Raw genomic sequence first — 70,266 nt, forward strand, 5'->3', positions numbered from 1 at the left:
TCATGTGCTGTCATTTGTGTATTTGCCTGATCATTCACAGGGAATAGAGCTGGGCAGGACGCAGCGGGCAGGAAGACTTTACCACATATCCTCTGCTACCTTCTGAGTTTTCAACTGTATGAATTAAATTAACACAGTCCTTATTAAAAAATAAATAAAATTAAGATTTCTTTACCAACCATACCAGACACCTAACAGTTGTTAAGAACATCTCATAGGCTGGGCGCGGTGGCTCACGTCTGTAATCCCAGCACTTTGGGAGACCAAGGCAAGCAGATCATGAAGTCAGGAGTTCAAAATCAGCCTGGCCAATATGGTAAAACCCCATCTCTACTAAAAGTACAAAAAATTAGCTGGGTGTGGTGGTATGCACCTGTAGACCCCACTGCTCAGGAGGCTGAAGCAGAATTGCTTAAACCCAGGAGGTGGAGGTTGCAGTGAGCTGAGCTCGTGCCACTGCACTCCAGCCTGGGTAACACAGCAAGACTCCGTTTCAAAAAAAAAAAACCTGATAAATAGCAGACTGAGGAAAGTTTGGTTATGGCTCCTGGAGAGGGGGTTCTGCCTGCCTTCCCCAGTCCCCACTTCCAGGGCTCAGGGCAGCCCCTGGAACATCTGTGCCTCTCTCTAGGTCCAGGGGAAGGCCGACCTCTGATGTCCAATGTCCATGGGCCCCTCCTCAGCTCAGAATGACATCTTTTATTTAAAAATACCTTTTATTTTAAACTCACCAATTCTCTCTCATATACACATTCACACTCACGCATGGACACACACACACCCTCTGTCACCAATACCAATAGTCTTTGCCTTTCCAAAAGTTCTGCCTTGTCTCTGACCAGCCAGAGCTGAATGGATGCTCACAGCTCTCCAGGATTGGGTGGAGACGTCCCGAGGGCCCTGCCCAGAGTGTCCTGGACCCAGGCCACAGTCCCCTGTTTCTCACACAAAGAAGGGGTGGGCTTGGCTCCTGGGGTCTTCTTCCTTGTCCAGCCAGTGGCTGGCTCTTGGCCTCCTTCTCCAGGGTCCAGGCTCATCTCCGCGGCCCTCGAAGGGGGGCCACCCCCCTCACCTTCAAGCAGCTGCCCCCCAGGTCACGACGGCCACCCTGCAGAGGGGGAGAAGGAGGCATGAAGAGGTGCGATTAGGCCAATGTGAACACTGGAACTAACCTCTGTACCCACCGACAGGGATCTTGATAAATAAATCACAGTTTAGCCACATGATCAAGTTCTCTGCAGCAGAAAGCAGAAGAAACCCGTTCTCTGATATGATTCTGATATGGACTGATATGGACAGCTGCCAAATGACTTTGTTTAAGGACAAAAGCAAGGGGCAGACTGAGTGAATGCACCTGTGTGCTGGAAAGTAGTGCACATGGGAAACTGCAGTGGGTTTCTTCAGAGAGGAATCTGATGATGGAGAGAGGATGGGAGGAAGGCTTTCTCATGCTATGCTTTTTTTTTCTTAGACGGAGTCTCGCTCTGTTGCCAGGCTGGAGTTCAGTGGTGCGATCTCTGCTCACTGCAACCTCTGCCTCCTGGGTTCAAGTGATTCTCTGCCTCAGCCTCCTGCGCAGCTGGGACTACAGGACCCTGCCACGATGCCCTGCTAATTTTTGTATTCACATTATACTTTTTTACCTTTTCCATTTCTTTCCCATGTGATCTGTTGCTTAAAAAAAAAAATCCAATACATTTTAAAGCATATTTTACATTAAAGGGCAAAACCAGCACACCCCGCAGTGGTCCTTCCCCTGCCTGACCGCATGCCTAGTGGCTCACTCAGCCACCTTCAAAAAAGGATTGAATTTCTGGCCTCCTTGACATCCCTCAGGGCTTGTTCTCCCTGGACCTGGGTTTTCATCCCCTTTGCCAGGAACATGCTCTCAGGTCTTGTCTACCTGGAAAGGTTGTTCTATTCCTGAAATTGCCTAGCACTTCCTGCCTTTCTGGGGGCATTCCATGGGGATGAATCTCAGAAGGACAAGCAGGGTCTCTCCTTTATCCCCCCACCGACCCATCTGGATTGGGATCTCAGGGAGTTGCAGGGAAAAGGAGTTCTTCCTTTGTGGCCCCATTTCCAGCCTGGGCTCTCTTGGCCCAGGACCTAGCTTGGAGTGGGCACCAATCAATGCTGCCTGAATTCAGTGGCAGCCTTTGCAAGATGGGCTAATGGCGGCAATCCCTGAAGCCATCAGTCCCTACAGGGGCCGTCTGTACCAGCTCTTCTCATTGATATTTTCAGAATGGACACATGGGTTTCAGCCTCACCGTAAGCCAGAGGTCACAGATGTTAGAGCACCCCCTCTTTGGAGGCCTCCGGCCACTGAGTGACTGGCCTAGAGGCACCCAGCCAGTTGTAAAAGAGTTGGGCTTGAAATCTACGTTGTCCAACAATCTGTTCTGTTTCCAGGACATGACAGTATCTGAAATCCCACTGTAAATGCTCATCGCCCTGAGCCTGGCTAGATGATGATGGAACAGGCAGCTTTCTCAGCCCATTTAGAGAAACATCTGACCATCTGGGAGCTCTGCCCCCTGCCCCCTCCACCCACAGGCCCAGGTTGGGGCAGATCCATCCAGATGCAGCCCAGCCTCCCTCGAGGCTCTTGCAGCCCAGGGACAGCATGTTCACTCACAGGCAGGGCTATTTTGAGGGCTGAGGCCACAGTCCCAGCAGAGCCTGGGGCTTGGGCTTCTCAGACAAACTCTGGCAGGAGTGGCTGAGAAGGGTGGATGGGGAGGGGTGCAATATTAAGGCTGAATTAGAAAACTGGCCTTCCCCTCTTTTACTCTTTAAGTCCTTGGAGATAGGGAGAGCCGACCCCTCCCACCCCAAGTCTGGAGGTCATCTGAAGACCTGGGTCCCAGAAGAATGCTGGGACTGTACACCTCCCTGAACCTCAGTTTCTTCATCTATGAAATGGGGACAAAATGATTTTACATGCCATCTCAAGGTACAGTCAAATGTGAATACAGCTGTATAAGCTGCTAAGTGTGCTCAGAAGAGGTCCTGATGGCTGCGTGCGGTGGCTCACGCCTATAGTCCCAGCACTTTGGGAGGCTATCCCAAGTGGGCAGATCACCTGACATTAGCAGTTCAAGATCAGCCTGGCCAATGTGGCAAAACCCATCTTTACTAAGATTACAAAAAATTAGCCAGGCATGGTGGCGGACACCTATAATCCCAGCTACTTGGGAGGCTGAAGCAGGAGAACTGCTTGAACCTGGGAGGTGGAGGCTACAGTGAGCCGAGATCGCACCATTGTACTCCAGCCTGGGGAACAAAACGAGACTCCATCTCAAAAAAAAAAAAGAAGAGGTCCTGACAAGACCCCAGTTTGTTTGTCCCTTAGGAACTTAGCACCAAGGGTCTTTGGGAAGCATCATGGTTAGGAGTTAGGCTCACGTGAGACAGACCTAGGCTTCAATCCCTATTTTGCCAAGGGCAACCTACTGGACCTCAGGGAAGTGATTTCATCTCACTGAGCCTCAGTTTCCTTCCATGTAAAGAGGAGTTACTTTATAGGATCACACAAGCTAACACGGGATTACACAGGCTAACCTAGGCAAAGCCTTGGCACAGTATTGGGAATATAGTAAGTGTTCAATAAATGTTCACAAGTATTATTATCAGCATCACTGTTCATAGTGCCTCCTGGCCCCAGCTACCCTCTGGGTATACCAATAGGGGAGAGTCTTACAAGATGATCCCATCCAACCCTCACCACCCCCAGGCGACAAAGGGAAAACAGGGCAGAAACAAGAACCCTGCTTCTACCTCCCACTTGCTAACTCTACCACAGAGGGCCATACCTAACCCCTCCTTCAACAGAAAGATGCTACAGGGACTGTCTCCATGAGGATCCCAATTCCAGACTGGCTAGGATGGGAGGGAGGAGGTAGCTCAAGGTGAAGGAATGGGGTCCTGGGTCTTAAAGTTCTCTGGCCCCCAAAGCTCAGATGGGAGCAACAGCTTCCCAAGACAGTCAGTTTTCTTTCAGCGGAGTCTATGAGGGGCCATAGCTGGCCAGGATCGCCCCTCTCGCCTATTCCCAGAGGAGCCCGTGGGGTTGACAGCATGGTTTCTACAGCCAAATTTGGCTGGGTTCTCGGTCCCATAGACAGATCTCAGGGAAGCAACCAGGCCCAGGGGAGGCCCCTGTGAGCTGTGGGACAGGCCTGAGACCTGTGGAGAAGTCCCCCAGCCTGCCTGCTGTGGGGGTGGACACATGACAGTTAAGGGACTTCCCCTGTAACCTATCCCACCTCCCAATCAGGCAGGCCTGAGTTTGAATCCTGGTTCCATCACCAGCTGTGTGTCTGCACCACTGGTACCATCTCGAAGCAAGTGGGGATAACCAGAGTGACTTGTTCCTGGCTGTTGCAGGATTTTAACTCATGAAAAGCTCTTAGCACAGATCAGTGCTCATGAAGACTGCTGTCACTGCTGTTGTTGGCCAGTGTGCTCCTGCTCTGCATTCCCGCCAATTTTTTTTTTTTTTTTTTTAGATGAAGTCTCTCTCTGTTGCCAGGCTGGAGTGCAGTGGTGCGATCTTGGCTCACTGCAACCTCCAACTCCTTGGTTCAAGCGATTTTCCTGCCTCAGCCTCCTGAGTCGCTGGGATTACAGGCATGCGCCATCATGCCCAGCTAATTTTTAGTAGAAACACGGTTTCATCAGGTTGGCCAGGATGATCTCAATCTCCTGACCTCGTGATCCACCTGCCTTGGCCTCCCAAAGTGCGGGGATTACAGGTGTGAGCCACAGTGCCCCACCATTCTCGCCACTTTTAACCTCTTCCCTCTTCCTTCTCTAGGTCTCAGCTCTCGCTGTGTGTCCCAATCCTAGAATACCCTTTCCTACCCCTTCACAGGCCTGCCCCTATTCTAAAGCATCCTTCAGAAATGTGGCACAGAAACCCTGTCAGCACTCACTCTGGTCTGAGGGCTTCCTCTGGGCTCTGACAATCCCTTTGTCCTAACCCTCCTCCACCATCAGACCACAGCATCCTCATCTTCATCTCCCTGCCCTGACCCTGGGGCTGCACTGTGAGGTCCTGACTGGTGGGTGGCTGGGGACCTATAACCTGCTTCTCTGGGATTCTCGGAACCAACAGAAGGTAGCTGTTGGGTAGCTAAGGGTTGCTGACCAGAATGAATGGGTGAAAGGCAGTCAGGGAGTATCCCTGAGGGCCCGGTTAGCCCTTCCCATAGCAGGCTGGAAGCCTTAAAGGCCCATTCCTGGCTCCTTAGCCCAGCCTAGGACACTGACAGGGCCCACGGCTGGGAGCAGTAGAGCAGGAACCTGGAGCAGGACCCTGGAGCAGGTGCAAGCCTGAGGCTAAGAAGACCGATTCAGGGCAATGGAGGCAGCCAAGTGTTGAGAAACCAGGCTGGATGTCTGATGAGCCAGACCGAAGGTGGTCTCAGGCCAGGACGAAGAGGTCTCCCCAGAACAGGGTGGAGCAAGGGACCTACACAGCTGTGAGAACCAAAGAGCAGGGAGCCCGGGGCCCAACTCCAATTCCCCATTCCTTTCCACTTGGCCACCAAAAGCCAGTACTCTCTCAGCCTCAGTTTCCCCAGATGTCAATGGTAGCTGCGGAAATACAAGTTGTTAGACAGGCTTCTTTACTGTAGGAAAGACTCAGGCCAGAAAGGCACAGGGTCTGGGGATGAAGCAGGTTCCTTGGGGCCTGGGCAAAGTTTCAGCCAAGAGGCAACCTCTGCTGCCACACAGCCCCGGTCCACTCCTACCAGCCTGGTCCACTTCTTTATGCAGCATACACCGCAGGGGCTGCACACCAGCTCCCTCAGCTGATCCAAGAGTGCCCTCTCCCAACGCCATGTCCTTATGGGGGCTGAGGCCTCTCAAGGGTCCCCTTCTTCACTCCTACGGCTCATCAGCTGGGTACCTCAGGCTCTCCGTTGGGGGTATGTGTCCTCCTTTCTTCTCAGTCACCTGCTCTAGGCTCTGATCTTAGGACGCGGAACAATTATTTCAAGATGGGGGAAACACACACCAGGCAAACCCAGGGCCGGCACCCTGGCTTCCCAGCTGAGTAAATGTGGCCAGGTGATTCCATCTCTGATGCTCAGATCCTCATCGAGGTAAAATGGACAGAAAAACTACCTGCCTGAAGGGATTCTTGTGAAGAAAAAAAAGTGGATGCAGAGCGCATCAGCACAGAGGAAGACTCAATAAAAGATGGTCTTTGTAACTCCGTCCTCAAGCTGTCTTCCCAGCAGGAAGGAAGTACTAGCACACCTTTCCTTGGAGGGGATATCCCACACTGAGCAAGTTAAATCAGACCAAGCTCTGGGTTTTCCTGCATCCTTTCGGTTTGGGGGACAGGACATTAAGTCAGTGGTTCTGTTCCACACCAGACCCTGGGCGTGGGGCGCTGCACCCAGCACGAATTCCATGTCGCCTCCCCCTTACCTCGTTGTGGTCCCTGCACTTCTCCAGTTCCCCAAGAAGCCCAGTTCCCCGCCGACCCTGACCCGGCGGCCGCAGACAGGGAGGAAGCACACTCACCCCCTTGCGCTGGTTGCTGAGGCAGAAGGTGCAGATGGAGCGCGGCTGGCGGCCGCCGTCGGCGGCGGCGGGGACGGCGCTCTTGGCACCGCCCGCAGCGCGGAAGCACGGCTGCCCGTCGTCTGCCGCGTCGCCCAGCAGCAGCACGTTGGCCAGGTGCGCGATGTAGCTGGACGCCAGGCGCAGCGTCTCGATCTTGGACAGCTTGCGGTCCACCGGCTCGGTGGGGATGAGCGTGCGCAGCGCCGTGAAGGCCGTGTTCACGCTCTGCGTGCGGTCCCGCTCCCGCGCGTTGGCCGCCTGCCGCTGTCTCACCACCACCACGGGACCCGCGTCGCCGCCCGCCCGCCGCCCGCCCCCGGGGCCGGGGCCGCGCCGCGCCGCCTCCAGGCCCTCGCAGCAGCCGAACGACTGGTCCGACGCGTCGCTCTCGCTGCGGTTCTCCTCGTCCTCGCTCAGCAGCCGCACGTCCGGGTACAGCACGTGCGCGCCGACGGGCCGCAGCAGCGCGAACGCCATGGGCGCCGGCCGCGTCCCTCAGTGCGCCGCGTCCCAGCGTTGGCCGCGCCCAGCCTTGCGCTCCCGCGCGCTCCCACGGCCCAGCGGGCCGCCGCCTTATAGGCGAGGGAGGGGCCAATGGCAAGGCCGCCCCGGCCGGGGGCGGAGGGCTCCGCCCGGCCAATGGGGAGGCGCTCGCCGCGCCCGGGCCAATGGCGACGCGCCCACCGCCCCCGTTCCCCAGGTTGAAAGCGGCCCGGGAGCTGGTGGCCCACCCCGAAGGCTCCGATTCCCGTCTGGCGAACCCTGCAGGTCCTGGAGGTCTGGGCGGGTCGGCCGGGGTGGGACCAGATCCGAACTTCTTGTCCCCAGCCTAGACCACCTGGGAGATGCGAGCAGGTCCCTTTCTCCTCTCTTGGCCTCGGTTTCCTCGTTCGGAATGTTCAGATTGCAGAGAAACAGCTAGTGTCTTCCTGCCCTCAAATTCGAATCCTGTAGTTCTGCAACTTTCATGTGCATAAGAATTGGGGAAGGGGCTTTTGCCATTACAGAGTCCCAGATCGCTCCCATTCTGATTGAGCACTTCTGGAACGGGCCCAGGAACCTGCATTTTGTAACAAGCCATTGGTGATAGTGGTGGTGTCCGTGGAGAACACTTTGAGAAAAGCTATAATCTTTCTAAATGCGGATTCGACAGTGTCTTGTTCCTGAAGACAAACTTAAAAAAAAAAAAAAAAAAAGCAAAACAAAATTACAATACACAAACACCAGTAGTTCGTTCATTCATTCAACAAATATTTGTTGGGTCCCTACTATCTGTCAAGCATGGTTTTAAGTCTGAGGATACAGCCATGAACAAAACAAATTCTTCACCCTCACGGAACTGACATTTTACTTGAGGAGCTACTGTGTGCCGGACTCGGTGCTCTCTACTCTATTGCGCCAGCTGAGGATGTAGGATGGCAGCCCTGAATTACAGATAAGAGAGCTCTGGCCTTCAGCCATACAGGTGGGAGTAGGGGTGCTAACTCCAGCCTGTCCGGTTCACTACCTCTTGGAATCCCATCACACCATCCCATCACATACACATGGGCTATCTTTCCTCAGTGCCTGCCTTCTGTGTGGAAACCTTCGATTGTTCAGCCTCGTGTGTCCCTCCTCAGAGTACTGATGAGCCAACGGTGGTTGCTGAGGTCTCCATGTCACTCGTACCTGCTGCTCAGGCCTCTCCAGGCACTAGCTAAACCAGCATCCACTTGGCCTTAAAAATACACTCGAATGGCAGCCGGTGTAGCAGAGAGCAGGGAGCGGAGTTGAAAGGCTCCTGGGTGCATTTTGGCTCCTCTGGGCGTCTGTTTTCCTGACGATACCTGCAGCTCTGCCATACTGTGTTTTCCTGGCTTCCCTAATCCAGATCAGAATTGGGGGAAGAAGAGGGAGCAGGGGTTTCCCGTGGCTGCTGGGGGAGGAGCCCCTTAGGACCCAGGGTCTGCGGGAGAGTCTGTTCCCACACCTGGCTCTCCCCCCCACCACCATTTGACCGTGACCCCAGCCAGGCTGGGCTTTGGGGAGGAGGAAAGCAGCCGGCCTGGGCCCCCTCCCCGCAAGGCTGGTCCCACACGCAGCCCCAGGCCAGGCCGCTGCTTCCTGAGCCGATGAATTATTACCGGGAGATTTCCTTCCCTGTCTGCGCCTCCTCACAGGGGCTCCCAGCTCCCTTCACTTTCGCTTTCTCCCCCTTCTCCCCCTCGTCTCTGCCTCTGACCCTCAGGCATCTTGAAATTCCTCTGTCCAGCCCCCTCCCAATTCCAGCTCCAACTGGAGATGCCAAACAGGGCGTGAACTGGGCCCGGAAGATGAAGAGGGGCTTGCCTTGCAGGCTCATTCATTTATTTGCTCTTTAGGCAGATTTTGACACATGGGACCCTGGGAGTAAAAGAAAACCATGAATGAGACTGAGACAGGCCTTCTGCAGCTGAGAGGGGAAGGCGAGCTGTAAACAAAGTATTTCAAGACAATGTGGTAGGAGCAAGCCAGGGTCTAGTATCAGAGAGACCCAGTTCTGGTTCCAAGGTTAGCTGCCTCCCAAGAGTCTCAGTTTCCTGCTCTGAAAATGAGATAATAATAGTACCCATTCCCAGGGCTGGTGATGGTTCCATGAGTTTGTGCCAATAGGACTGGGACCTGGCACACAGGTCAATACCTGAGAGGGGTTTCAGCTACTGTTTTTAGGGGCTGGCCCCAGCCAACTGCATGGGAAAGGGCTGAGCAGCACTGACTCTTCTAGGTCTCATCCCCAGGAGTCGGGAGGGCACTCCTGCCACATTCTCAGCTCACCTACACAGCGGGCCTCAGCTCCTCCCGTTCTCTGTCCCTCACTCTGTTCCAGCCACACAAGCCTCCCCACTAAACCTGGAGCCCACTTCTTCCTGCCCGCCCTGGCCCCTGATAGTTTCTTCCCTCATTTCCTGCAAATCTTCACTCAAGTCTTATCTCAGGGAGACCTTCCCTGACCACCAGAACTAACAGTAATGGCTCCTCCCCACACACCAGTATCCCCAGCTCTCCCTTTCCCCCTATCCTGCTTTATTTATTTTCATAGCATTTACCATCAACTTTCATTCATTCACTTACTCATTCTGCAAATATTATCTGAGCACCCGCTATGCGCTAGGCAGTCTGGGTACTGCGATACAGCAGCAGACATGTTGCATATTCATTTGTCTACCAACCATCTCCCTCCACTAGGGTGTAAGCTCCATGGGGCAGGGACTTTGTGTATTTTACTCATCTCACTTCCCAACACAACCTTCTGAGGTAGGTGTTGCCATTATTCCCATTTTACAGATGAAGAAATGGAGGTTCAGAGAGGGGAAAGTGACTTGCCTGAGGTCACGCAGTGGGCCAATGTGGGAGAGCTCAGGTTAGTCTGACTCCAAAGCCATTGCTCCTTCCCCAACCACATGGCCTCTGGAGCAGCCTAGAGGCCTGTGAGGGCTAAGTAGGAGTCTGCCAGGTAAGAGGAGACAGGTATTATAGGCTGAGAGGGCAGAGGCTGGCCCCTGCCTCCCTGACCGTGGGCACCCTTCACTCCCACAAAAGTATTTGTTTCTCAGAGGCTCCAGCTGTCCTTCCTGCCTGGAATGCTGTCCCTTTGGGCCTGACCAGACATCCCCAGCCCTCTGCCGTGTTCTGAGTAGCAGATAGTGGCGGCTTCTTTGCCACTCCTCCCAGCCGTGCTGCAAAGTCTTGTGTTCATCATTCCATGTTTTGACTGCTCTCCCTTCATCCCTGATTCTCTTTAATTTCCCTCCTGGCACAGGGCACCCACTCTAATATCTTTGATGCCTGTCTTCAGATGTGTATGTGTCTTTATAAAATGTGCATGGTGCTGATTGGTAGTGTGAGTTGTTAATTACATAAACAGTGGTTTCAATCCATCTGTGTCATAAGCTGCTTTGTTTCTTTGACACTGCTCTGTGTGCTGAGTCCAACTCAAGTCCCTTGCTTCTCATTGCTGCTTAGCATGTGTGCGTCACCATGTCTCCTTTTCCCACCCCTTTAGTGATGGACACTGGCTACTTCCACTTCCTACCTCTCCAAGCAAAGCTGCAGTGGACTTGCAGTGTGTGATTCCCACGGACTCCTGCTTATTTCTCTGGGATGTACACTCGGGGGCATGATTCCTGGTGTGGAGAGAATGCACACAGTTGCTACACTCTATGATGGCTGCCGCACTCTACATGCCCAGTAGCAGGGCATGAGGGACCACTTTCCCCACATGGACCCTGGCACTTGGAATTATCTGACTTCCCAATGATGGAGAAATGGGTTGTTTTCCATCTTTGTTGTGCTTGTCTCCCTCATGGTGTGGGCAGTAATGAATCCTTGTTGCACTTTGAGAGGGCAGATCACCTGAGGTCAGGAGTTCGAGATCAGCCTGGCCAACATGGGGAGACCCCGTCTCTAGGGAAAATACAAACCATAGCTGGGCGTGGTGGCACACGCCTGTAGTCCCAGTTACACAGGAGGCTGAGTCAGAAGAAACACTTGAACCCAGGAGGCGGAGGTTGCAGTGAGCTGAGAATGTGCCACTGCACTCCAGCCTGGGCAACAAAGCAAGACTCCATCTCAACATCAACAACAGCAACAACAACAATGAAATATCTATCTATCATCTATCTATCTATCTATCTATATACACACACACACACACATATATATACATGTGTGTGTGTATAAATACTTGTTGAATGAATGAATGAAAAGGCTAATACACAGCCCCCCACACCTACCTTGTACCCTCAGTCTAGAAGGTGGCAGTATATGTGTGCATGTTTGTGTGTAGACAGGGGAACGTAAGACAAAGTCCTATGCCTCAGCCTGCTTAGAGAAAAAGACTAATGAGAGTTGGCATTTATTGAGGGCTTACTTTGTGTCAAGAATTCACAGGTGTATATTCACAACCTTAACTTCACTTAAACAAGGTAAATTGTATTTCTCTCACATATTCAAGGCCTTTAGAAGTAGTGCCGCTCTGGCATTCCATGGTGTGGTCACCAGCCTACAAGACTGCCAACAATGACCCTTGCCGCCTGGTATTCATCAGCGTGTGACCCCTATCCCGTTGATTCAGATTTGAGTTGTGTGACCAAAAGAATATGGCAGAAGTGACAGTACATGATGTCTGAATCTAGCTCATAAAGGCATTGAGCTCCTGTCTTGTTCTCTTGAGTCATTGACTCTGGGGACAGCAGCCACCATGCCATGAGGACACTCAAGCTGTCCTGTGGAGAGGAACTGAGGTCCTCAGCCTGCAGCCATCACCAGTTTGCCAGCCAAGTCAGTGAGCCTCCTTGGATGTGGATCCTGAATTCCTGACGTGTAGGACCTATGAAAAATAAGAAAGATAATACAGAAAGACAAAGAAAAAAGATAACAAATGATTATTTTGGCTGGGCACAGTGGCTTACACCGGTAATCCCAGCACTTTGAGAGGCTGAGGTCAGAGCATCCTTTGAGGCCAGGAATATGAGATTAGCCTGGGCAACATAGTGAGACCTTGTCTCTGAAGGAAAAAAAAAGAAAAGAAATTTACTGGGTTCTGTGGTGCATGCCTGTGGTCCCAGCTACTCAGGAGGCTGAGGCAGGAGGGTCGCTTGAGGCCGGGAGTTTGAGGCTGCAGTGAGCCGTGATCATACCACTGCACTCCAGCCCAGGTGACAGAGCAAGACCTTGTCTCTAAAAACAAAAAAGTTATCAACGTTGTAAACCCCTAAGTTTAGGATGTTTTGTTATGCAATGTTAGATAACTAAAAGAGATGGTGCCAGGGACCCAGGCTCTGTCTATTCTTTTTACCGCACGATACATGGCTTCCACTTTCTAGTTCTCTTATGGATCCAAATGGCCACGGGAGCCATTCTGTCTGCATTCCAACTGCTAAAAAGGAGAAAGAGGCAGAAGGAAGAGCACGCTAAAGGTTAAAACCCGTGAGAACACCAAGCTCACTTCTGTTCACATCCGGTTGGCCAGATCTTGTCATTTGACCATACCTAACTGAAAAGGAGGCTGAGAATATCATCTTTTGCAGGTGTCTGTGCATGCAGCTGAACACTGGGTTCTGTTAGTGAGGACGAAGAGAAGAACTGCTATTGGGAACAACTCACCATAGATGTTATGTGCCATAGGGGTTATCTCTGGAGATAATAATGTCACATGGCTAAGTTTGCAGATTTGGGAGCCTGACTGTCTGGGTTCAGATCTCAGTTCTGCCACTTACCAGATGTGTGATGTTGGGAAATTTACTAAACTTTTCTGGGCCTCAGTTTCCTCTTCTGTAAACAGGGCTCACCATAGAGCAGGACTCATAAGGTTGTTATAAGGATTACACGAGTCGATGTATGAAGTGTTTACAACAGTCCTGGCACGTGGTATGTGCTGTGTGTTAGCTGCTTTCCTTACAAGGTTTTTTTTTTTTTTCTTTGAGTAAAGTTTCACTTTTGTTGCCCAGGCTGGAGTGCAATGGCACGATCTCAGCTCACTGCAAACTCCACCTCCCAATTCAAGTGATTCTCCTGCCTCAGCTTCCTAAGTGGCTGGGATTACAGGCATGTGCCACCACACCTGACTGATTTTATATTTTTAGTAGAGACAGGGTTTCACCACTTTGGTCAGGCTGGTCTTGAACTTCTGACCTCAAGTGATCCACCCACCTCGACCTCCCAAAGTGCTGGGATTACAGGCATGAGCCACCATGCCTAGCCACAAGGGGTTTTCTTAAGATCCCACAACCAGCAAGTGATGGAAGCAGAATTTGGCCCAAGAGCATTTTTTCCCACTTGCCTCATCCCATAGAAATTATTAGAGGGCAAGATCAAGACCCAGATCAGTACACAGCACATAATAAACATCCAGAAATATCTGATGAATGAGTGTGTTAAATAAGTGTGTAAACTGTCCTTACATAGAGATGCTAGGTTTTGTTTGGCTTTGCTTTAAGTTCAGTTAATGAGAATGCTCCATTGACCCCATCTGGCTCCTCTAGCATGGGGCTGATGCCCTTGATTCCATGCTAGAACTCAGTTCCTCCAGGGTCCCTCCAAGCCATTATTTTTAAGGGTGAATTCCTAGGAACACTTGTTCTTGCAGATGCTCAGAGTTCCATGATTAAAAAAAAAAAGTCAGGCCGGGTGCGGTGGCTCACACCTGTAATCCCAGCACTTTGGGAGGCCGAGGTGGGTGGATCACGAGGTCAAGAGATCGAGACCATCCTGGTCAACATGGTGAAACCCTGTCTCTACTAAAAATACAAAAAATTAGCTTGGCATGGTGGCGCGTGCCTGTAATCCCAGCTACTCAGGAGGCTGAGGCAGGAGAATTGCCTGAACCCAGGAGGCGGAGGTTGCGGTGAGCCGAGATCGCACTATTGCACTCCAGCCTGGGTAACAAGAGCGAAACTCTGTCTCAAAAAAAAAAAAAGAAAAGAAAAGAAAAAAAAAGTCAGAAAAGCTGCATTTTATATCCCTCTTCTAGAAAGCTGCAACACATTAACGTGTTAAAGACTGAGAAATCTTGCAACAAATAAACTCACTGGGCTTCATTTCAATCTGCATTTTCTTTTCTTTTTATTTTTTTGAGACAAGATCTTACTCTGTTGCCCAGGCTGGAGTATAGTGATGCAATCATGGTTCACTGCAGCCTTGACCTCCCCAGGCTCAAGCAATCCTCCCACCTCAGCCTCCCAAGTAGCTAGGACTACAGGCATGTGACACACCCAGTTAATTTGATTTGTAATTTTTTTTTTTTTTTTGGTAGAGATTTAATTTTTGTTTTTTGGAGGCAACTATGTTGCCTAAGCTGATCTCTAACTCCCGGACTCAAGCCTCCCAAAGTACTGAGCTTACAGACGTGAGCCACTGTGCCTGGCCTCAATGTATGTTTTTTGAGCTTATTTTAGGCTTACTTGATCATAGACTCACTTCCTGTCCCGACACCAGACCCCTAATAGAGAATACAGTTTAGCAGACATTTCTCCAGGCTGTTACCACTGATGTCCACCTTGGTGTGAGTGGGTATCCATTCTTTCTAGAGTGTGTTTGATAGGAGTGAAGTGGAAGTGAGCAGGTGGGTGTTGGTTACCAGGCAGAGATAGGTTAAGAGGGGGAACATACAAACATATGCCAGACCCTCGCCTTCTAAGGGACATAAAAATATCATTGAAAACATAACAGGTGGAGAAAAATGTATTTTGTGGTAATTCTTTCAGAGAAAATGCAACATAAATGAAAATAATAATATTATCAAGGAGTAACAATATGCCAAGGCATTCTTCTAGGCACTAATTTAATCCTCACAGTAGACTCATGAGGTAAGAACTATTAATATTCCCATTCTACAGGTGAGTAGACTAAAGAACAGAGAGGTTAAGTAATTTGCTTAAGGTCACATAGCTAGTGAGTGGACAGGAATTCTTTGGTAAGTTGCATGTGGTGAGGATAACAAGGGAAGACCCTCCCCCAGGGTAGTTTAAGCTCATCTGCTCACAAAACTCTGCTCCAGGGAGAGTGGGCCTACTTGGTAGCAGAGCACTGATTTTGGTGAGTAGAGGATGCAAGTTTGGGGCCACAGTGGAATTTTCAATAATAGAGAGGAGGCTGGTGCTGCCATGGCTGCCCTCCTTCAAGTCCATCCCTTTAAGGCAACGATGAGCTGATGTTTAAAGACTATTAAGTTGAAGGAAGTGTTAAATAACTTAACCTGCTCAGGTAACCATCTGACTCAGGTTGACACTGACACTAGTGCCAGGTGTGACAGCGTTACCAAAATAGTGTAGAAGATCAAGATAATGCTAAATAAAACCACCATTTAAGTCTGCTTTGAAAACCCAAGGAGTTTGGAGCTCAGAGTTGCCAAGAACAAATTTGAATGACCTGAGGCCACCATGCTATGAGGAAGCCCAGGCCACATGGAGAGGCCACGTGCTTTTGATTGGTTATTCTAGTCTTTTAATCCTCCTAGCTCCAAAAACAGATACATGAGCGAAGAGGCTTTCATACAATTCCAGCCCCAGTTATTGAGTCTTCACCATTGAAGCCTGAGACATTATGGGCAGTGACAAGTCTTCACTGCTCTGCCCATTCTGAATCCTGAACTACAGAATCCATGAGCATAAGGAAATGCTTGTTTTAAGACACCAACTTGGGTAATTTGTCACACAGCAATGCTAATTGTAACTGTAGTTCACTAAAATGCCTCCCAAATATTATCTTCACAACTAAAAGCACCAAAAAACCTGAAAGTACAGTTGATTTTCATTATTTGCTGTAATTATATCTAGAAAGTCACTGCACACACTGAATTAGCAAATACTGAGCCACTGCTCCGAGAGGAATTACAGGGTCAGGTTCTTGGGAACCATTCTGTTGCCAACATTCTCATCGGCTGATCAATACATAAGCTTGTTTTATGCATGTTTCTATTGAAAGGCACTCTGTTTAATAAATATTGTTGATTCATTTACACTGCACTCAAGGCCAATAGCCCTGTAACTCATGCCTGAATGAAGCTTATCTAACCGACATGATCTTCTCTGTAAGGCACATCTAAGCCTCTGGTGCTTAGGAACATTAGACAGCACTTCAGCTCCACGCTCGGGGCCATTGTCAACAGTACAATCACCAGCAGAAGACACAAACGTTTGTAAAATGTGGCACTAAATAGATGGTGAAAAGGACACTTGTTTACGGAGTGAGAGCTGAAACAAGAAGGCAGCGTGTGACTTTGACTTCACCTGGAAATATGCATCAGGTGACTCAAATTTTTCATCGCTCCTCGCATATCCATCAATGACCATGAGAGCTCCAGCGAGTGTTAATATTGAGGTTACAAATTTAGTGAGTAGATGAATCCATGACTCCAGAATCAGTGAATAATAAGGATGGACTGCATTATTTAGTAAGCTCAGGGCTTGCAGTCGTGATTCATAACCAGAGAAAGTGAGGCGTGGAGCAAGTCAAGGGGTGTCCCAAGGCCTCGCTTTTCTCCTTTGTAAAATGTGGCTGATGAGGAACACCCTGTGGGGTTTGTGGAGAGAAGGGATCATAGCAACAACTGCATTGTATGGGGCTATCTGCTGCACACTTTACACATCTGATAATTTAATAGTCACAATGATCCTAGCAGATGGATCCTATTACCAAGCCCATGATACAGATGAAGAAGCTCAGGCTCCGCAAGGGTAAGGGGCTGTGCTCAAGGTCTTACCACTTAGGACAGGCAGAGCTGGCTCTGAAGCCATTTCTGCTCTCAGCCCCTGTGCTGTGCTCTCCCACCGTGCTCTCCAGACTCGCCCTGAGCCCACGTTGCTAAGGCGCGTGGCAAGGTGCCTGGCACGCAGTAGGCTCACAGTAGTGGCTACTTTGATGGTGATCATAAACTGGGATCTGGGACCTTTGAGGTGATTCTACCAAGCGGGGCTGGGGGAAGCTGAGCCCAGTGGCAAAGTGGGAGCCGGCATAGGAGCTGCTGGGGAAGGAACTGAGCCTGTGTGGTGGGAAGATAGTGGAATGGAGCAAAGAGGATCCTGAATCAGACCCCGTGGTCTCCTCCCACAGAGGGTTAAAGCAGCCCAGCCTCCTTCCGGCTGAGCGGAAATCAGATTTTGAGAGCTGAGCAGGGCTCTGGAGGGATGTTTTTCTTCTCCATTTGTCTGCTTGTGGCTGGCCCATAAAATCCACCGGAACTCCATGCTGGACTGAGGAATTCCTGCTGAACAGGGACATGGAGAATGCCGCAGGCTGGGAGGGGCATAGTGCGGATCCTTATCAGAGCAGAATCTGTCCCCATCTTTGGTGATCCTCTCTGGAGGCCTCACAGGATTCCTGGGTAAAGGGAGGGACCAGGCGAGGCAGGATGGGGTAAAATCCAAGGAACAAGTGACACCCCCTTCCCCCTTTTCCAAAGTGAACTTGTGTGGTGAGGAATGAAAGGGGACAGGGAGAGTCAGGCTGTGACAGGTCACACTGAAGTGTGATGCAGGTTCCACCTTCTATGCTGTGTGACTTTGGGCAAGTCTCTGCCCATTTCCTCATCACTGCAACCAGGGGGCTGGAGCTAGGTGACCACCATGTGTACCTTCCTAAGCAGAGCTGACAGTCTGAAGCTCGTTCTCTCTAGTTGGTACCTTGTAGGCATGTCCTCCCCTGAAGGCAGTGCCATTATTATAACCCCTATTTTAAAGGTAAATAAAGCAAGGCTCAGAGAGGCAAGGTGGCCTGAACAATTTTGTCCTTGAAGGGCTGGGACAGGATTCGAACCTAGACAACTGTTGCCAGAATCCACCTCTCAAGCATTCGCGCTCCTGTCTCCCAACATGCCTTTCTAATTCTCTTTGCCCTGGGATGACCTCTCCTTTGTCTCTCGGCTTGATGACCTCATTTTTGGAGATTTGGCTCATGCATCACCTCCCTCAGGAAGCCTGCCCTGACTAACTAAGCTGGGTTGGGGTTCCTCTCTGTCTGCTCATGCCTCTGGGAAGTAGCTATCTGTTTCTGTCACTGGGCTGCGAGCCCCAGATGAGGAGAGTCAGTTCTGATTCCTCCCTGTGCCTCCTGCATCAGCCAACAAAAAAACTTTAAATTTTCCTTGAAGATTCTAAGTGCTTGTGGTGGTTTTAGAATATGGTTGCATTAAGAAGCGGGGTTGGCCAGGCGTGGTGGCTCACGCCTGTAATCCCAGCACTTTGGGAGACTGAGGCGGGCGCATCACCTGAGGTCAGTACTTTGAGACCAGCCTGACCAACATGGAGAAACCCCATCTCTACTAAAAATACAAAATTAGCTGGGTGTGGTGGCTCATGCCTGTAATCCCAGCTACTTGGGAGGCTGAGGCAGGAGAATTGCTTGAATCTGGGAGGCGGAGGTCATGGTGGGCTGAGATCGCGCCTGTGTAACAAGAGTGAAACTCTGTCTCAAAAACAAAAACAGAAACAAACAAACAAAAAAAGAAGTGAGGGCCATTGGTAGCTCATTCCTATAATCCCAGCACTTTGAGAGGCTGAGGTAGGAGGATTACTTGACTGCAGGAAGCTGAGGCCAGCCTGGGCAACATGGCAAAACCCTGTCTCTACAAAAAGTAAAAGAATTAGTCAGATATGGTGGTACATGCCTGTGGTCTCAGCCATTTGGGAGTCTGCGGTGGGAGGATCACCTGAACCTGGGGAGGTCGAGGCTGCTGTGAGCTATGATTGTACCATTGTACTCCAGCCTGGGTGACAGAGTGAGATCCTGTCTCAAAAAAAAAAAAAAAAAAAAGTTTGTGTTTTCTCCTCTTGAGTCTGGGTGGGCTCATGACAGCTTTAACCAATAGAATATATCGGAAGTGACTCTGTGACCTCTGAGGATGTACCCTGGCACCCCGGTTCTGGAGCCCTGAGTTGCCGTGGAAGATGTCCAAATACTCTGGGACCACCATGCTCTGAGGAAGCCCAGGCCACACAGAGGGGTAGGCACTCCTAGTCTTCAAGTCACCCCAGTCCAGGGTCTCCAGATGATTCCAGCTCTTAGCTGTTTTATATCCAGCCTTCAAGTCCTCCTAGCTTAGGACCAAGACACCGTGGAACAAAAACAAGCCATCCCCACCACGCTGGGCCCGAATTTTGATGCATAATAAAATGATGGCTGCTAAAGCACTGAGCTTTGGGGTAGTTTGTTACACAGAGATAGTAACTGGAATGGTGCGACCATCCTGGGCATATCACCTTTCTCTCTGGCCAGCCAGAAGGTGCTGCAGCCGCAGAGCTCTCTGCCTCTTCTCTTCCCTCTGTGGTGTGCTATTGACACAGCAGCCAGAGATGTCCCATGAATGCTTCAAACAGACCATGTCCCTCCTTTGCTCAAAACCTTCTGTTGGCCCCCAGCTCACTCAGAGGAAAAGCCAGATTCTTACCATGGCCCTCGGGCCCTACGTGATGGGACCCATCTCCAGCCATGGCCTCTCTGTCCTCTCACCCCCTATCCCCTCTCCAGCCACACTGCCTCCTTGATACTCCTCGAACACCAGACACGCCCTGCCTCAGGGCCTTTGCTCCACTGCCCTGAACACTGTTTCTCCACGTGTTGCTTGGTTCAGTCCCTCATCTTGTTCAAGTCCCTGCTCAGAAGTCACCTTCTCAGTGAGGCCCTCTCTCCCTACTCCTGAACCCCTTGGCTTACTCTGTTTTTCATCTTGGCAAGCGTCTTAGAACTACCTAACACATTATGCACTTATTGTGTCCCCCGCCCGCCCCCTCCACCCTGGAATGTCAATACCACAGGGCAGGAATCTTCATTATTCTTTCTTTTTTTTTCTGAGATGGAGTTTTGCTTTTATTACCCATGCTGGAGTGCAGTGGCACAATCTCAGCTCACTGCAACCTCTGCCTCTTGGGTTCAAATGATTCTTCTGCCTCAGCCTCTCAAGTAGCTGGGATTATAGTCATGCATCACCATGCCTGGCTAATTTTGTATTTTTAGTAGAGATGGGGTTTCTCTATGTTGGTCAGACTGGTCTCTAACTCCCAACCTCAAGTGATCACCTGCCTCGGCCTCCCAAATGCTGGGATTACAGGTGTGAGCCACCACACCCGCAGTGCCTATAACAGTACCTAACACTCAACAATGGTTCGCTGAATGAATGAATGAGCTGTAGGAGCCCAGAAGCGGTTGATTGCCTTCCCTAAGGCTATGTATGTGGGGAAGCAGAGGAGGTGAGGAAAGGGCAGGAGTGGAGTGGCTGGGTTGAACCAGTGTGGCCAGGGCTGGAGGACATTTCATAGAAGTGACAACTTGCTGCCCTGCTGGGGAGTCCTGAGGATGGGAGAGGGCAGGGCAAGCCTTTGAAGACACAAACGTGGGGCCTCCCTCCTTCCGGGTCTTGTGTGTCTCCGGCCCTGCCAGTAAACAGGATCTCTGGGCAACGGCTTGAAAATCCTGCTAAGTGCCCCAGAGGCCCAGACGTGCTCCTTCCTGAGCTATAAATCGGGTCCCTTCCAGCTGTGTGACATCCTGGATTCGACGGGGGAGGCAAGGCAGACAGATCTGTTGGAAAGAGCTGCGTATGGCCTTGAGGGGAGCACTGCACCTTGATTTTCTTGTTAGCAAAATAGGAATGACAGGAGCATTGACTTCAAGGAGTGGCTGTGAAATCGAGTGAGATAATGCGTGAAAGTCCTCTGAGAAAAGAGATGCTTCAAGGACCTATTAGTGTGTTGGAGGCACAGGGCAGCGAGCAAATCCCAACTCTGCCGCTGAGATCTGTCTTCATCTGTAAAATGGGGTTAATGTGAATCACTAACTTCCTAGGGCTACTGAGGGATTCAAAAATGCAGAGAAAAGTCTTAGTACCCAGTGAACATGCAATAGAAGTTAGCTGTTGTTAGTGATAACTACTCCAATAATGATAAAGAGTCAGATGTTATTGAGAAGCCATTTGGGAGCCCAAGAGTCTCAGTTCATACCCCAGAGGAGACCGGGCACGTGGCACAGCACAACTTCAACCCTGTGCCTTTTGTGTATATTTCAATCTGGTCAGAGATTATCTCCCATACACAGGCCATCTCCTTCCCCTACCCCCAGGAAGGCTGTACCTGTGAGCATACCACTTCCCTAAAATGTGCCACAAAAGTCAGTATCCAGCCAGGCACGGTGGTTCACGTCTGTAATCCCAGCACTTTGGGAGGTAAGGCAGGAAGATGGCTTGAGCCAGGAGTTCGAGACCAGCCTGGGCAAGATGATGAGACCATCTCTACAAAATAATGTTTTAAAAATTAGCTGAGTGTGGTGGCCTGCACCTGTAGTCTCAGCTACTCAGGAGGCTAAGGTGGGAGGATTGCTTGAGTCCAGAAATTCAAGACTGCAGTGAGCTATGATTGCACCATTCCATTTCAGCTTGGGCAACAGGGTGAGACTTTGTCTCTAAAAAAAGAAAAAAAAAGAATAGATATCTAGCCTTGAAGCCAGCCTTGTTGGGGGTGGGGTGGGAGGAGGACTATTTGTGTGTAGGAATTCAAATCTAGGCCCCACCATTCCCCAGATGAGGAAACTGAGACATGTTACTTACTCTATGCCTCAGTTTCCTAATCTGAAAAAGGAGAATAATAGTACCCACCACTTCCAGTTGCACTGAGGATTGAGTGAGTTAAAAAGTGCTCAACACACTGTATGAGATAGTGTTATTTTCATTCTACCGATGAGTAAACTGAGGCTCAGCCAGGAGAAAGAATTTGGTTCAAACTATCAGCTGTATTTTTTACTGGCCCTGAGGTATGACAAGTTTCATTACACCATTAGAAGCCCCCAAACAGTGAACTCATTGTTTGTGGGGTATCTCCTCTATCTTTAAGTGATTTTTTAGTTAAACAGGAGTCCACGCTAATTATTTATAAAAAATGGATAAGATAAAAATGTAACATTGAAACATCCATGGACTTCTTTGCATAAGAAATGGAGAAACCCTTGCTACTAGTATTAATAGATCTTGGGTTCCAGTTTGAGATGCACCAAGCAAGGTAATAGGAAGTCCTTGAAGTTTCTTGAGCAGGGGAAAGCATGAACTTAAAAGACATGAACCATGTGTTTGGGTCAATTCAAGTCAATAGCAAATTGCTACAGTCTCTGTGGAAGATGATTGAGTTCCACAAATATGTAAGATAAATGTAAGAGCTCCTACCAAACGCCAGGTGCTGTTTCGGTGCTAAGGATTGCAGCAAATAAGTCCAGTCAAGTCCCTCTGCCTGGGTGCTTATTTTCTGGGTAGGAGACACATAATGAATGAATATACAGCTTGGTAGAGCATGCACTGGAGAAAGAAAAGAGAGCATTTCAGGTAGAGGGAACCTTAAGGGTGAAGACCTGGAGAGCATGTGTGGAGCCCAGGGTGGGGCAGTGAAGGGATGGGCAGAAGGAAAGAGGTGAGAGAGGTCACAGGGTCACACAGGTGGGGCTTCAGAATCTTCGTAAGGGTGTCTTACTCTAAGTAATGTGGGAGACCATCATAGGCTTCCAAGCAGAGGAGGGGCAGAGTCTGACCTGGGATTTGAGGCAATCCTTCTGGCTGCACAGTGGAGAATGGACAGTGGGGCCAGGGCAGAAGCTGGGAGCCCACAATTGGGCCGTGGTGGTAGCAACAGAGATGGTGAGAAGTGGTCGGATTCTGGATCTGTTGTGAGGAGGTGGAACACAGGGTTTATCAAAGAGCTGGCAATATCTGTCAAGGCTGCAAAGGTGCTTGTCTTCGATTTAGCATATCTGCTTCTGGGACTTTGTCTTATATTTGTACTTGTGTGTGTGTGAAATGAACCATCTACAAGAATGTTTACTGCAGTGTGAAGGTGGAGCTGAACAGGCTGGACAGAGCCAATGTGGGTAAAGATGTGGAGATAGCACTGAAAGTGTATGGACTGGAGCTGTCATCTGGAGAGCAGTCTGTCCGGTTCAATCTGTACACTGGGTGCATAAATGATGGCCACCAATTATTTGACATTCCTCCCATTTAGATGTAGGTCTGTGTATCTGCTCTCTGAATCTGGGCCGGCCCGTGACTGCTTTCACAAACAACTATGGTGGAAGTGATGATGTGTCAATTTCCAGGCCTGGGCTTTGAAAGACTGGCAGTTTCTACTTCCTCTTTCTTGGAACAATTACTTGAGGAGAAGCCAGCTGCCATGAAAGAACTCCAACCACCCCAAGACGGCCATTCTGTGAGGAAGTCCTGCTAACAATGCAAAGAAGTCCTCTAGGATGAGACACCATGTGATGGAGAGGGGGGCCAGGAACATCAAACATCAAAGCCCCCTCCCCCGCCACAGACATGAGTGAAGACGCTCTCTTGAAAGGGAACCTCCAGCTGTGGCTGTTTCAGTTTATACCACACGGTTCGGAGAGGAGCCGCCCAGCTGAGCCCTTCCTAAATTCCTCACTCACAAAGTAATCAACAAAAAAAAGTGGTTGCTTTAAGCCTCTAATTTGAGGGTAGTTTACTGTAGCGCAAAAGATAACCAGAATAGACACACCCTATGACCCACCAACTATACTCTTAGCTATATGACCAGACAAAATTCTCATATAAGCCCACAGAGGACATGGCCATACTGTTGTGGCCACAGGGAGTTAGAGGCCACCCAGGGGCCTATTACTGGGGTGGTAGAGAGGAACACATGGTAGGTGCAGAGAACTCTAGTCAGCAGTCAGCAGTCACAAGTGAAGCCACATAAACAAGTCCGCTGTGTTGTACGTGAAGACTTCTACACCGAAGATGCACATAGAACCTGTCAAGATCTGTGGAGGTGCAGAAGATATGAAGGGGAAATGGGATAAAAAAGGAATAACTAGAGAGAGAGAGGAACAAAACAAAGGAGGACACACAGGGGCCAGTGATGATAATCTGCCATGCACTGAGGTTTTATTAAACTCAACTCTATACGTTTAAAGTCTAAAAAGTAATAACAAAGGCAAATGAAATAAAAGTGTGTAAACAGGGGGTCGGTTAAATGACTTGTAGTACATCCACATGATGGAGTACTATAAAGCCATAAAAAAGAATGGGGGAGCTTGCTATGTACTAACATGAAAGAGTCCCAGAGTATGTCAGAAAGGCTATAAAAAAGGTATTGAAGAGGATGTAGAATAGGCTTCCATTTGGGGGGAGATAACAGTGTATGTGTTTGTGGATATGTTTATAGACAAGTAGTATATCTGTGGAAAGATGCTTCTGGGAAAAAGAGCCAAATGTCAGGGGAGAGGAGTGGATGGTACTTCAGAAGAGCAGGCACCCAGGAGCTGTGTTCGGAGAAGGAATTGCTATTAACACTGGGACCACCTCCTCTAGGCCAGGATCACACCAGGTGCTGGGGCTCAGAGGGGGCAGAGAGCCTCTGTTGCCTCCAAGATGCCCGGGGTTCTGACTGTGACTATGATACAGTCTCAGCCTACAAGATGGTTGGGCACTGCCCACTGCTCCTCCCTGGTTGGCTGCTGTCCTCACCTTCATTGCCACTCACCATCACTGCTCTCCTTCATTCTGCCTGAAACATTCTTCCCCATGGCTCATCTCCCCGTTACTTAATATACAAACAAGTACAGAGAATAACAGAATAAAACCCCATGTACTCACTTCTCAGTTTAAGGAATAAAACTTTTCAAATAGAATTGAGGGTGAATGGTTTTCAACATGCCCACAAATTCTTAGACACTCCTCCCTTCAAAAAGTAGAGTTACATTCTCCTGACTTTTTTTTTTTTTTAGAAGGATCCTCAATCTGTCACCCAGGCTAGAGTACAGTGGTGTGATCTTGGCTCATTGCAACTTCTGGCGCCACCGCGCCCAGCTAATTTTTTTTTTTTGTATTTTTAGTAGAGACGAGGTTTCGCCATGTTGGCCAGGATGGTCTCAATCTCTTGACCTCATGATCTCCGTCTGCCTTGGCCTCCCAAAGTGCTGGGATTACAGGCGTAAGCCACTGCACCTGGCTCTCCTCACTTTTGAGTACGGGTTGAGCTTAGCAACTCATGTCTAATGAAGAGAATGTGGTGAATGAGGATGGGTCACGAAAGGGACACAACTTCTGCTTGATTGCCCATCTGTCTGTCTGTCTCCCCATGCTCACTTTTGGAATCCAGCCACCATGTTGTGATAGAACCCAGGACGCATGGCTGGGCCCACATGGAGAGGAGCTGAGGTCCTCTCCCCTCTTCCCAGTCCCAGACCGACAACCAGTACCAATTTGCTAGCCACACAGATGAATCCCCTTTGGCTTGGCAGCAAATTCTCCAGCCCACCCTCCAACTCCCCAGCCTGATAGGCCTTCAGATGACTGCTGCCCCAGCTGACAGCTGAATGTCACTTCCTGAGGACCAGAACAACCCAGCTAAACCACTCTCAAATTTTTGATCCTCAAAAACTGCAAGATGTAACGAATGACTATTCTTGCTTTAAAACATTATGTTTTGGGATGATTTCTAATGCAGGATCAATTGCTAATACAGAGGGCCCCTGGCATCCCTTCCCACCAGCCCCATCCACCCTCTTAGAAGTCACAATCCTGATGGTTATTATTTCCATGAATGTTTTGCCTTTTACAGCATACAATAAATCCTTACTCAATACATAGGACTATGTTTTATTCTTTTTAAAACAATTTTTTTTTGAGATAGAGTTTTGTTCTTGTTGTTCAGGCTGGAGTGCAATGGCACGATCTTGACTCACTGCAACCTCTGCCTCCTGGGTTCAAGCATCATTCTTAAAAATGTATAGAAGTGCATACATATTTTATGGCTTCTGTGTAACCGACCTCACATGCTCTTTTCCTTCCACAGCATGCTTTGGAGATGCATCTGCATTAAGGCAGGCAGCTGACATTCATTGGCACTGCTGGGCAGTCTTCCCTTATATGAATATATTAATATCACAATAAAGTATCTGAAGTCCATGTTGATGAACATTTGGGTCATTTTTGTTTTTTTTTGCTGTTACAAACAACAGTGCTGGTAACATCCACTTGCCCCCTCCCTGCTTCACATGGCACCTTTTCGTTCTTGGAGGTCTCAGCTCTAACAATGTAACCCCACCAATCCCCCTTTCCAGCTAATTCGTTCTCTGGCCTCTGATTTTCCTCCTGGCATCTACTCTGCGTGGTCAACATTCAGTTATCTGTTCCTGTCCTGGAGCTAGAGGGTAAGCCCCAAGGGCAGGCAGATTAGGGCTTTTTCTCCAGTCCCCCCCACCCCCGATGCCTAGCACAGGGCCTGGCACACAGGAAGCCTGCAAGAAAAATTGTTATATCAGGAAAGGCTGAGAATTAGCTTCCTCCCTTTGGGCTTCAGTTTTCCCAACTGCACAGTGAAAACTTTAGATCAATTTTGGGGTGATTTTAGGGTTAGCTTCTGAGAGGTGCCTCAGTGGCCACCACAAAATATGGGAAGACCCCAACTTTCAGCAGAGCTGGCATTCTTTCCCTCGTGTCTTAGATTGGTCTCCATGGCAGATTATGCTGAAAAAGAATAGCCAGCATTTGTTGAGTGCTCATTATGTGACAGGCATGCTGTCAGCTGGCACATGCATTTCCTCATTTTAGTCACTAATTAACCCTTGGAAGTAGGCGCAGTTACTGTGCTCTTTATAAAGAGGGTTAAACTGAGGCAAAGGAGGTGAAGCCACTTGGCAGAGGACTCGCAAAGTGGGGAGCTGGGACTTGTAGCACAGGAGACTATCAGAGCCCACGCTCTGGTGCAGCCCTGCACCGCAGCTTTAAAGAAGTGGGGTGGGAGGCAGAGGAGGAAGATGGTAAAGAACAAGGGTGAAGAGAAAGACGGGCACGTTTGGCCCGTCTTCTGAAGGCCTTCGCCAGCCACAGCATTCGGATGTCTCCAGTCACGGGGGCTCCGTCACTTCCCCATCCCCGTTTCCCAGCTCTGATGGGTTTAAGATGCCCCACCTCCTCCCATTTGGCTCCCCTGCCCCAACCACAGGCCCCAGTGGGGTCCCACTGTGTTCCAGCAGCCCATAGCCCTCTCTCTATATGGAGGCATCTCCTTCCAGGTGTCCAGAGACTGAAGCCCAGAAGCTGAGGTCTGGGCTCACAGCCCAGCTGCAGTGATGGGACAGAAGGGTCTTTCCAAACCACACCTTGCATTTTCCCAGAAACACTGGAGGAGGAGAACATGAGGAATTCAAGAGGACATCTTTCCCTCTGGGCTCCTGTGCCCTGGGGTGGTGGGGGAGTTGGATTGTGTGATTATTATCTTCTTAGCCTTGGGGGTTTACATCCAGGATGGGCAGGCCTCAGGGTGTGGAGGGTACCTGCTCCCTGGTAGGCAGCATTCACAGGGGCTGGGAAGGGGGTTCTTGGGATCTTGGGACTCCAGTGCTCTCTTGGGTGACTTCTGAGCCAATAATCCCAGCTGTCTTCCGTCTCTTCCTTCCTTTAATTAATTAATTCACTTTCAGATCTTCTTTGGTGCTAGGCACCAAACCTGTCTTTCATTCATTCCACAAATCCTTATGAGGGCCTACTGTGTGCCAGGCACTGTTCTAGGCACTGGAGACACAGCAACGAGCAAAACTAGCAAAAATTCTGGCATCTATGGAATATGCATTCTATGTATGGAGACAGACAAATAAGAAAAAAATCAGTAAGAAAATTAAACAAAGAAGGTTATCACCTTTTGAGCAGGTTGTCCAGGAGAAGCTTCACCATGAAGTTGACAACTGGGAACAGACTTGCAGGAAGAGGATTCCAGGAAATGGGAATGGCAAGCGCAAAGGCCCTGGGGTGCAAGAGGTGCCTGGTGTGATGAAGGCACAGCCAAGAGGCAGGTGTTGCTGCAGAGGAGTAAATGAGGGGAAGGCAGGAGGTGAGGAGGAGAAAGTGGAGGGGCAGACCCTAGAGGACTGAGGGTCATTGAAAGGAGCTGGGGTTTGTTCTGTTTTCCAATGGCACTTACTCGCTGGGAGTTTCGGCAGAGGAGTGACACAATCAGAGTCCGTTTTTGAGACAATCCCTCTGGCTGCTGAGTGAAGAGAGTGTTGAGGGGGCAGGAGTGGGAGCTCAGAGCAGAGGCCGGTAGAGGAGATGCCACAGCAGGCCTGGTGGGAGATGAGCAAGGCTTGGATAGTGGCAGTGGAAGTGGCTGCATCCTGCATGTGTTTCGTAGGTGGATCTGACATGATTTGCTGAAAGATCTAATGTTGGGTTTGAGTGAAGACAAGCCAGAATGACCTCGAGGCATTCGGCCTGTTTGAAGGGAAGGAAGCTGGCTTAGGGAAGGCTGGCATGGAGCAGGTTTTGGACAGGTGGCAGGTTAGGTCTGACAGCTGTTAGACATTTTAGCAGAAGTGTCAAGGCAGCAGTTTAGGGTGAGACCGAAACTGGAGATACATGCTGAGCATCACTGACATAAAACTGAAGTCATGGGATTGAACGAGAGTTCTTAAAGGGAGGGAACAGATACAAAGGAAGAGGCTGTGATGTAAGCACTTTCTTTTTTTTTTTTGAGGCAGAATTTTGCTCTTGTTGCCCAGGCTGGAGTGCAATGGCATGATCTTGGCTTGCTGCAACCTCTGCCTCTTGGGTTCAAGCAATTCTCCTGCCTCAGCCTCCCAAGTAGCTGGGATTATAGGCAGGCACCACCAAGCCTGGCTAATTTTGTATTTTTAGTAGAGATGGGGTTTCTCCATGTTGGTCAGGCTGGTCTTGAACTCCCAACCTCAGGTGATCCGCCTGCCTTGGCCTCCCAAAGTGCTGGGATTACAGACATGAGCCACTGCAATATATTGTTATCTTTCTACAAGGATAACAGTATATCCAAGTACATAGTGGAGACTTGTTTGAGATTTATTTCTTTGTTGTTTGTTTATTTTACAGACGAAGTCTTACTCTGTTGCCCAGGAGGTTGGAGTGCAGTGGCATGATCACAGCTCACTGCAGCCTGGGACGCCTGGGCTCAAGAGATCCTCCCCATTAGCCTCCCAAGTAGCTGGGACTACAGGCATGCACCACCATGGCCAGCTATGTTTTAAATTTTTCTGCAGAGACAGGGTCTTACTATGCTGTCCAGGCCGGTCTTGAACTCCTGGCCTCAAGCAATATTCCTGCCTCGGCTTCTCAAAGCACTGGGATTGAGGCGTGAGCCACAGTGCCTGAACGAGATTTATTTATCACATAGATACCTATACTATTTTAAGTGTTTTTCAAGTGATAACTCATTTAATCTTCATAACTGTCCTGTGATACAAATATCAGTTTTATCAGTATTTACAGAGATTAAGTAACAGAAGCACAGAAAGGTTAAGTAACTTGCCCAGAGTCCACACAGCTGGTAAAATGTGGACCCAGCTTTGAATCCAGGCAGTCCAACTCCAGAATCCTTGTGCTTCACACCACCACATGCTGCCTTCATCATCGAGTGTTAGTTTCACACAAGTGGATGCCCATGATGGTTGGGAGTAAGGGGGAAAGGAGTAGGGATCGAGGAAAAAATAAAGTGAAGTGTGTGACGACAATGAGCTGTGACTTGAGAAATGGGATTAACTCAGCTGTCTGCACTTGAAAAGAAGGAGGAGGATAGAGAGGAAAAAAGAAGGAAATATTTATCTGGACTCTCCGGGGCTTAATTATAACAACTGTCTGGCATCTAAAGCCCTTCCCTAGCTGGGCCGACTGCTTCTCCAATCTCATTTCTTGACCTTTCCCACAGTGCTCCAGTCACTCCAGGTCACACCCTGTCCCAGAAACCTACTTGTTTCTATCCTGAGCCTTTGCTTGTGCTGTTTCTTCCATTAAGGGTGCCCTTTTCACTGGGGGCAGTGGCTCATGCCTATAATCTCAGCACTTTGGGAGGCTGAGGTGGAAGGATCACCTGAGGTCAGGAGTTTGAGACCAGCCTAGTCAACATGGTGAAACCCCGTCTCTACTAAAAATACAAAAGTTAGCTGGGCATGGTGGCAGGTACTTGTTATCCCAGCTAATTGGGAGGCTGAGGTGGGAGGATCGCTTGAACCAGAGAGGCAGAGGTTGCAGTGAGGTTATTGCATTCTAGCCTGAGCAACAGAGCTAGATTTGTCTCAAAAAAAAAAAAAAAAAAAAAAAAAGGAGTGCTTCTTTCACCATTTTAGGAACTCCTACACATCCATCAAAACCTGGCCTAAAGGCTCTTTCCTCAATGGAACCTTCCAGGCTTCCACTTCTTGGAGTTCCCACAGCCCTTTACATGTCTCTATTCTGGTTGGCTTGCCTGCTGGTCTTCCCTGATGGCTGGTGAGCTCCTGGAGGACAGAGATAGGTCTGGCTCATCTCTTTATCCACCACACTGAACCCAGAGCCTGGTACCTGGTACATGGTGGGTGCTCTGTAAGCTTTTGCCCATTTACTCATCTTTACAGCTCCAGTGTCTGGCTGGCAGTGGGTGCTCAGTACATGTGATTGGTCAGATGAATGAGTGAATATTTGACGGAAGGGTGAATAATGACATCAAGGCGCCATTCCAATAAGAGCACAATCCCAGCGCTGAGAAACAATGGAATTCTGATTCCTAGATCCCTGAGCTATCTGATGAGGCTGAAGAGGAGTCCCTGAGCATCACCTGTTCCAGGTGTGTGACCTTGGGCAAGTAGTTTAACCACCTTGTGCCTCAAGCTTCTCATCTGCACAAAGATGAGAAACAGCTACACCTTCCTCATAGGGTGGTTGCAAGGATGAAATTTGATCAAATGGGCCAAGCACTTAACACAGCACCTGAACGTCACACATGTGTCTGCTACATGTCAGCTATGCCAATGACTCTATTTATACCTGACTTTTTGTTTTGAAATAATTTCGGACTTACAGAAAGTTTGCAATAATAGTACAAAGAATTCCCACATACCCATCACCCAGATTCCTTCAATGTTAACATTTTGCTATCTTTGCTTTTTCATTCTCTCTCTGAATACATTTTTGTCCAGTGTTTGTATTGTTGGAAATAAGTTGCAGACATATTGACTCTTTACCTTCCAGTTAATTATCCCATGTGTATTTCTAAAAACAAAAGTATCCTCTTCAAGATCCCAGGACAGATACAAAAAAATCAGGACATCAATACAATGTTATTGTCTATCTTATAGACCTATTGAAATCAGGACATTGATACAATGTTATTGTCTATCTTATTAGACCTATTGAAATAGTGGTTCTACTAATGTTCATTGTAGCAAATACACAAAAAGAACTCTCCCGGCAGGGCAGGTGGCTCAAGCCTGTAATCCCAGCACTTTGGGAGGCGGAGGCGGGTGGATCACAAGGTCAAGAGATCAAGACCATCCTGGTCAAAATGGTGAAACCCGGTCTCTACTAAAGATACAAAAAATTAGCTGCGCATGGTGGCGTGTGCCTGTAATCCCAGCTACTCAGGAGGCTGAGGCAGGAGAATTGCCTGAACCCAGGAGGCGGAGGTTGCGGTGAGCCGAGATCGCGCCATTGCACTTCAGCCTGGGTAACAAGAGTGAAACTCCATCTCAAAAAACAAAAACAAAAACAAAAAAAAACACTTTCCCCCCACCCCACTCAGTATCCAGTCCTGGATATATGTTGTATTTAATTTTTATATCTCTTTAGTTTTCATTTTAGTCTTCTTTATCTGGAACAGTTTCTTTTTGAGACAGAGTCTCCCTCTGTTGCCCAGGCTGGAGTGCTGTGGTGCCATCCCAGCTAACTGCAACCTCTGTCTCCCAGGTTCAAGCGATTCTCCTGTCTCAGCCTCTCGAGTAGCTGAGATTCCAGGCACCTGCCACCATGCCTGGCTAATTTTTGTATTTTTTTTAGTTTTGCCATGTTGGCCAGATTGGTCTCAAACTCCTGACCTCAAGTGATCCACCTGCCTCTGCCTCCTGAAGTGCTGGGATTACAGGTGTGAGCCACTGTGCTGGCATTTTTTTTTTTTTTTAAGATGTAGTTTCACTCTTGTTGCCTAGGCTAGTGGTTCGATCTTTGCCCACTGCAATCTCTGCCTCCCAGGTTCAAGCGATTCTCCTGCCTCAGCCTTCTGAATAGCTGGGATTACAGGTCCTACCACCATGCCTGGCTAACTTTTAGTATTTTCAGTAGAGATGGGGTTTTACCACGTTGGCCAGGCTGGTCTCAAACTCCTGACCCCAGGTCATCCACCTGCCTTGGCCTCCCAAAGTGCTGGGATTACAGTTGTGAGCCACAGCACCCAGCCTGATACAGTTTCTTTGACTTTTATGACTGACAGTATTCGAAAAGTTTAGGCCAGTTGTTTTGCAGATTGTCCCTCTGTTTGGATTTTTCTGTTATTTCTTTATGATTCAATTCAGATCAGGCACCTGTGGCAAGAACACCACATCAGTGATGCTTTGTCCTTCACAGTGCGTCCCATCAGGGGGCCTGTGATGCAGACTGGCCCTGCTATTAGCAGTGTTCACTGTGATCACTTGGTGAAAGTGGTGTCTGCCAGGTTTCTCCACTGTAAAGTTACCATTTTTCTCTTTGAAATTAACAAATACAGGAAAATACACTGATACTATGTAAATACGCTGTTTCTCTTTATATTTCCTACCTATACATTTCCTAGCAGGATGATGTACTTTGCAATAGATGCGATTATTATTTGACAAAGGAATACATAAGCCTAGACCAATATTCCAACAGTATAGCAGAGTGTAAGGCAAGTCTCCCACCCACCCCACCCCAGCCACCCTGATCCTCTACCAAAGCCATCCCTAGTCTCACTGATTCTTGTGTCCTTCTAGAAATGTTCTATGCATAGACAAGCTAATCCATTCATCCATCTTTTTCTAGAGTTACGTGCATGCACGAGATAGCTAAGTAGACACATGATCTGCATCTTGCTCTCTTTTGCTTAACATTTTGGATACCATTTCATATTTGAACACAAAGAGAGATCTCTTGCTGATTTTAGAAACTTATGTCCACCTGAGGTGCAATCCCAGGGTAGTGCAATCTCTTTCACCTTCACAAATAAGGAAGCTGAGGCTCAGAGTAGGGAAGGGACAGATCCCAAGGTCAGAGGCAAAACAGACTTGGAAAGCAGCCTGGGACCCCTGAATAAGAGAGTTGACAGGTCTTACTACTGGGGAACCAGTCCCTCTGAGGGCCTTTTCAACAAAATGCCAGATCCAGGCTCATGCTCCTGTTCTCAGCCTGCTTCTCCCTGCTTTGCCTCCTCCCCTGGGTCCCTTCTTAACTCTCATTAGGGACTCCCCTCCAGCTCCCTGCTGGGCCAGGGCTTGGGAGCCCCATTGATCGTCTGACAGCCCAAGACAAATTGGTGGGGAGTGTGTATTCAGGTGCAGGCGCCAGCACATGGAGGCCAGATGAGAATGGGGTGGGTGGGTGGGGTCAGGGGCCTGCTGGGGTTGGGGGATTGAGGACTAAGGAAGGCCAGGATAGAGCATCCCACAGACACCTGCCTCCCCTCTTTCTCCCCCACAAATTCCCGCCCTTCTTGGTGCTTCTGTTCCTCCCGCCTCCTCTTACCAGGCGTGGCCAGGCCAGAGGGACTGGGGCAGGGCCTGGGAGGCCTGGGGGTGTAGCAGAGAGAAGTTGGGATGTGGAGTGAGCCTTGCTTGGTTTGATCTCGGCTCAGGCCCTCTTGTGAGACTCAGGCAGATGACATCTCTTGAGCCTCTGTCTCCTCAGGGCAGTAAGAAGGAAATAAGTGTCACACAGCATCCAGCAGACAGTGAGGCATGTCCGGTAGACTCTCATGTCCCATCATTGGCCTCTTAAGGCTCCCACCATGTGGTCCCTGTCTGATTATGGAAGCCCCCAGCCAAGGTGGCTCCTCAGCTCTGCCCATGGAAAATTCTCCCTTCACCTTTGCAGACCAGGCCTGTATGGCCTCCAGAATGGAGGAGTTGGCCTGGAGGGCTTGTGACACCACCGAAGGGGCTTAGGAGGCACAGCATCGCAAGTGCATGCCCGTGTGTTGCATGTTCTGCAAGGGGAATAGGGACTGGGGGAGACACAGGCTCTGAAGATGAGTCAGGCTGGAGCAGGGTAGAAGTGGGCCCAGGGAGATGGAGCAGGAGGGGTTGGTCAGGGAAGAGGGAGCTCAAGGGAGGAGATGTAAGCACAGTGAGTGAAATAGACAGGGACCCAGTGGTGAGGGAGCTCAGAGAGGGGCTGTGGTGTAGAGAGAATGAGACTCAGATGGGGGTTGTAGACTCTGGGGTGGGTGGAGACAAAAGGGAAGTGGGGGGCTCAGACAAGGGGGTGAAGGCAGAAATAGGAAAATTGGGACGGAGGGGAGCATCCATTTTGGGAGGGAAGGGTCCGTTTTGAGCACTCACAGTCCTCTGCAGTTTTAGGAGGAGGAAGGCTGGGTCTCTGGAGGGTGGGAAGCGGGTGGCACAAAACAAAGCCGAGTGGAGTGGGGGTGAGGGGGTGGGGAACAGCCTGGGCCCTGCAGCTTCTTCGCAGCTGACAGACCCCGAGCTAATTACCATTAATGAGCAGCTGGGCCCAGTTTCCTGGGATTTGCATTCACCGCACTAGTCAGTACCACTGTGGATGGCAGCCAGTGCCAGCCTTCTGGGATGGGGGTGACTCGGGGAGCCGAGGTAAGATCGCTAGCTTCATGTGGGGCTGCGGAAGGTGTGGCTTTGCTTTCCCGGCAGATTAGCAGATGGCCGAGGGACAATCGTGCCTGGAGGCAGGGCCCTGGCGACATCGACCTATTGTCAGCCAATGCTGGGGTGAGGATCCTGCAGAAGGAACAGGCCTTGTGGCCCTCACAAACCCTTGGACACTGAGTTGCAAAGGCCTTTAGTTGTGCATCAAGCTGTCCACTGTGGAGGTGAGGGAAGAGACCCCAGAGGGGCAACATGCTGCTTGAACTCACACCACAACAGCGTGGCTCGTTAAGTGTACCTGTGTCAGATGCTGTCCAAAGCACTTTACTGAATCTTCACTACCAATCCCATGTGGTGGCTGTTTTTATCAATCCCATTTTACAGATGAGGAAACTGAGGCACAGAGCAGTCATACAGCCAGGGACCAGCAGGGCTGGCATCTGAGCCCAGTCCTCCTGACTGATCCCTGCTGGGCAATAGGGCTAAGGAGTTCTCAGACCTGGGTCTTCCCTTGTGATGGGGGCTGACAGTGCCTCTGTCCCCCTAATTCCACTCTCTGCAGGGATGCCGGTATATTTGGTGCCCCTGGCAGGGTTGGGAGGTGAGACTTAAGTATAAATAAATAAACAGGGAGCAGATGGTTGCTGGGGGAGCGGTAGTGCTGGGAGGGGTAGGGCCAGGGCCTCCCACTTCTCCTTGAGAAAACATTTCTGGGCTGGAGCAAATGGATTCCAGACTCAGGACTTGGGAGCCCACCTTCCCAGGCCTGCCCTCCTGCCTGCTGGCCTCAGACCTGGCCCAGCCTTTGGAGAAATGGTGGGCTGGGGTCGAGAGTCCTGGGTTCTGCCCATCCCTCATTTCTCTCTTCTTCCTGTGTGGCCTTGAGTGAGTCACTTTAATCTTTCTGTGCCTCTATTTCCCCATCTGTCGAATGAGTAGGAGAATGAACTTTGTCAAGTTTCTGTTCAAGGGCCACCTTGTCTGGGAAGCTTTTCTTGGTTGCTCCAGGCAACCTTTGTCAAAGCAACAGCTTAGAGTATCAGTGAGAACATAGGTATTTGTGTTTTTCATTTTACAACACTCCATTCAACAGATACTTGCTCAGGGTCACCTATGCACCTGGCATGATGCCACACTTAAGGCTGACATAGTACCTAGCACATAGCTTTTCTCCGTAGCTCCAGCCCTGGCCCAGAGTGGCTACTAATAAACATGTGCCATGTGTGTGAATGAATGAGCGGGTGGCTTAAAGGAAACAGGAGGAGCTGCTGTGTTTCCCAAACATGGAAGCTGCCTCATGGGGGAGGGAGTGAGGAGTGGATAAAAGATGATATCGGTGAACAGCAACAAGTTATTAAATAACAATAAAATAACAATAAATCAACAGTTTTCATTATCTCCCAGTCCTTCTCACAGGCCAAGGATAAAGTCTCTGATGATGCCAGAAATGTGTTTCTAACACCTGTGAACCGACTCACTCTCTCTCTCCCTCTCTCTCCCTCTCTCTCTCTCTCTGTCTCTCTCTCCCTCTCTCTCTCTCTCTGTCTCTCTCTCTCTGTCTCTCTCTGTCTCTCTCTGTCTCTCTCTCCCTCTCTCTCTCTCTGTCTCTCTCTCTCTGTCTCTCTCTGTCTCTCTCTGTCTCTCTCTCCCTCCCTCTCTCTCTCCCTCTCCCTCTCTCTCTCTCTGTCTCTCTCTGTCTCTCTCTCTCTCTCCCTCTCTCTCTCTCTCTGTCTCTCTCTCTCTCTCTCTCCCTCTCTCTCTCTGTCTCTCTCTGTCTCTCTCTCTCTGTCTCTCTCTCTCTCTCTCTGTCTCTCTCCCTCTCTCTCTCTCCCTGTCTCTCTCCCTCTCTCTCTCTCCCTGTCTCCCCCCCTCCTCTCTCTCTCCGTCTCCCCTGATACCCCTACAAGGCCAGCCCCACCTGGAGCAGGCTGGTCTTGAGCTCAGAGCTTCTACAGACAACACTATCCATCTAGAATTGAGAACGTTGTTTAGTTTCCACTTTATTCGTTTTGTTCAGTTACCTTTTACTTGTGACAAGCGATTCTGATTTTTCCTTTACATTTGGACATGGCCAGTGGGAGCTGGAAGCATTTGGCACTTTCTGATGAAGTGATCAGGACCAGGGGAGAGAAGAGGGTCTCACTGAAAATGCCTCCAAGAGCACTTGCGGGGTAAAGGGAACATTCTGTGTGGTGGTAGTTACATGGCTGCATGCATTTTTCAAAATGCATTGTACAGTAACACTTAAAATGGGTGCATTTTAATGTATGTAAATTATACCTCAAAGTTGATTTTAAAACATCTATCGAGGGCTACGCATGGTGGCTTATGTGTGTAATCCCAGCTCTTTGGGAGGCCAAGCAGGCGGATCATCTGAGGTCAGGAGTTTCAGACCAACCTGGCCAACTTAGCAAAACCCCATCTCTACTAAAAATGCAGAAACAAAAACAAAACAAAACAAAACAAAAAACTAGCCAGGTGTGGTGGCACGTGCCTGTAACCCCAGCTACTCAGGAGGCTGAGGCATGAGAATTCCTTAAACTCAGGAGGTGGAGGCTGCAGTGAACTGAGATTGAGCCACTGCACTCCAGAGCAAGACTCTGTCTCAAAACAACAACAAATGCATCTTTAGGATATGAAGTAAATAATGATACAGATGCCTGTAGGTGTGGTCAAAGTCATGAAGGTTGCTCGCCACACAGTAAAATTTGTAGTCAGTGAATAAATGGATAGACAGGAGATAGAATGTGAATGCATGAATGGGTCAATGGGCTAATGAATGAATACCTATCTCATCCATTCTACACAGCCCCAACACAGTGGGAGGTTGTCCTATCAAAGCTTGCATCCCTCCTAGAATGGGGGAACTCACTACCTTATGACACAGCCCTTTCCACATCCGAACCTCTAGGAGTGTGTGAAAGACATTTTCTCATGTTATCTTTCTGGAGACCCCATGCTCTCTGGGCCCCCAGAGGCACATGACTCCCCTATCTGGGGACTGCCCAAACACCTGCCCTTCCCAGCTGCCCTTCTCTGGGCCCTTCCACCCAGATGCTTGGCTGCTCTGCCCACCAGGTCCTGATTGCACAGAGCTTCTATCCCGGTGGGGCAGGACAAACAACAAACACACAGGCACACAAACACAATCATTACATGCTATGAAGGAAACACAGAGACTCAGGAAGAGCATGACAGGGTATGGACAGGCACGGGGTGTCTCACCAGGAAGGTGATATTTGAGCTGGGGCCTGAAGAAATGCAACAAAGCCAGAAGAACAAGGGAAAGGGCATCCCAGATAGAGGCAGGAGCAAGTGCGAGAGCCCTGGGGTCAGATAGCAATTGGAAACCAGGAGGCGGCCAGCCTGGCGGGAGGGGACGAGCAAGGGAAGGGCAAGTCGTTTTGGGTATTGATGGTGAAGATCCTAGAACGGTTTTCTAAATTTGATCTCCAAACACCTTTAAGCAAGAGGTGATATGATATGACATACTTCAGTAGACCATGAATATTTCCTAACTTAAAATTGAAGACCCTTCTAGTTCCAATAGTTCCATGCTTCCCAAACTGATATTGAAATGCCTTCAAGAGAGAACAGGTTGGGCATGGTAGCTCCCAACTGTAACTCCAACACTTTGGGAGGCTGAGGCAGGAAGATTCAAGTCAGGAGTTCAAGACCAGCCTGGGCAACATAGTGAGAACCGCCCCCTCCATCGTGTCCAGCTAATAAAAAAATTAGCTGGACATGATGGCATGCACCTGTGGTCCTAGCTACTCGGGGAGCTGAGGCAGGAGGATGATGTGAGCCCAGGAGGTGAAGGCTGCGGTGAGCTGTGATTGTACCACTGCATTCCAGCCTAGGTGGTGCAGCCAGATCTTGCCTTAAACAATTTTTTTTTTTTTTAAAGAAAAATGACAATCACGTGATGGTCTCCAGAGCAGCCTCCAGAGATGGCCTGCCTGGGCAGAATCCTGTCTCTGCCTCATCCCTGCTCGATGACCGTGGGCCAAGCAAGGACCTTGTCTCTTTGAGCCTCAATTTTCTCATCTGCAAAGCGGGGGTCATAATTGTTCCCACCTCATTGGCTTGTTGTGAGGATTAAATGACTTTATATTGGAGAACAGGGCCTGGCATGTCAAAAGTACTTTCTGTTTGTTAAATACAATGAAAAAGGGCGAGGACATGCAGAGAGCAAGATTAATCCTTTTTCAATCTCATCCAGTCCTGATTCTGCAAGGAGAGTCAGGTTTGGTGGGGATGTGTTTATCTAACACCCCTCAATCTGGAAGAAGTTAGTAACAGGGTTATATGTATGTTGTTTATATTTACAGCTACCTTTATTTGTGCCACATATTATTATTATCATTATTATTATTATTATTATTATTTTGAGACGGAGTCTTGCTCGCTTCTGGCTGGAGTGCAATGGCACCATCTTGGCTCACTGAAAACTCCATCTCCTGGGTTCAAGCAATTCTCCTGCCTCAGCCTCCCGAGTAGCTGAGATTACAGAAGCTCATCACCATACCCAGCCAATTTTTGTATTTTTAGTAGAGATGGGGTTTCACCATGTTGGCCAGGCTGGTCTCAAACTCCTGACCTCAGGTGATCCACCTGCCTTGGCCTCCCGAAGTGCTGGGATTACAGGCTTGATCCATTGTGTCTGGCCCAAATTTTCTATTTAACCTGGCTACTTCAAGTTTTCTTAATTTTTGAAAAAATAAAACAAAAGCAAATAGATTCAGAAATTCAAGGGCAGGCCAGGCAAGGTGGCTCATGCCTGTAACTGCAGTACTTTGGGAGGCTGAGGTGGGCAGATCATCTGATGTTGAAAGTTTGAGGCCAGCATGACTAACATGGAGAAACATTGTTTCTACTAAAAATACAAAATTGGCCGGGCGTAATGGAGCATGCCTGTAATCCCAGCTACTTGGGACACTGAGGCAGGAGAATCACTTGAATCTGGGAGGCAGAGGTTGCAATGAACCCAGATTACACCATTGCACTCCAGCCTGGGCAATAAGAGTGAAACTCTGGCTCAAAAAAAAAAAAAAAAAAGAGAAATAAATTCAGGGGCAATGGTCCCTGAAGGTAGCAGCAAGCCCTCCTGTCCCAAATGGCCCAAATTGTGCAGGTGGCCATTGAGGGGACTTTGGGAAACATGTTTCTAAGCCCAGCTCTTCACTGTGCCCTTGGGGAACCCGAGGCCCCACTGTATTCTGTGCTTGGCTGAGTGGCAGAGAGGGATTCATTGCAGGGACTCCAGGACTCTGTCCACACTCTGGCCTGCAGAGGTTTGAAAAGGGCTGATGGACTCCCAAAGTTGGGGTCACTGGGATCCTCTCTCTCATCCCCCAGATCCAGTCCCATCCATTGGTAAATCCCAGAGCTCCTTCTTCAAGTTATGGCCTGATTTGAATCACCTCTTTCTACCCGGGTGCAATCCAGCAAGCATCACCTGGGGCTGTGGTGACAGCAGCATTCCCTTCATCTTCTTTCTCTTGCTGCTCTACTCTGAAGCAGGCCAGGAGTTCAAGACAAGCCTGGGAAACATAGTGAGACCCCCCCATCTCCACAGAAACAAAAATAAAAAAATTAACTGGACATGATGGCACATACATGTGGTCCTAGCTACTCAGGGAGCTGAGACAGGAGGATCACATGAGTCCAGGAGGTCAAGGCTGCCTTGAGCTGTGATAGTACCTCTGCACTCCAGCCTTACCACTGCGCTTATAGGCATGAGCCACCACATCTGGCCAGACCATGTCCTTTCTCTTCTCAAAGCCTCACATGGCTCCCAGCTCACTCGGAGAAAAAGCCAAAGTCCCCACCCCACCTTCCTATGAGGCCCTTCCCAAGTTGATGGCGCTTACTTCTCCAGCCTCACCACCTGCTCAGCCCCACCTTTCTCCCACTCCACTTCTCCCACCACACTGGCCTCCTTGCTGCTTCTCTGTGCAGACTTCCAGCTCAGGACATTTGCATATGTTGTTCCCTCTGCCTGGAACGCATCCCTCTGACACCCACAGGGTTTTTCCCTCTCATTGTCCAGGTCAATGCCCCTCCTCAGAGGCACATCCACATTACCTAGATGAGTATTTCCAAGCTCATTCTTCCTCCCTCTCTCCTTTTCCCTCAGAGCACAGATCACTACCAGATATCATATTTTACCTTTGATACATATTTTGTGCGTGTCATTGCCTGTCTCCAGAGTGGACTTCAAGAGGACAGAAGTTTGCCTCTGCTTTGTACTCTGATGGTTCCAGTGCCTGGAATGGTCCTGATTTGCCAAATGTATGTGCAGGGGTGTATGTGAAGGGTCGGGGGCAGTCACTCCCAGCCCTGCCCAGCCCCACTATGGCCCCTCAGTCCCTTCTCTGGATATGGCTTTCCTTCCTGCCTGTCCCACCCCCTGACCCTCAAGGGCAGGCCAGGGCAGCCAGCTTGTCTCTTAGAAGAGAGGTTTCCAGCTGTAGGGCAGACCTCTGCTCCTATTCCTCCATCCCAGATAAGCCCAACTGGAACTGCCCCCTCATGGAGGGTACTCCAAGGATGAAGGACCTTATGGGCAGAGCCATCCTACTCACAGCCTCCATGACCTCATTGGAAAAGAGGCAAGACTCATGAGAGTGAATGGCTCAGGGGGAGTTACTATGCTTGTCTCCTTTTACAGATGAGGAAACTGAGGCTCAGAGAGGTGAATTTGTCTCCAGGACAGCTGGAGCCTCTGTCCCCTCCTCTGTAAAATGGGGAGAATAAATCCTCTCTCCTAGGGTTACCTTGAGGATTAGATGAGCCAAATAAAGCCTTTAAACACAGAGCCATGTCTGACACATAGTAGGTGCTCAATCAATGTTGGCCACTCTCGTTCTGACAGGTGAAGTAACTTCCCAAGGTCTCACAGTTAGTAAGTAGCACAGACAAATTCAAACCCAGATCTATCTGAATCTAAAGTGATTCCCAGAGGGGTGCAATGGCTCACAACAGCACTTTGGGAGGCTGAGGCAGAAGGATCGCTTGTGCCCAGGGGTTCAAGACTAGCCTGGGCAACATAAGAAGACATTGTTGGTCTCTACAAAAAAAAAAAAAAAAAAAAAAAAAAAATTACTCAGGCACAGTGGCATGCGCCTGTGGTCCCAGCTACTCGGGAGGCTGATGCAGGAGGATGATTTGAGTCTGGGAGTTGGAGGCTGCAATGAGCTGTGACTGCACCACTGCACTCCAGCCTGCGCCACAGAGCAAGATCTTATTTTAAAAAAAAAGGTTAGCTAAAGTGACTCCGTTCGCAACCACAAAATCATAATAATAGCGACGACAATAGTAACAACACCCCCAAGCAATAATAGCATTTTTCCACTGCAGACGGTGGCGCTGAGGGTAAAAGGATAAGGTCATCAGGTGACAGCCCCTGCCTGGCACCCAAACCTGGACGTTGGGCCCTGCCCTCGCGCTGCCACGGCAGGGACAGGGGAGCAGCCAGCAGAGCCTCCCTCTGGGGATGCCCGGAGGGCCCAGTGGGGGTGGAGCGCCCTGGGCGGCCCGGGGAGCCCCCTGGGGGAGGCGAGGGCGGCCCTCGGGCTCTGGAAGGGGCCGCGCGGCCTGGAAGACATTACACGGCTGTCGGACGGGGGGCGTCGCTTGGAGTTCCGGAGGGGGTCCCGGCGGCGGACACGCCGGGTGAAGGGACCGCCCGGCCACAAAGCGCGCTTTGTTCTGCGCTCCCCCCGGGAGCTGGAACCAATGGATTGGCGGCAGCTGAGGTCATCTGTCAGGCAGAGCCGGGGGTCAGGCCCGGGGAAGGGGCTACGAGGGAGGGCGCAGCGCATGGGCCGGCGGGGTGCGGGTGGGGGTCCGGTTAACGAGGCCGCGCTCGCCGGGGACTCTGCAGCAGGTTGCTGCGCCGCTTTAGGCCTCAGTTTACCCGTCTGTCCAGCAGGGAAGATCATTTCTGTCCTGTCCACCTCTGGGAGCTACTGTGAGAATCAAAGTCTGCGAGCTACAATAATGGTGATGATGATGACGCCGGAGGATGACAGCCTTCTCCTAATGTGCAGTCCTACTTCCCGCACCACGGAAGTGCTAAGGCAGGGGCTGGACGCAAATATGCTTTGTAGCCTATGGTGCATGCCTGTATGCGAGGCGGGGATGGATGTTTCGCCCGGGGGGTTCAGGGCCTCCCCCAATTCCCTGCCTTGACCCTGGGTGCCAGGCTTGGTCTCCAGGGCTGATAGGTGCAGCGGCCCAAGCCCGAGCCCAGGAACCCACTGGAGCCTGTCCTTGGTGTCCTCTGGTCCGGGGTAGGGCGGGACTGGAGTGACCCAGTTAGGTGTTTGTTTGTTTTTTTTCCTGATTGGAGGTAGGTCAGGGTCTGAAGGCTCTCCTCTGCCCCCTACAAAACTACAGCCCCTTCATTCATCAATTCACTCATTCATTCATTCACACTGCCACCTGCCTGTGCCTCAGAGTTCCCATCCATGAGATAACTAGGTTTCTAAACACTTGGACCCTGCCCTCGTGCTGCCTCGGGGGCAGCCAGGAGAGCCTCCCTCTGAGGATGCCCGCCCCCCAGTCTGGTTCCCTGGTGGGGCTCAGCGGGGGTGGAGCGCCCCCTGGGGAAGGAGACCATCAAGTACAGGGAGGCCCAGAAACTGCCCAAAATGTGTATTTTTGTCTTTCTTGTGTTCTCAACCACGTTCATGATCCCCCAAAAAGGCTAAGAAGTACTGGTGGAGCCAGGCGCAGTGGCTCACGCCTGTAATCCCAGCACTTTGGGAGGCTGAGGTGAGAGGATCACCTGAGGCTGGGAGTTTGAGACCAGCCTGACCAACAAGGAGAAACCCCGTCTCCACTAAAAATACAAAAAAAATTACCCAGGCATGGTGGTGCATGACTGTAATCTCAGCTACTTGGGAGGCTGAGGCAAGAGAATCGCTTGAACCCAGCATGTGGAGGTTTTAGTGAGCAGAGATTGCACCCCTGCACTCCAGAGTGGGCGACAAGAGCAAAACTCGAACTCAAAAAATAAATAAAAATAAAAAAATTAAAAGAAGTACTGGCTGGAGTGCAGGGGAGGCAAATGGGCTCCCAGACTCCATTGGAGGCGGTGGCACTTGGAACAGCCATTTTGGAGAGCAATTTGCCAGGGTCTTAGAAGACAGAAATGGGCATATGCATCAGCCAGGCAGCTCCACTCCTGGGTTCACAGTTGAAAGAGCAAAGAGTGATGGTGGGGGACATTTACAGCAGCAAATAACTGTAAGCCTCACATGTCCGTGAACAGCAGCCCGACTGACTAGTGGCCACATTCACGCCCTGGAACACCATGCAGCAGAGAAAAAGAATGAGCTGGACATACCCAGAATTTATTCATTTGACAGATATTTATTGAAAACTACTATCTTTTCGGCACTGTTCTTAGCACTGAGCCTACAGTGATAAACAAGACAGATTAGGTCTTGCCTTAAGAATGTACATTTGGCCAGGTGAGATGGCTCACACTTATAATCCCAGCACTTTGGGAGGTTGAGATGGGAGGATCACTTGAGGCCAGGAGTTGAAAATCACCCTGATCAACATTGTGAGACCCCATCTCTACAAAAGAATAATGAAAAAATTAGCTGGGCATGGTGACGCACACCAGCTACTCAGGAGGCTGAGTGGGAGAATTGCTTGAGCCCAGGAGTTGGAGGCTGCAGTGAGCCACAATGGTGCCACTGCATACTCCAGCCTGGGCAATAGAGCAAGATCCTATTTTAAAAAACAAACAAACAAAAAAAACCAAACAGACACAAAAGAAAATTTGAGAAAGTGTGATAAATGCCATAAAGAAAATAAAACTGGAGAAAAGGATAGATGATGGGGGAGGGGCTGTATTAGACACTGTAGTTGGGGAGGTCCCTGACGAAGTGACATCTGGGCACGGACCAGAATGAGGGAGACTGGGAGAAAAGCACACAAATGAATGGGATGGATAGCTAGGGCACAGAGCCCAGGGAGAAAGCAATCTGCAAAACAATGCAAAAAGTCTTCACTTAAACACATACACATCATTATCGAGTTAGATAAGAGTCTCGAGGGCCAGGCGCAGTGGCTCACACCTGTAATCCCAGCACTTTGGGAGGCCGAGGCAGGTGGATCACGAGGTCAAGAGATTGAGACCATCCTGGTTAACATGGTAAAACCCCATCTCTACTAAAAATACAAAAAAAAAAATTAGCTGGGCATGGTGGCGCGTGCCTGTAATCCCAGCTACTCAGCAGGCTGAGGCAGAAGAATTGCCTGAGCCCAGGAGGCAGAGATGGCGGTGAGTTGAGATCGTGCCATTGCACTCCAGCCTGGGTAACAAGAGCGAAACTCCATCTCAAAAAAAAAAAAAAAAGAGTCTCGAAGGGTAGATGCCAAATTCATGAAGGTAACTGTCCTGAGAGGGCAGAGGAATAGCCAGGACTAGGACTTGCAGCCAGCTTCCACCTGCCTCTAATATTTTACATTTCTAATATTTAATTATTTAACATTTTAATGTTTTAATGTTTAAAAGGTAAATATGGCTGGATGCGGTGGTTCATGCCTGTAGTACCAACACTTTGGGAGGCCAAGGTGGGAGGATCGCTTGAGGCCAGGAGTTCGAGACCAACCAGCCTAGGCAACAGAGGAAGACCTGGTCTCTCTAAACATTAAAAAAAAAAAAAAAAAAAAAAAAAGCTGGGCGTGGTGGAGAGCCTGTAGTCCTAGCTACTCAGGAGGCTGAGAGGCAGGAGGATGGTTTGAGGCCAGGAGTTTGAGGTTGCAGTGGGCTATGATCAAGACACTGCACGCCAGCTTTGGCAACAGAGCAAAACTCTGTCTCAGACAAATAAGTACATTTTAAAAAGTAAATATACTTACACAAAACTTGTGAAATGGCTGGGCACGGTGGCTCATGCCTGTAATCCCAGCACTTTGGGAGGTCGAGGCAAATGGATCATCTGAGGCCAAGAGTTCGAGACCAGCCTGGCCAATATGGTGAAACCCCGTCTCTACTAAAACAACAACAACAACAACAGAACACTGTGAAATGAAAAAAAAGGAAATTTAAATTTACCACGGTGAAGCAGGTGGCTTCCAGGGCAGTGAAGGCACATACTGCCTCTCACCGGAGCCAGTTTCCTGGGGCAGAGGTTCGTCTCGGGAGGGACAGTGTAGGGTCATGGTAGCCCAGCCAGTAGAAGCCCAGAAGCTTCTTGGAGGAGGTACCTCCATTGCTGAACCTGAGATTCTCTGGCCCAGCACCCCAAGAATAGACAGGGGTGGGCAGACATGTGTGCAAGGTCCCGGAACAAGAGGAGGTAAGCAGAACCAGAATTCCAGACTCCCAGCTGAACCCGGGTTAACTGATCAGCCTCTCAGCACCGCGCCCGCATCCAGCCCCTTTCCACAGCGGTTGCTCTGCTGGCCAACCCTGCCGTTGGGGGCAGGAGAGCAACGCCACCTGCTGCTATAAGAGGGAAACGCAACTTTCAGCGACCAACAGGTTACACCCTTTAAAACCCAGCTCCTCTTCCTTAAATGACCAACCAATGCCCCCAACTGCGAATCTGTCCTGCACCTCCTTCCCAGTGCCTGGCAGGGCCCTTAGCACTGCATGATCGGGTCTTCTCTGCAAGAAGGAAAGATTGTTTCAGGAGAGGCCGATCATCTTCACTCTTTTATTCCAGCCCAGCGGGCATAGGAGGAGTTTACTCACGGAAGACAGTGGCATCTCACCCTTGCTACAAACCTTAGGGGAACACAATCCATTTGACAGCCTGGAGGAAGTCTCAAGGGAAAGGACAGAACTGCCCAAGGTCACACAGTTAATGAGTAGACAAGCTGAGGGGAATGAGTAGACTCATTCCACTGGGGATGGAAGTGGAAGGAGGTCACCATATTTGAGATAACTTACGCAGTCTAAATAAGTAGCCGTTAGCATGCGCTCCCCGAACAGCAGCATCATCTGGGAACTCGTTAGCAAAGGAAATTATCAGGCCCTGCCCCAGATCTCTTGAATCAGAAACTCTGGGGACTGGGTATGGTGGCCACACCTATAATCCCAGCACTTTGGAAGGCTGAGGCAGGAGAATCACTTGTGCCTAGGAATTTAAGACCAGCCCAGAGAACATGGCAAAACCTTGTCTCTACAAAAAAAAAAAAAAAAAAATTAGAAGGGCATGGTGGCACACCTGTAGTCTCAGCTACTCAGGAGGCTGAGGTGGGAGGATCCCTTAAGCCCAGGAGGTCGAGGCTGCAGTGAGCCATGATTGTGCCACTGCACTCCAGCCTGGGTGACAGGGCATGACCCTGTCTCAAAAAAAGAAAAGAAAGTGGGGTAGAGCCCAGCAATCTGGGATTTAGCAAACAAGCGTGAGACCCTGAACTGTTGGTCTAAAGCAATTGTACCCCCCCTTTTTTAAAATTAAACTTTTATTTTGGAATATTAGATTTACAGAAAAGTTGCGGAGACAGTACAGACAATTCCTGTATACCCTTCACCCAGCATACCCCAAGGTCCGCGTCTTACTTCACCGTGGTACATTTGTCAAAACCGAGAGACTGAAATTGGTATATTAACTAAAATTCAAACTTTTTTTCAAATTTCCAATTTTCCCACTAATGTCATTTTTGTTCCAAGATCCAGTCCAGAATACCAAACTGCATTGAGGACACTTTCCCTTTTCAATTCTGTTACTGCTCACCTCAGTCACCTTTCCCTGGGAAAGAGAGTGGGTGAGAAAAGCTGTTGTCCTTATTATTGAACTAGGGAAACTGAGGCTTAAAAATGCCAAGTGACCAAGTTCCCTCAGAGGGCAGTGAGAACACGGTCTGCCTTACTCTGTTCCCTTTCCCTGGAGACTCTTGGTTTTTGGAAGCCCCTCTGGAATGTCCTAGCTGGCCTAACTCCGTACCACCAGTGCAGACAAGGAAGTACCCCTACTACAGAGGGTCCAGCCCTTGGAGAGACTCACTTCCTGCCCCAACACCTCTTCCCCTAGACCCTGAGGGATAATGTCTTAGTGCCTTCAAACTTGGCAGAGTGAGGCCCCATGAGACAGAGAGAGAGAGAAAGGGAGAAGAGGGAAATACTTTTGCCTATCCAAAATTATTTGTGACAGGTGAAAAATGGCCACAAGCTCTTTGTCGTTCCCCTTATCAAGACATGGAGTCTGTTTCTCATCCATTGAATCTGGGCAAAGCCTTGTGATTTGCTCTGACCAAAAGAACTTTGCAGAAGTGACATTGTCCTAGTCCCATTTCCAGGCCAAGAACCCAAGAAGTCTTTCAGCTTCTACTCTCACTCCCTTGGAACCTTGAAGCCATCATGTGAATAAGCCTGAGCTAGCCTGCTGGAGAGGCCACATGGAGGAAACCAAGCAACTCCAGCCAACAGCCTGTCACCTGCCAGACAAGTGAGTAAGGCTATTCTAGATCATCCAGGCCCAGTTGAGGTAACAGCTGACCTTAGCTCCATGAGGGACCCCAGGTGGGAGCAGGAGAACTGCCCAGCTGAGCCCAGCCCAAATTGCCAACCCACAGAATTGTGGGCAAATAAAGGATTTGTTTTTAGCTGCCAGGTTTGGGGATGGTTTGTTACACAGCAGAAGCTAACTGGTATACAAATCCACATTTCTCTCATGGTAATGGGATCTCAGATTTATTGCAGGAGGCAGTGTGCTAGTCTCAGTAGATGGAACATGACCGATGTACTCAATCATGAAAATTCTGTTCCCTGCTGTTTTAGCTTTCTCTGCAGCTAGAGGTGCAGTGGTAGCTGGCTCGAACCAAGGGCATCTAAGTGAAAATATGCAGGAGGAGAGAGCAGGAAACAGGCTTCTAACTGAGGTTTTACTTTCTGATAGAAGGTGACAGGTCCGGCCAGGTGTGGTGGCTCATGCCTGTAATTCCAGCACTTTGGGAGGCCAAGACAGGCAGTTCACAAGGTCAGGAAATTGAGACCATCCTGGCTAACATAGTGAAACCCTGTCTCTACTAAAAATAGAAAAAATTAGCCAGGGGTGGTGGCACATGCCTGTAATCCCACTACTCAGGAGGCTGAGGAGGGAGAATAGCTTGAACCTGGGAGGTGGAGGTTATAGTGAGCTGAGATTGCGCCACTGCACTCCAGCTTGGGTGACAGAGTAAGACTCTGTCTCCAAAAAAAAAAAAAAAAAAAAAGGTGACAGGTCCAGCTAGTTTAGCCCTTCCTCTTCCTCCACCCCTCTTTCCTTGAATCCAGACATGATTCTTGGGGATACAGCAGCCATCTTGGGACCATGAAGGAACAAGCACTGAGAGCAAGGCAGAAGGATCTGAGATGTGGCCCTTATCGTCACAGAGCTGTTGAACCAACCGTTAGCCACCCATCTCCGGAATCCATGCTATGTAGAAAACCCATCTTCAGCTTGTTTAAACCACTGCAACCAAGGCTTTCCTTGCCTCACAGCTGAATGTAGTCCGTGTAAGAGGTTCGATATGTCTAGAATTTGTCTTATATTTGTCTATACATATATAGACAAAAATGCAGAGGGATCCTTGTCCTTGGGAATTTGGAGCTGGCAGTGTGTGGCTCCCCAAGCCCATTTCTGTTCTCATTTCACCCTCTCAGTAATGCTTCAAGGGTAAGGCCCTCTCCCCAGGTTCAAAGAAAGTGTACCCCTACTATCCCTTCTCCATGGCCCAGCCTGCTGGAGGCCAAGTGTGTCTTCTGGGCTCTTGAAGGTGGCAGCAGGTGCCAAGGAGGCTGCTACAGCAAGTCTGGTGTGGATGCCCCCAGGTACACCCTTAGGTCCGAGAGAGTGGACTGGACAAGCTTGGCAGGGATAGTCTCTCGCTGCAGCTGCTGGTAGGCTGCATAGCGGTGGCAGCCGCCGAAGGAGTAGAAGTAGTCACCTCCCTGGGACCCTTTGATCCAGAGGACATCGATGGGGGGCACGCTGTCGGGGTCCTCCTGGGGAGAAGGGGCACAGAATCAATGGACATTGTACAAGGCTTGAGAGTTTGCAAAGCAGACTTTGTCCCCCTGTGCTGAGCTCCTTACAAGGTGCTCACACTGGACTGAGACACAGCTGTTAAATATCAGGAATTTTGTGAGCTGGTCGCCATCATCTTGTAGCTTGAAAATGAGCCATGGGAGAGTATTTACGCCAGAGAAATGGACAGATGCTACAGATCAGGATTTCTCCCACCCAGACCCCAGGTTGTCAGACATGTATCAGTATACCACATGTGCACTAGCCATCGGGCCCCGCAGACCCTGGGAATACGGTACAGCTGGAATGAGACAGAATCAGGCCCTGCCTTCAGGGGGCTCCAGTCTAGTGAGAGATGGAACAAGAACTAAATATTAGAGTGACAAATGCTATGACAATAACACAGGCGACAGGACAGAGATGGGGTCCAAGAGGCCTCTCTGAAGTGAGAATGAAGCAGAGCACTTGGAAAGATAGGTGGGGCCAGGCGCAGTGGCTCACACCTGTAATCCCAACACTTTTGAAGGCCAAGGCAGGCGGATCACTAGAGGTCAGAAGTTCGAGACCAGCCTGGTCAAAATGGCAAAACCCTGTCTTTACCAAAAATACAAAAATTAGCTGGGTGTGGTTGTGCATGCATGTTTTCACAGTTACCTAGAGGCTGAGGCAGGAGAATCACTTGAACCTGGGAGGCAGAGGTTGCAGTGAACTGAGATCGCACCACTGCCCTCCAATCTGGGCGACCCAGAGTGAGACCCCATTTAAGGAAAAGATAGAGAAGTGGAATAGTTCAATGAAGAGCCTGACTGCCTGGGTTCAAATCTAGTTCTGCTACTTAACAACTTTGTGATCTTGGGCAATTAACCTTTTTGTGCCTCAGTTGCCCCATCTGTCAAATGGGATGGAGATAACAGATCCATCCCATAGAGCTTTTGGGTTAAATGAGTTAATATATATAAAGCACTTCAAACCATGCCTGGCACCCAGAAAGCGATCAGTAATGTATGCTGTGTATGACCTGAGGGAAGAACATTCCACGCAGAGGGAACAGCAAATGCAAAGTGCCTGAGGCCATAGCACGTTCACTGTGCAGGAGGCATGGCAAGGAGGCCAGCGTGACTACAGTGGACTCCAGGGCTCAAGCAGTGGTCAGAAAGGCCAGTAGCAGCCAGACGGTGCAGGTCTGCTTTTAAGAGCAGTGGGTGGGCCCTGGAGTGTTCGCAGCAGGGGAGGGTGACATGATCTGATGCACATTCTAGAAGATTGTCACAGGAGAACAGACTTGGCAGGCTGTACGAGGGCACAAGGCAGAAGGCAGAGGGGAGGACTCCGTGGGTATTTGGCAGAAGATGCTGGTCTGGACGATGGTGTGGTGGGGACAAGGAGAGGTTTGGGACACATTTAGGGGGCAGATCCGAGGGATCTTGTGGAAGGGGTACATCCAAGGGCCAGAGAAAGAGAAGAATCTAATTTGACTTCCTGCTAGGGGCCTGTGCAGCCAGGTGGAGAGTGGGTCATCCTCTAAGTAGGGAAAGCCTGGGGCAGGACAGGTGCAGGGTAGAACACTCTGGGGAGACCCCATTAAGTGTTAGCTGCCTGAAAGGCCTCCTGCCGCTGGCCCATGGGTTCTCTCTCATGAGTCCATAAATGATTATTCAGCAGTAAGGCACATCAGTTGCAAGCCTGAGCAACTGCTCTGGGACCCGGCACACCTGACTCGATCTCGGCTCCTCTCCACAGCAGCTGGAGCACCCAGCCCTCTGAATACCATTCCTTACCTGTAAACTGGGAATAAGATATCTAGAGAACTGCTGATGAAGAGTCAGTGAGCTGATGCCTATGAAGAGTTAGTGAAACTCTAAGGAGGTGCAGCTGTGCCAGGCAGACCTTGTGCTGGGTACTGAAGGCATGATGGTGGTTGGTCAGAATGAATGGCTCCCAAAGATGTCCAGGTCCGAATCCTTGGGCATGTGTTACCTTACATGGGAGATGGGACTTGGCAGATGGAATTATGGTAAGGATTGTGAGATGGGGAGATTATCCAAGGTTATCTAGATGGGTCAAATGGCATTATCAGGGTCCTTAAAACTGGAAGAAGAGGTCGGAGTGATGCGATGTGCGAAGGCCTTGGCCTGATGTTGCTGGCTTTGAAGACGGAGGAAAAGGCCATGAGCCAAGCAGTGTGGGTAGCGTCTGGAAGCTGTGAAAGCTGAGGAAATGGATTCTCCCCTGGAGCCTACAGGAAGCAGCGTAGCCCTGCTTGATTTGAGCCCAGTAAGACCCATTTTGGACTTCTGACCACAAATAAATCTGTGTTGTTTTAAGCCATTGACTTTGTGGTAACTTACAGTGGCCCCAGAAAACCGATACAGGAGTATTAGTAAAGCAAAGGTAGAGCTCGTTCTGGCCCTCAGAGCACAGAAGGCAGGTGTCTCAACAGGACTTTAAAAGAGTGGGCTGTAATCGCGGCACTTTGGGAGGTCAAGGCGGGCAGATCACTTGAGGTTTGGAGTTCAAGACCAGACGGGCCAACATGGGGAAACCCCATCTCTACTAAAAATACAAAAATTAGCCAGGTGTGGTGGCGGACGCCTGTAATCCCAGCTACTCCAGAGGCGAAGGCAGGAAAATTGCTTGAATCCGGGAGGCAGAGGTTGCATTGAGCTGAGATCTCACCACTCCTCTACTCCAGCATGGGGGACAGAGCGAGACATAAGAAAAAAAAAAAAAAAAAAAGAAAAAGAAAAACCAATGGGAGTTATGCTCGTGGGCACACAGGTGGCTGCAGGCCCACAGAAGCCCCTAACCTGGTAGGGATGGTCAGGGAAGATCTTGATATTGAGACAGGAAGACCAAGGAAGAGTCAGAAACAACAAGGAAGAGATAGAAGAGATATCTCTCCTATCTCAACAGTAGGAAAAAACCCAGTGGTGGACAGGGCATGCATGGCAGATCCCTTCCCATCTCAGATAGCCAGGTACTGTGCTACTGCTGTGGGACAAGGTCCTCACCCTGTGGAGCTCCCATGAGGTTGGGAAGACAGACTATAAAATGCAACACAAATAAATGTATAATATAATTTCTGGGGGACGTAAGTGGTATCCTGAAACACATCTCAGGCTAAAGGGAGAGCTAGAGAGGTCAGGGACCCCGATCAAGGAGGCCAAGAGCTAAAGCAGGCAGGGGAGCAGGCCTTGTGTTTGTCTGGGGAGGTGGCTCCAGGCAGTGAGGACAGTAGTGTAAACACTAGGACTGAAAGGGGTGGCTGTAGTGGTGCTGTGTGGGGCTTAGGGATCTCACGTGCTCACCTTCTGAGCGTCAGGGGGAAGGGGTCGCAATGTTGCACAGGCTTAACCTGACACCTGTTCCTGCAGCACCCCCCACCCAAGTTCCTGCCAGAATCACTCCAGAATTCTCGAACACCCTCCCTCAGTGGTGGAGCTGACCCTTGACCTACCTCACTTCCCATTCAGACAAGGCCCTCCCAGCAGATACGACACATCCAGTTGCACTGTCACTGACTGTCATGGCCATGAGACCCCATGGCTTATCTCTGGGCAGTGGGGCCCAGCTGCCTGGGTGTGACTTCCAGCTGTGCTACTTTTTAAGCACCTGATCTTGGTCAAGCCGCTGAAATCTTCCCTTGCCTCAGTTTCTCATCTGCAAAAGAGAGATACTATCTACCTCATAGGACTGGCATAGGAAATTAAAGGACTTCCTGCAGCTCATGGGCCACTGCAAGCACTAGCCTTATAAGCGTTATCATCACTACTTTAATTATCTCGTCCAATTCCCTCCTTGCTCAAGTAAGGAAACAGCGGTACAGAGAGGCCCAACCACTTGCTCAAGGTCACACAGCAGATGCTAAGCTCCGGCTGAGCCCGGAACCAGTCCATCTCGTGTCCGTCGCGGCGACCTCCCTCCTCCGGAGCCCTCCCTCCAGCTGGCCGGCCTCCCTGGGGCCTCACCCGGATCGTGTCCACGAGGCTCTGCACCTTGGCGTGGTCCAGCACGGACGGCAGCGGCCGGATGAGCACGCTCAGCGGCACGTTGTGCACCGCGGAGATGCAGCCCGAGTGGATGCTGCTGCCCTGCGCGCCGCCGCTCGGCCCGGGCCCCTCGGGCGCACCCCGACCCGCGCCGGCCCTGCCCAGCGTTCCTCCAGCACGCAGCCCCATCGTCGCCGCCGCCGCCGCGGGACGCGCAGCCTCCCGGGCTTTAACTCCGGCCGGTCCGTACCATTCTGCGCAGCCGGCGGGGGGGCGCCGGGTCAGGGAGCGCGTTTCTCCCCCGGCGCCGCCGTGGTCCGGCCTCCACCCAGCGGTCCCCAGCCCGACTCCGGCTCCGCTCGCTGCGTGCTGCCGAGCTCGCGCGGGGCTCCGGCTCTCCACCGGGGGGCGCCTTCCGCCTCCCCTCCGCCGCGCGGCGTCCGGGCAGTGGGAGCGCCCGGGCGGGCTGACTCAGGGTGAGTCTGCAGGTCGCAGGGCGGGAGGGGCGCGGGTGACGCACCGGCCGGGGTGACTTAGGCCGCGGGGGCGGGGGCGGGGGCGGAGAGCGCGGCGGACCTGCCCAGCCGGGATGAGTCGGCAAAGTCCGCAGTGCGCCGCCGCCCCGCTGCTAGGGCTCTTAGCCAGCGAGGTGATCATCCCCACAACGGTTCCACTTCCAAGCTGCTGCTGTGTCTGGAGCCGTTCTGAACGCTTTGCAGGTATATTAACTTATTTAAATCTCAAAACAACCCTGCAAGGAAGGTATGATTGTTATTCCCATTTTACAGAAGAGGAGACTGAGACACAGAGGTTTAAGTAATTTACCCAAGATCATGGAACTAGTAAGTGGTCGAATCCGCGTTCAAATCCACTCTGGCTCCAGAGTCCACTCTCTACCCCACCGCTGGCTGCCTTGGTGCAACAGGGACTTCACACGGAGCCCTCGGGAATCGCGCTCACAATATGTGGGCCCTGCCATCAAGTTCCACACGATATCATTACAGCACTACTAGGAAGTAGGTGCAGTTCTAGACCCGCTTTTCCAAGGTCAGCTGGAATGAAAGTCAGGTCATAAGAATCCAAACTATGGGACCACTTAACCACCAACTCCAAGCAGGAAGGTGGGGGATCCCAGGCTCGGCTGAAGACAAGCGTGTCTGGTTTGCTTGTCTTCCTTCTCACCCTGGATGGCACGAACATGGAGGAATGCACACTTACCCTGCCAGCTGGAGAAAATTCGAGATGGAGGAGGGGCGGCCAGGGGTTTCTACTTTGCCTCGCGCCAGTTGCTGACACTTTCTGAACTCCGTCTGTAGAATGAAGTAATGCTGCCCATCACTCAGAGTTGTGTGAATTCAGAGTGCTCATAGTGTTCTGTGAACTGCATGACATCCATGTTGCTGTTGAAAATCATTTATTTGGGGTCTTAGTCTCTTAGAAAACATTGAGACCAAGACTTGAGACTTTCCCTTTCGAAACATAATTCCCGTAAGCACCTAAGTGATACTTTGTTTTAAGAACTGACACCCACACCTCAGCACCGCCCCTCCAAAAAAAAATTAGAGACTTTCAGCTGGGCGCCGTGGCTTACGCCTGTAATCCCAACACTTTGGGAAGTTGAGGTGGGTGGATTATCTGAGGTCAGGAGTTTGAGACCAGTCTGGCCAACATGGTAAAACCCCATCTCTACTAAAAACACAAAAAAATTAGCCGAGCATGGTGGCATGTGCCTGTAATCCCAACTGCTCAGGAGGCTGAGGCAGGGGAATTGCTTGAACCAGGGATGTGGAGGTTGCAGCAAGCCAAGATTGCACCACTACACTCCAGCCTGGGTGACAGAATGAGAGTCTGTCTCAAAAAAAAAAAAAAAAGAGAGAATTTCATCAAGAGGAGGGAAGTTATCCCCTCTATAACATCTTCCTCATTACAGGAGGTAAGAATGGCAGGATAACAGTTTCTAGAGTGGAAAAGTAGAGATCCGGCCTGATTCTCTCATCATGGTGTGCCCCGGGGAGGCCTCATCTCTTGGCATCAAATTCTGTGTGTTAAGATATATATGGCCCAATTCAAAATGGCTTAAGCAATATGAATGTTTTCTCACATAAGATGTTTGGAGGTAGGCGTGTCCAAGGTTGGTAAAGAGGCAGTTGAACAATGTGATTAAAAACCCCGGTTCTGTCTGGGCCTGGTGGCTCACACCTGTAATCCCAGCACTTTGGAAGGCGGAGGCAGGCAAATCACTTGAGGCCAGGAGTTCGATACCAGTCTGGCCAACATAGTAAAACCCTGTCTCTACCAAAAGTACAAAAATTAGCCAGGCATGGTGGCACGTGCCTGTAGTCCCAGTTATTCCAGAGGCAGGAGAATTGCTTAAAACTGAGAGGTGGAGGTTGCAGTGAGCTAAGATCGTATCACTGCTCTCCAGCCTGAGCAACACAGTGAGATGCTGTCTTGGGAAAGAAAAAAAAAAAAAAAAGACTCTGGTTCTGTCTGTCCTTTTGTGCCATCATCCTCAGTGTTCTGTTATTCTGGGGAATGCCCTCATGGTCCCAAGATGGCTGCTCTAGCTCAAAGCATCACATCACTACATGTGAAGGTCCAAAAGTGGAAGTTAGGACATCCCTTTGAGCCTCTTTTTAAGAGTGAAGAAACCTTTCCTGGCTGGATGTGGTGGCTCACACCTTCTGACCTTACACTCCTTGAGCCCTGAAGTCCACTCTAGTCACACTGGCCTCCTTGCTGTGCTCATCCCACAGCGAATGTGTCCTGGCCTCAGGCCCTTTGCATTTGCTGTTCTCTCTGCATGGAACACTATTCTCTCAGGTCACACACAGCATATATTACTGAGTGCTTTCCATGTGCTCAGCATGGTTTGATAGACTTTACATGTATTAACTCATCAAACCCAACAGCTCTATGAGATGAATCTGTTATCTCCATCCCCATTTGATAGATGGGGCATGCCTGTGGGAGCTCTGCCCATACATAAGCACATTTTGGAGGTGCCAGGCCATTCACTAATGGGGGCAGGGGCCGGCAAGTAAATACCAATCTTTCAGAGAGATGCTGTAGACCATTCAGATCTTTCTGTACCCTTCTGAGACCAGAAGTACTCAGCCCTATTGCTACAACTGACTTCACTAACACACCCTCTCTCCCACTCCTCCTGCCCCTCACTTCTGCTTCCAGGGGTCACCACCCACATAAATGACTTTCACTCACGTCTCAGACTTGCTATCAGGTAATGAAAACTAAAACAAAAGGGAACCTTGATACTGGGTCATCCCCTATAGTTCTGTACCTCACCTGGGCTATTTTATTAGATGTGTGACCTTGGGCCAGTCACCTGTCTGTGCCTGTTTCCTAATCTGCAAAATGGATAGAATGCCACCTAATTCACAGGGATGCTGGAACAATGAAGAGAGCCGATGTTAGGTGAAGTCCTTAGAACCGTGCACAACACATTATAAATGCTCAATAAATGTTTGCTGTTTGATTGGACTTTAAATTATAATAGAGCTTGAAGGTCTCTCTGTGTCTTCGCTTTCAGACTAGTCTTGATGTATTTGTCAAGACTTTTGTCTGCCAGTGACAGAAAGCCAATGTGAATTAGCTTAATGAAAATGGGGATGCTTGGCTATTCCCTTGACCAAGGTGAATCCAGGCCTCAGGGGAAAGTAGGTTGAGAGATTTCTTTTCTCTGCCCCTCACTCAGCAGAGGGATTATCTCTACATGTCAGGAACATGGCTGTCTATAGCAATGATATTTGGCTTTAAATAAGGGAAACATGACAAGAGGGACTTAATACAACTTAAAATGTTTCTTCCATTGAAAAATAAAAAGTCTGGCTGGGTGTGGTGACTCACCCCTGTAATCCCAGCACTTTGGGAGGCCAAGGCAGGCAGATCACCTGAGGTTGGGAGTTTGAGACCAGCCTGACCAACATGGAGAAATCCCATCTCTACTAAAGATACAAAATTAGCCGGGCGTGGTGGTGCATGCTTGTAGTCCCAGCTACTCGGGAGGCTGAGGCAGGAGAATTGCTTGAACCCGGGAGGCAGAGGTTGTGGTGAGCCAAGATTGCACCATTGCACTACAGCCTTGTCAACAAGAGTGAAATTCTATCTCAAAAAAGAAAAAAAAAAAAAAAAAAAAAAAAAGGCTAGAGGCAGGAAGTCCATGGCTGGGACAACTGCTCCATGATCCTTAGTGGCATAGGTCCTTTCTATCATTCTGCTGTAATTTTAGAGCAAAGTGTTCATTCTCAGGGTCACCTCCTATTCAATATTGCTGCTGAAGTGCAAGCCATCTCATCCAAATTCCAGCCTGGAAAGAGGTGGAGCAATGGAAAGGCAAAGGGTAGGATGGTTTCCTTTTATAGGATGCTATCTCAGAAGTTTTGTATAATACTTCCCCTTGCATGTCATTGACTGGAAATTGGTCATGTGGCTACCCCTGGCTGCAAGGGCAGCTGGTTATTTTGTCTTCATTCATCGTGGCAATGTGCTCAGCTAAAATTGGAGTTCTCTTCCTCAGGAAGAATAGAAATTAATAAGTAGCTGGCAATCGGAGCCATAGCTCTCAAGTTACAGGCCGTATGGCACAGAGAGAGGGAGAGAGAGAAAATGTCCAAGTTCTAGTTAGATGCCCACATATGAACAAACCAGCTATGGCCTTGGGGGACAGAGACTTTTTTTAAAAGCATAAGCCACCATTATTTATTATAATGACTTAAAGGTATGGAATTAATTTAAAGATAATTACTGGCCACCTGCTATTGGCCAGGCTAGATAGACCCAGGGGATTTTGTGATGAGCAAAAAGACTCCGCCAGTCTCTGCCTTGTGAAGCTTACAGTGTAGTGGAGGATTCAGATAATGACCAAACAGTCACATGGAAAGTAAAATTGATGGAAAGTGCTGCAAAAGAATGGCATGTGGTTCTGAGGAAGTGTCTTAGTCATTTTGGGCTAAGTTGGGCTAAGGTATTGTTCTGCCACAGCAACACCATAGACTGGGTGGCTTATAAACTACAGAAATTTATTTCTCACAGTTTTGGGGGCAGAGAAATCCAAGATTAAGATGACTTTGTATCTCCCCAACATTCATATGCTGAAATCCCAACCTCCAGGTGATGGCGTTGGCAGGTGGGCCTTTGGGAAGTGATTATGTCATGGGGTTTATGAGGGCAGAACCCTCATGAGTGAAATTAGTGTCTTTTTTTTCTTTCTTAGAGACAGGGTCTCACTCTGTTACTCAGGCTGGAGTGCAGTGGAAATGTAAGGAAAACTTCAAAATTTTTTAAAAATCAGGAACCTGGTAATAGCTAAGGAATTCTGAACAGAATATTGGTAGAAATACGGATGAAAAAGGACATTCAAATGAGAAAATGAGGAAGATATTATTGGACAGTGAAAAAAAGGCCATCTTCTTATGAAATGGCAAAGCACTTGACTGAATTATGTCGATGTTCTAGTGTTTGGTAGAAGGTAGAGCTTGTGAGCAATGAAACTGGATATTTAGCTAAAGCTGTTTCTAAGCAAAGTGTTGAAGCTGTGGCTTGGCTCCTCCTGACTGCTTACAGTAAAATATAAGCAGAAAGAAATGACTTCAAGATGGAACTTTTAAGCAAAGAGGAAGCAAAACATAAAGATTTGAGAAATTTCCAGCCTATCCATATTGCAAAAAATGAGAAAGAATGTTTGGAGAAAATACTATAGTCTCCATAGGAGACTGTAATGGTTATGAGCTTAATCAGTCGTCCCAGTAGGAAAACTACCACCTTGAACTGAAGGGGAAGGAGATGGGAAGGGATGATGGAAGACTGTTAGACTTCTTGGGTTTTTCAGGACAAGACCAGAATGCAAACTATTCTTTAAGACAAGGGAATAATGAGCCTGAAGGCAATTCAGAGATCACCAAAAGCTATCTCCTTGCTTTCAAAAGTGGGGGACATTGCCTTGCATTCAACAGGTCAGAGGGCCTCTGTCCAAAGCCATGAAGGAGGAGCTGACCAGAGCCGCTGGGATGGGGCTATCCAGAGCCCTGGGAACATGACCTCTGCTGGATACAGCTGTAGGGGCAGGACTACCATCCCAGAGGGTACAGAGAGTGGGACCACCACCATCGTGGGTCTGGAAGGCTGCCTCAGTGGACCTGGAGGCAGAGCATTGACCAAAAATGATTTTTCTTGAGACTTAAGATCTCATGTAGTTTTCCTTCCAGTTTAGATGTAATTTGGATCTGCTGTTCCTTTCCTCCTTCCTACTTCTCCCTCTTGGAATGGTCTATCTTATGCCTGTCTTACCATTGTATTTTGGAAGCAAATAACTTGCTTGATTTTACAGACTCACAACTGGAGAGCAGTTTGCCCCAGGATGCATCACACCTTGAGTCTCAGCCACATCTGACTTAGATGATACTTAGCTAATAAAACTTTGGATTTTAGACTTCAGAATTGACGCTGGAATGAGTTAAGACTTTTGGGGCTGTTGGGATGTAAGGAACGAATGTATTGTGAATATGACAAGGATGTGAATTTGGCAGGGGGCAGAGTTGGGGAAGGAAGCAGAATGCTATAGACTGTGTTCCTCCAAAACTCATGTTAAAATCCTAACCCCCAGTATGATGGTATTAGGAGATGGGCTTTTGGGAGGTGACTAGGTCATGAAGGCGGAACCCTCATGAATGCAATCAGTGACTTTATCAAAGGGATCCTGGAGAGCTCCCTCACCCCTTCTTACCATGGGAGGACACAATGAAAAGATGGTGGAACCAGGAAGCAGGTCCTTACCAGATGTTGAATCTGCTGGCCCGTGGATCTAGGACTTCTCAGTCTCCAGAACTGTGTGAAATACATTTCTGTTGTTTACAAACCACCTAATCTATGGTAGATTTTTTCTTTTTTAGACAGAGTCTTGCTATCACCCAGGTTGGAGTGTAGTGGCATGATCTTGGCTCACTGCAACCTCTGCCTCCTGGGTTCAAGTGATTCTTCTGCCTCAGCCTCCTGAGTAGCTGGGACTACAGGCACATGCCACCATGCCTAATTTTTGTATTTTTAATAGAGACAGGGTTTCACCATATTGGCCAGGCTGGTCTCGAGCTGGGATTACAGGCGTGAGCTGCCATGCCTGGCTGGTAGTTTGTTATAGCAGCCTGTAAGTAAGACAGACATGATCTGATCTGCACTTTTGAAAGATCCCTGTGGCTGCTGTGGATAGAGGGAGGGAGGACAGGGAACCAGAACAGATCCAAGGAGACCAGGGAGAAGGCTGGTATAGTTGTCCAGATAAGAGATGATGGTGGCTCTGGACCAAGGTGGAGACTGAGAAGATGGAGAGGAAAAACTGACAGGACCTGGTGGACTGGGTGGTAGGATGGGGAGAGAGGCAAGAGACATGACCTCTGGGTTTTGTGACTGCAGGACTGGATGGGTGCTGGTGTCATTCACAGAAGTGGGATGCCCCAGAGGAGAAGCAAATCATGGCTTTAGACTTGGGCTGGTTTCTGTGATCCCAGCTACTTAGGAGGCTGAGGCAGGAGAATTGCTTAAACCCAGAAGGCAGAGGTTACAGAGCTGAGATTGCATCACTGCACTCCAGCCTGGGTGACCGAGTGAGACTCTGTCTCAAAAAACAAAACAAAAAACCAAGAAACCACTGGAGATTTTGAGGGGGGAGGTTCCTACAACTGCTGTCATTGTTGAAAACGGCTAGCACATTGCTCAGGATGCAGCTGCTTGTCCAGAGGTGCGTGAAGGGAAGGCAGACAGTGTACAAACTGAGTACACTGTTTACACAGGAGGAAACCGACAAGGAGGCCCCAGAAGAGGCAGGTTCCAGCCTGCAGCTTCCCCACCCCACCCGCTGGCATCCATCCCTCAAAGCACGCAGGCCATGCTTCTTGGTGAGTCTGAGTTGAGGGTAGGTGGCAGGGGGTTGGTGGTCCCCAGTGAAGTTTTTAGTAAGGTGAGGCAGATTTGTGTTTTGAAGGATCACTAAGGCAGCTAGCGAGGATGTTGGATTCGTTGCCCTCAACACTTTTGGTAACAGCTCAGAAGCTCTAGGGGCAACTCACTGTTTTTTTTTTTTTTTTTTTTTTTTGAGACAGAGTTTCGCTCTTGTTACCCAGGCTGGAGCACAATGGCATGATCTCGACTCACTGCAACCTCCGCCTCCTGGGTTCAGGCAATTCTCCCGCCTCAGCCTCCCGAGTAGCTGGGATTACAGGCACGCGCCACCATGCTCAGCTAATTTTTTGTATTTGTAGTAGAGACGGGGTTTCACCATGTTGACCAGGATGGTCTCAATCTCTTGACTTCGTGATCCACCCGCCTCGGCCTCCCAAAGTGCTGGGATTACAGGCTTGAGCCACCGCGCCCGGTCAACTCACTGTTTTTGGACAACTTTGCCGGTCGAGCCAAAGTCAACCTTTTTGCCTGCTTCCACTCACTGCATATGTGACCGTATACGACTGGGCAGAGCAGTGGATGGTGAACCGGGGAAGGACATAGGGGTTGTAAACTGGCTGTCAACAGACACATGTGGCCCACAGTTGTAATCGTTCGGCAGGTGTAGTTAATTTGAAGTGTAGTTCTCTAAGGTGAGACACACTCTTTCCAATTAGTCGCAGGCTTCATCTTCCCTGATGTCTTAAGGCAACTGGCTTCCCTCACATGTTATTAATCTGGTTCTTAAACCCTTATTTGAGGAATATTAAGGATTGAAGATGCCTGAGACCTTGTGAATGCCAAGGGACCCTTGGGGCTGTGTGACCCTCCGTGGCAGCTAAGGCTGTTCAGGCTAGAGAGAAGAAAATGGAGTGGAAAAATACTGTCTCTCAGATGCCCTCCCCTTCTCATTCCTCCCTTCCTCCTCCCCACCCCCCTCCAAACATAAGGTCTAGAGGCAATAGTGAGTGGCCAAAGTCCCTTTAATATCCCTGAATTGCGTTACAATTAATACTGCTGGAGGTGGGGAAGGAATGGGGTTTGGGGGTGAGTTGGGAGGAGGGAGGAGGAGCGCCAAGCGCTCATACAAAATATGGCCAAAAGTCTTAGCATGCATGGAAAATTATTGCTGTCAGAGTTCCTATTTACAGGGTCAACACCCTCCATAATTGCTTCTGCGACCCCTCTCCCTCCCACCATCCCTGCAGCCTCCCTTCACGCTGGGCCTAGGGCTGAGCAAAGGTCCATTCACCCCTCTGAAGCCTTAGGGACGTGCCCCTGCTGCAGGGGTGCCTCCGGTCTCCCCCCTCTTTTGTGGCTAAGAGGAGGGGAGAGGAGGATCCGAGAGTCCAGGACTCCTGCCCCCAAGCTGGGCGCGGAGCGATGGGGCAGAGGCGTGTGCTTAAAGCAGAGGGGGCCAGGGCCCGTGCGCATGGAAGTGTGTGCTTCGGTCCTCGCCCGCCCGGGCATGCAAAAGCACAGCGGAGGAGGTAGTGGCGGCCAACGGGCGGGTGGCTGGCAGCCCGGCCCCTCTGTCCGGGAGAGTTGCATAGACTTGGCCGGGAGAGAGCGACCCTCCCGGGGAGCTGGCCAGAGGCCCCAGCGGGTCCGGGGCTCAGTCGGTCCCTGGAACGTGGGGTCCCTCGAGAAGAGGAATAAATAGGAAACAAATCGGGGAGGCTCCTCTCTCCGGCCGCCTGGAGTAGCAGGGGAAGGTTCAGGAAGGCGGGGACCTGCCCCACGCCTGGACCTCCTGATGCTCCCTCACCCACCCCCCCCCCCGGCTGAGGGTCAGCAGGCTGCATCCCCCATTCTCGAGTGCCTTCCTTAGCGAGTGCAGGCTCTGATGAGGGTGGGTTTCTCCCAAGACGCGGGGGTGTGTGTGGTGGGGGCAGCCCTGTGGCCTGTGCTGTCCCTCTCCTTGTCTGGCTTCCTGACCTCCCAGTCCAGCTGGGGAAGCCAGACTGTCCCTGGGTGAGGCCAAGAGATTAAATAGAATAATAAATAGATAAATAAATAAATACACAAATAAATAACTGGAAGGACCCAGCTGGACAGAGGGAAGGGCATTGGTGAGGTGCTCCGGACCTCCTCACAACAAGTGAGGAAGGGGTCCTGTGGCCCTGGGGATAGGGGAAAGTGCTCAGAGAATCTGGGGGAAGGGCAGCTCCAGACTGGAAGCCCAGGTTGTGCAGTAGTGAGAGAGGGGTTACACTAGGGGGCAGGACCCTGAAGTGCCCCTCAAGTCCCCTCCACCTTAGGTAAACTCAGAGGGGTGAGAACTGCTAGAGGGGTGAGGGGATCTGGGGCTGGGAGTGGATGATGAGACCCCCATGGACTGAGGAGAGTGGGAAATGTCTGTGGGAGTGGTGGTGGTGGTGTGTGTGTGTGAAAGGCCGGACTTAAGGCCTGGGCATGGACGGGTCAGGGACAGACTTCAAGAAGGGTGAAGATTAGATTCCCAGATGGACACACTCTGGGAGACTCAGCAGAGCTCCAGGTTGGACTGTGGTCTCAGGGCGGCAGGGCCTGAGTCCAGGTATGGATGGGGAAACTGAGGCAGGTATGGGCGTCAAGGATATAGGTTTGCGGCTTTCACGGGGGGCTCCAATAGAGGAATGGTCAGAGAGATTCAGCTGAGAAGAAAGATCTAGAAGTTAGAAGAGCAGCGCGGGGTCTGGGCGGGAGAAATTTCCGGCTCTGGGGCGTGGGAGAGGTGCGGACCTGGTGCCTGAGTTGGGAGCCTTGAAGGCGCGGACAGGGGGTAAAGGTCCGAGGGGTGGCCGGAAAGGAAGTGGGTCAGGGGGTCTGGGGAAGACGGTGCTGGAAGTGAGTCGTGGGTTTGGGGGCTAGAGAGAAAAGTTCCGGGCCGGGGGTCCCCACAAGAGGGGCATGGGCAGAGAAACGTAGCCAGGGATGGGCGAGGGCGCTGCAGGCGCAGGTCGGGGTCCCGGGGCCCGTGGAGAGCGAGTTCCGGGCGCGGGCGCGGCTGAAGGCTCAGCTGGCCGGGCCGGCAGCGGCCGGTGGCGGCGGCTCGGCCCCCTTGACGCAGGCTGCCTCGCAGTGCTTGTGGAGGTAGGACTTGAGCGCGAAGCTCTTGTCGCACTGGCGGCAGCGGTAGTGCTTGAAGGCCGAGTGCGTCTGCATGTGCGCGCGCAGGTTGGAGCGGTCGGCGAAGGCCTTGCCGCAGTGCGCGCAGCCGAACGGCTTCTCGCCGGTGTGCGAGCGCATGTGGCCCTGCAGCAGCCAGGGCCGCGAGAAGGCCTTGCCGCACACGCCGCACTTGTGGCGCAGGTTGTGCGTGAGCACGTGCATGGCCAGCGCGGGCATGGACACGTAGGCCTTGCCGCACGTCGGGCACTTGCGCGCCAGCTGGCTGTCCAGGCTGCGGTGCGTCTGCTTGTGGCGGCTCAGGTTCGACGACGTGGCGTAGGTCTTGCCGCACTCGGCGCACGCGTGCCGGTGCCCGCCGCCCGCCGACGCCCCTGCGCGCCCCGCGCGTCCCCCGGTGCTCCCCGTGTCCCCCGCGCCCCCCGCGTCCCCGCCGCCCCCGCCCCGCCGCCGCCGCGAGCGCCCGTCCGAGATGAAGAAGGCATCCATGGAGTAGCTGTCGGTCACGGCCGCCTCCCCTCGGAAGTAGCGCGCCGACAGGCTCGACTGAGGGCTCTCGGGGTCGCTGTACTCCTCCGGCGCCGCCGGCGGGTACGCGGGCTCGGCCGGGGCCAGCTCCAGGCCCGGCTTCTGGTCCGCATCGTAGCTGCTCGGGGGCAGGCAGTGCGGAGCGTACCCTGGAGGGGGGCGGGAAGTGGAGAAGGCGGTGAGAGAAGGCGCCGAAGAAGGCTTCCCGCTTTGAGCAGATCACCCCTTTTGCCCCCTGCTCGATGCCCCTGTGGCAGCTCCGACAGTGGTGGTCCCCGACCCGCACCTCAGCTCTTCGTGTCCGTGTCCGTGTCGTGGGGAGTCCCCAATGAGGATTCACCTCCCTCTCCTCCTCCCGCTTAGCTGGAGTTGGACCAGGAATCCTGTCTGCCAAAGGTTTGAGTGATTGGTGGGTGGGCAGGCTGGGGAGGGTTTGTGTCAGGCAGCCTGGGTTCCAATCCTCCCTCCATGGACTGCAATGCGAATAGCCGCCACCCCATCCCACAGAGCATGGGGCTGGCGCGGTTCTAGAAACCGTGCCTTCACTGTCAAGTGCTCACAACCATGGAATGATGGTCTTATTATAATACCCACTCTGCAGGTGGAGAAACCGAGGCACAGAGATGCAGCAGTCCAACCTTACAGTCAGTAAGTGGGGCCCAGATTCAAATCTTGCCCTTGTGACCCTGAAGCCCATGCTCTCTCTATTCCAACAACATTCTGCCTCTGCAGTCCTGTAACTTCTCTGGATCTCAGTTTTCTCATCTGCAAATGGAACTTGTGATTGGACACCTCCTTCCAGGGTCGTTGGAAGGACTGAGTAAAGTGACGATATTAAACGTGTATTAAGCTCTTACTGTTTGCCAGACTCTGCCTCAGTGCTTTACACATGTTAACTCATTTAATTGTCACAGACCCAAGGAAGTCGGCACGATTGTAATCCCCATTTTTTTTTTATGTGTAAGAAAATTAACAGAGGGGGAGCACACAGTAATTGCTGTATAAATGTTAGCTATTATAATGATGCTTTCTACTTGGTTGGAGATTGTCTCCTCCCCCACCACACTGCGAGCTCCCCAGGGTTGGATTGTGTGCCCAGCACATGCCTGGCTCAAAGTAGGTGTGTGACGAATAGATGTTGCACGAAGGAATCACAATCCAGTTAGACTCACCTGCCAGGGTTGCTGGAGCATTTAAGAAGGGTCAAGTGTGTGGCATGTAATAGGTGCTACAGAAAGGGGACTTCCTCGTACCTGCTCCCAAGCTTGCTTTGCTTTATGCTCGTCTAGAAGTCGTGGGGAGTCCCCGGTGAGAATTCCCCTCCCCCTCCTCCTTCCACTTAGCTGGAGTTGGACCAGGAATCTTGTCTGCCAAAGGTTTGAGTGATTGGTGGGTGGGCAGGCTGGGGTCTCCCAGGGGATTCCATAGGGTATTCTCATGGGCTGGGGCCATTCTGATTTGCCTCTGCCTCCCACGACCTAGGCTGGTCCTAGCACCTTCCCTGGGGACCCGGGAGGCGGGGCTCCCAGGAGAGTTTCTGGCAGCCAAACTTTTCATCATAGCACTTGATGGGCAAGTGATTCCATTGTTCTGTGATTCTACAGAACAGTGAAGGTTAGGTTCCTTTTGGAGGTTTCACAGCTGGGGAGTGGGAATTGACCTTCTCCTGGTGACCCGAGACCTGTAACCTCTCCTCCTTCCCTCCTCCCTGTAGCCTCCTTTGCTGAAGTGAGCAGTTGGAAGAGGGTTTTGTGAGGTGGAAACAGGATTCCAAGATGTTCAGACTTTTAGCTGAGTACTCTGGTCAGCTTCCCTTCCCTAAACGGCCTGGCTGATTCCACCTTCAGGCCTTTGCCTCCCATCTGGCATTTGGAATGGCCACAGGGTGAGGTCTGTGCAGCCCTGAAGGCAAAGGTGTGCCCTTATCTTCACCTCTGTCCCTTCAGCAGCTAGCACAGGGCCCTCTGCAGACAGAAGTGATTGGGGATTGTGGAAGTGGATGACTCAGTAGGGAGGGGCTCTGTGGTCAGATGCAAAGAGGGACAGTGATAGTGGCAATTTTTTCATCTGGGGAGAGGAGATGCCTCGTCCTACGTCTCCTGTTCAATCTGCCTCTGGTCTGGCAGTTCCCCTGCTTCCCAGTCCAGGAACCAGGCCCCATACTCAAGTCCCAACGTTCAGGAAGTATGATTTCAGACTGAGTTAAATACCTGTCAGGCACTCCCAGACCCCCCTCCTTCTTCTTCTGTATTTCCTCACGTTGTAATTCCTGGTGATGATAATAATAGCTAATATTCATTGAGCAGGTGTGTGCCAGGTACCGTGCTAAGTGCTTTGCTTCCATCATCTCACTGAATCATCACACAACTACTCTTATCACAGATTAGGAAACAGGGACAGCGTGGCAATGGCACTTGCTCCAGGGATGGAGCAGGGATTGGAATCCACTGCACTGCCCCCCTGGTTTCCCACATACTGGGAGGTCCTCGAGGAAGGGGCTGTGGCTGAGTTGTTCACCTCCTATCCCCAGGACCCTAGCTAGTGGGCACTTAATCAGTATTTGTGGAATGAGTGATGATGATTTGCAAGTCCAGCCTCACTCCTCAGCCCAGCAGGATCTACTGTAGACAGTCCTGTCCACCTGGTCTCAGGACAGGTCTGCACCTCATGTGGCTGGGGCCAGGGAAGGGGAAGGGTGATTTGGTTCCCCAACACAGAGGCCAGCTGCGTGCCTTTGAGCAGGTCGTGCCTCGGGTCCTTTTTTAAAATGGGATTTATTTGGAGGGGCACCTGTTCATGTGACCAGTGTCTTGTATGTTCTATTATTGAAGAAGGATGACATATTGGATAAGAGCACAGCTTTGGTGCCAGACAGCCTGGATTGTTTTGGCTCTACCATTCCCAGCAGTGTGACCTTGGACAAATGATTTGGCCTCTCTGTGCCTCTACCATTTCAGTAAGGAGTTTGCCAGTAAACAAACAATATATAAACAAATAATAACCAACACTCCCAGAGCGCTCTTGCGTCAGGCACTGTTCCAAGGGCCTTCCACACGTGAATGCATTCTACCCTCATGACTCTCAAGGTGCCACCATTTTACAGAAGAGGAAACCAAGGCACCAGGAAGTGAAGCAACAAGCTTAGGATTGTGCAGGTAAGAAGGTGGAGCCAGGATTCCAGCCTAGTGGCTGGCACGTTTTAAATCCACCGCACATGTTGGCTGTTATTATGAATAACAATAACAGTATCCCTAGATGTGTTTCTGTGCTGCAGCTTTCTTGGCGTCTGCCCTAACGCATCTTGCTGCTCCTCTCTGGGCCTCTGTTTCCTCACCCAGGATGTATAATTTCGAATTCATGTTCTGATGGGAAAATTTCTGGTGCATAGTAGGAGCTCAATCAGTGAACCAGAGCGTTCTCAATGAGGGTCTCTACTCATGGCGCCCTCTGCTGGCTGCCGTCAGGACTGTTGACCTTACTCCTGTTGCAAGGGGCTCTTTATACAGAAATAGGGGCGCTTTAAACAAAGGTTGCTCATTTGCCTGGGGAGGGAGGCAGAATTGTCTTCAGGGTAGGAATTGTGAGCGCAGATCAGACACCCAGTCGGTGGAGTCTGGCACGTGTTGAGAGCATTCTATGAGAGTTTGTGTGGTCATGTTAGGAGGAAGTGGTTCTAACTTGCTTTGTGACTGTGGCCAGGTTGCTTAACCTTTCTGGGCTGAATCTATACATGAGAAAGATTGACTGGAATGGTCTAAAGACCCTTTCTGCATCATGGCTGAATCAGTCCCTCCATGATGCTCTTTGGTCCCTCCACTCCCCGCTTCTCCAACTCCACCCTGTTCTCCTCAGATTCACAGACCTCTCCCTGTGCAAACTTGAGGAGTTACTTAACCTCTTTTTGCCACACTTGTATAAGGGATTTCATAATAAGGTTGAATAAATGAATGATGTAAAGTGCTTAGTACAGTGCCTGACATAATAGCTGCCCTCTTGAGCTGTTACTGTTATTGTCATTGGTGGTATTCCTACGTTTCCTGGTGATATCCTTCTAATCTGCCAGAGGGTAGGAGAAACACTTGCATGTCTTAGGCTGCTGTGTGACCTTGGGCAAACCACCTCACCTCTCTGAGTCTCAACCCTGGAGGCTCCTCTAGGACACTGAGCCATACTTTAACCTAATGTATGGAACCCCGACAGGTACCTTCCTCTGCCATAAGGGTGACTATAGAAGGCTGAGGTGCCTATCCTGCAACTGACAGGATGGGACAACACTCTTGCTTGGGTTCCCACAGAGATAGGGACGAGCTGGGATTCAGGGAAAAGAGAATCTCAGATGAAATCGCTCATGCTGGCCCACCCGTGAATTCAGACCCCAGCTGTGTGACCTTGGGTAACTTGCACAACTTCTCTAGGCTCAAATCCTCCATTTGAGGGATGGGGACCAGAGCCACCCTGTCATGTAGGGATATGAGGAGGGCCCAGAAATACTTTGGAGATGTGTACATGTCACCTGGGAATCACTTTGCTTTTCCCTGCCCAAGAGCCTTGATATTTTAGACTGAAGGTCCAGAATCTTTTTTTTTTTTTTTTTTTTTAAATCGGTACTCAAAGGAGTGGTAAAAAAGGAAATTTATGAGAATTAAGGCGCTGGGCCCTCTGCAAACGCTGTCTCATTTAACTGCCTGACCTCTGGAGTGACGGACGGTGACCTGTAACAAATACTGCGACTGTTACTGCTGGTGCTTCCAACTGACACCAGCCTCCCTGTGAGCTAGACATCGCACTGTGCCCAGAGGCCCAGAGAGGGGAGAGATTTGCCCAAGGTCACTGGAGAGGGTGGAAGGTTTGAAACCCTCCAAGCCCTGTGTTTTTTCTAAAACACCAGAGAGGGCATGGAGACTTGCTGGGGAAGGGATCTTGAGTTGGTGGGGGAAGGTGTTACCTCAAACACACCACCTTGTTGGTCTGTGTCCTGTGGGATAGTGGGGTGGTGGGTTCATGGAGAAGCTGTTGTGAAAATGGCTCAGCCCCTTGGAAATATT

The 70,266-nt window shown here is 50.2% G+C and overlaps 3 protein-coding genes and 1 long non-coding RNA gene across 4 annotated transcripts in view; all 4 read right to left on the minus strand.

Annotated features, from left to right (window-relative positions):
• Window positions 1-697: 697 nt before the first annotated feature.
• Window positions 698-7,135, minus strand: TCF15 (transcription factor 15). Its single transcript, XM_008995604.6, has 2 exons — window positions 6,544-7,135; window positions 698-1,108 (listed from the first exon to the last, which is right to left on the minus strand). Exons 1-2 carry the CDS (start codon window positions 7,060-7,062, stop codon window positions 1,034-1,036), a joined length of 594 nt encoding a protein of 197 aa, XP_008993852.1. The 5' UTR covers window positions 7,063-7,135; the 3' UTR covers window positions 698-1,033.
• Window positions 7,136-11,445: 4,310 nt separating this feature from the next.
• LOC144582441 (uncharacterized) lies at window positions 11,446-28,158 on the minus strand. Its single transcript, XR_013535068.1, has 3 exons — window positions 28,017-28,158; window positions 27,735-27,894; window positions 11,446-11,932 (listed from the first exon to the last, which is right to left on the minus strand). It is a non-coding gene; the product is annotated as an uncharacterized LOC144582441 (long non-coding RNA).
• An 18,174-nt stretch (window positions 28,159-46,332) lies between these two features.
• On the minus strand, window positions 46,333-53,839 carry SRXN1 (sulfiredoxin 1). Its single transcript, XM_002747423.7, has 2 exons — window positions 53,612-53,839; window positions 46,333-49,621 (listed from the first exon to the last, which is right to left on the minus strand). Exons 1-2 carry the CDS (start codon window positions 53,819-53,821, stop codon window positions 49,418-49,420), a joined length of 414 nt encoding a protein of 137 aa, XP_002747469.1. The 5' UTR covers window positions 53,822-53,839; the 3' UTR covers window positions 46,333-49,417.
• An 8,708-nt stretch (window positions 53,840-62,547) lies between these two features.
• SCRT2 (scratch family transcriptional repressor 2) overlaps window positions 62,548-70,266 on the minus strand; it is a 14,131-nt gene continuing 6,412 nt past the window's right edge. The window contains exon 2 of the mRNA XM_002747426.6: window positions 62,548-65,370. Within this exon, the coding sequence (XP_002747472.4) occupies window positions 64,580-65,370 (791 nt within the window). The 3' untranslated portion in view covers window positions 62,548-64,579. The remainder of the gene's footprint in view (window positions 65,371-70,266) is intronic.

Source organism: Callithrix jacchus, chromosome 5 (genome assembly GCF_049354715.1).
Source record: "Callithrix jacchus isolate 240 chromosome 5, calJac240_pri, whole genome shotgun sequence".
Taxonomy (NCBI): Eukaryota; Metazoa; Chordata; class Mammalia; order Primates; family Cebidae; genus Callithrix; species Callithrix jacchus.

Coding starts and splice junctions, on each gene's coding strand:
- TCF15 (XM_008995604.6), bottom strand. CDS start 7,062: ATGGCGTTCGCGCTGCTGCGGCCCGTCGGCGCGCACGTGCTGTACCCG. Junction 1,109..6,543: donor TCAGCAACCAGCGCAAGGGG/GTGAGTGTGCTT, acceptor CCCCCTCTGCAG/GGTGGCCGTCGTGACCTGGG.
- SRXN1 (XM_002747423.7), bottom strand. CDS start 53,821: ATGGGGCTGCGTGCTGGAGGAACGCTGGGCAGGGCCGGCGCGGGTCGG. Junction 49,622..53,611: donor GCCTCGTGGACACGATCCGG/GTGAGGCCCCAG, acceptor CCTTCTCCCCAG/GAGGACCCCGACAGCGTGCC.